Source organism: Watersipora subatra, chromosome 7 (genome assembly GCF_963576615.1).
Source record: "Watersipora subatra chromosome 7, tzWatSuba1.1, whole genome shotgun sequence".
Taxonomy (NCBI): domain Eukaryota; kingdom Metazoa; phylum Bryozoa; class Gymnolaemata; order Cheilostomatida; family Watersiporidae; genus Watersipora; species Watersipora subatra.
Genome location: NC_088714.1, coordinates 16,667,780 through 16,739,868, shown reverse-complemented (window position 1 = coordinate 16,739,868; position 72,089 = coordinate 16,667,780). Strand labels below are relative to the sequence as shown.

The following is a 72,089-nucleotide window of genomic DNA, read 5'->3' as shown; positions in this document are numbered from 1 at the left end:
GTTTCCTGATTTTTTGATTTGGCAACGTTTGCCTCTTTTTCATTAATATTTTTCAGTTAATCAAAAAAATTTCAAGTCGTTTGCTGTTGATTTAAGTGACTGATTATATTGCAAAGCTTCATTTAGGCTTCTAATCACAATTAAAAACATTGTTTAGGCTTTTCATAACAACAGCCATAGATGCCTATGTCATCTAATGGTCAATGGCTGTGCCTAAAGCTTAAGGTAATATAGTATACTGTTGAGTATACAGTATATGATAATACGGTACACCGTTGAGCCTTGACTTCCATACTTGTTCTTGCTGCTAGACCAGTGTATAGCTATTGTAACTAAATGTAGCTATCGAAAAACCTAAGTATCAAGTTTCAGTTGTCTTAGTAAACTAGTAATCATCTACTATTTAAGTGCAATTTATATTATTACAGCAATTGAGTACATTTAACATGTTTGAGCTTTTTTGTGTGTCTTATTTGCCAGACTTCCTTGTTAATGATCCATCACAAATTTCTGAAATTTGGTTTGTTTTTTCAGGACCCCAATTTGGTGACAGTAAAATTATTTTACAAGCTAAAACTTTTGGATGCGTAGTACTCGAATGGGATAAACCTGAATTTATAGGAGGACCAGAATCAAGCATAGAGTATCAAGTAGGTTCTTATTGTTTCAATTCAGTTTCTTTTTACATGAAGGTGGGCATATGATCAGGCTATTGCAACATTTTTCTTAATCTTTGAATTAGCCAAGTGTGGAAAAATAACTAATTTATTAAAAATTACTGTCACTCTATATGCAATCTAAAACTGTGTCTGTTTTAGATACTGAGTTTTTCATTTAGATATATGCAGAAAAGTGCATACTTTTGTACAGTACCAAAATCAATATTATGATATATTATTAGAAGTATAGCAATTCTATTAGATGCAAATTTAACTTTCAGAACTTCTATATCTTAATCCTAAACTTATTTAGGTATTAGTCGACAAGCATGATTAAATTAAAGGTTCAGTTGTAACTGTAGCCTATATCATATCCATAAACATTCTCTGTAAATCATTAAACTGCTAAAAAGATGTGACATGCAGTTATGTCATATCTATTTTATGATTAAATTGTTATGTATATTTTATAACATTTAATAGATAATTATGAAATATATCATTTTACTGTTTTCTGATCAAATCACCGAAAAGACTTTAAATTAATCTAATCAATTAAATGACATTTACCAACTCAAATCTAGTTATCTATATTTATATATTCAACTAAAGTGGAGTGTCTTTACTTCATGAGATAAAACAACCAAAATTTGCTGCACTGCATCAAGAAACATGATGGCGCACCAACCTCTCCTTTGTCAAGTCTTCAACAAGTCAGTTAGGGATTACACTCTGGTAGCACAATAGCTACAACCAAACTCACAAATGTCTCTTTTGCCAACACCTTTATGCCAATAACCACTCAACAGCCACTGCAGCTAAACTATGGCTTCTGGCTGCCTACATCATCACATGCCAAAGTTTTTCTGTCAGCAAAAACTAACTCAGTTCACACATATTTCTCTTCATACTGAGGCTTACCTTTAAACACTGATCTACTGCCCTATATAATAAGTCATGCTAATAATCCCCTTTCTAATTTCTGGTCTGTAAAATCCAGCTTCGGTTTTACTGACTAATTATTGGATAGCCTTAAATATTCTTGTAATATCCAACACTTTGTACAACAATATAAGCTACTGTTACACATTCAAATCAATGTTATTGTTTTTACCAATCCAAATTAATTGAACAATAGTCACAAAGTCAGATTAGTTGAACTAGTTTTCTATAACAGCATCAACTCGATCTCAATAAACTGAAATTCCTCAGATTTGTACTCACTCTAATTTTTCTTCACTCTACTGCAGCCGTGTAAAACTAAGCAATCTTTTTGCAGGTTACTTGTGGAGAGGAAGAGAACTGGATTACTGCCAATGGTCTATCAGCATCCTCTTGTGGCTATGAGCCATCTATTAAAGTTACATGCAAGCTTAGAGCTTTAAATGGTTACCTTCAGAGTGATGAACTAATAGCAACTGCACGAACGTTGGGGCAAGGTAATGTTTGTTGACAGTATTTCATCTTGAAAATATGCACATAATGTATAGTGAAATAGGTATTAAAAGGGGAAGGCAATCGCTATATTCGCTATATAACTTCAAAATGAGGCTTACAATGATACAGTGACAATATTATTTATGTAATGACTGCACCCAATCACACAAATTTTATTTATGCGCTTTGGATTTTATTTGGTGTTATACTCTTGTTATAGGTATTAATTGTTATATTTGCAGAGAGCTTAGCATGTTGGTCTGGTGGTAGGAATAGTTATATTTTATCAAACACAGAGCAGCACTTGTATATTGATGGTGGCATAACAGAAAGTATTTATAAATAGTAAGGTGACATCATGGAGTAGCAAACAATGAATTATTTGCATAGGGAAGGTATGCTTGCATGACAAATAAACAGCACATAAAATGATCAGTGTTATTGACAACACTACATTTGGATTTTGGAAAATTTAACCTAACGGTTTCCAAATGTATTGTGTTAAATTCAAAACTAACCGGTAGCAAGACAGCCTAGCAATATTTTTTGTCATGTTATGAGTCAGTGTCCCATCATAAGCTTGTTTATTGCTAATATTGACCATATTTTCAAATTTTCATATATTTACATGTAAAATAAAGGTAGCTATGTAAAACCACTTAAACATTTATATGATGAAACATAGTTATTATTCACAATTATTAAGGCTCCATACAGCAGTGTTCAAATTAATATATAATAACAAAAGTTAGCTTTTACATGTACATTTCCAATATCTTTGACTTGACAGCAACACTTAAATTAAAATCACTTATGTATAAGTTTTTCGCAAAATTTATCTGTAAAATTGCATTCTAGAAACTATACGTAAACGTGATTATATAGAGTAATTAATTCATTCTTTTGATAGACTGTATATGCATAAATGTATCACGAAAATAAGACAGAATAATTTTGGGTATGTCCTATGCTTTTCTGCACAACAGCATATGTATAAATTGTTTTATTAAAAGTTATTCTAAGGTATGTCATTGCAGAAGCTGTGAAAGATACTTCATGTCTTTCAAACAAGTTATCACCAGGTATGTACGCTATAACAGTTTCTCAAGGCATCTCGTTTGGTCAACCTTGAAGAGTTATCATATGAGTAAATTGTTTTCTTCTGTTGAAAATAAAACCTACCTGTTTGTATTAACACATTGGAGAAAAAAGGAAAAGTAGCATATTTGAAAAGATCCACTACTACCCTTTATCCTACCCACTTTTTACGGTTCCACAATAAACCAAACCACTTGGAGTATAAAAAGGCAATATATATTTGTATAAGTATACAGAATAAAATACAGTCAATATGTCTGCAACAGTAACTGCATATAAAGAGGCTTTTCTTTATTCTACCAACCTCGGCTTGCTGAGCTATTTATATATCATTTACGTTGGCAGGCTCTGCCTTTTTTCAAATAAGGTTTAGTTAGTGGCAGGTCAATATTTTTAGTGCTGGCTTAGTGGCAAGTGGACTTTTCATCTGGTGAGTCAGTAGCAGGTTGGTTTTTTATCTGCCGATTTGGTGGTCAGCTTAACTGTCCTTACTGGCCAATGACTGACCGTATTTCTAGCCGGTTGCCAGGCCGACTCTATTTCCTCTTGCCCCAGTTCTATGTCATACGTTTGAGACCCTCGCAAATCCGAAAGTCTATTCTAGTTTACAGCCATTCATTTGGCCTAGGCACGGCTGTATGAATGGCTCTTTGCTCTTGACCTTGGCCAGGCATGATGGCTTTCTTGATTTTGAATCAGCTACCTTCTGTCATTACACTCTTCACTTCATTGAAGGCCACAAATGGATGCTCACTAATGATGACACAAGAAGAGCCTAAAGCCTGTGCTGTTTAGTCTCATACTACAAGCACCGCATCTTTTTGTTAGTCACTTCTCTATTCTCTAAATTGTTAGCCAGGTCAGGGGTAAATCTAAATAATTCTATTCTATCCCATTCCATTCATCCATTTCATCATAACAATATTCTCCAACAACTGCTAAGCCTTTTTGTCCTGCTGATAATATAACAATCGTCTAGCTGCCTAGCACTCCAACATTCAGGCTAAGCAGTCTTGACAGAAGCCCAGCATTGGTGGCAGGCTGACTAAAACAACCGATCTGGCGATAGCTACCTACCCTGTAAGTTGCCGAGTTGATGGTGAAAGGTCTCTAGGAGCAGAGTTGGTTTCTGGCTGTTTGGTAAGTTAACTCACCTCTTCTGTTGCTCCTCTTGAAGTTCATGCCAGTTTTCTTGGACTGGCCTCACAGCCTGCTCTTTGCGAATCCAGCAAGCTATAGCCGGGGTTGGAGAACATGGCCTCATAGAAAATCGTCTAGGCCACCATCATGCTTTTAAGAATGACAGTAACTTTGCCATATTTACGTAGTAGATAACCTCTTCACAAACCTCACTCTACATGTTACCTTGGTGTCACATGACCTTGTCTTATGACACAAGTTGCCACTTTCACGGACATTCGAAAAGGGCAAATTGCCAGCAAGTGACTCAACGTGAACATTTCTGTTATTTGAAGCAAGGTCATTCTTGAAAACACCTGTGCCATAACACTCCAAGTCTCCGGTTTTTACCTAAGGGAAAACTCCATTGCCTTGCGTGAGTCTGCCGTAACCGTGCTATGACACACGGCTACAGACCCTTCATCTGAGTTCAGACCTTGCCTGTTTAAACCTTGATCTTTGAATATGCCGGCTTTTAAGGCTATTAACTAGTTGATAATATTTGAGAGAACTATTCAGCTAACTTTTCTGAGACACTCTAGTTACAGGTTTCAAGGGCTGTGATCAACATGGTGAAATAATATAGAGAAAGGCTTGATGCTAAAATGGCTCGTTAGTGCTATGGAGCAAAAATGACTGCTCCACAGATAATTTTTGAGCCAAGCGCCTTTGTTGTTTCGGCATCACTACACCGGAATTGTACAAGATTAGCTGGTGTTATATTAAAGCATGCCTACTTACCATACCAATCCAGCATACTGGTTGTCTGAGCAGGTTGAGGAATGTGCCGAGTGACCAATAGTGCAAGTTTTTTAGACTTGTGACTGGGCTCGCTGTCCGAGAATATTGGGATTGTCTTCATTTGTGTAATTTTCTGTGCTCCTCTGGTAGACCTTCTGTACTGTATCCCATGTCTTTAAAGTATGTTGTTTTGTATATTTGTTGAAGGTTTTAAAATATTGTTTTCCACTCTTGAACTGTGCCTTTTGCTCTGTGTGCATCTGTCCCGGCAAACAAATGTAGCAAAAAACTCATTTATCTAGAGTGCTAGCTAGCTACTACTGGCGCACTAGCTTCTGGAAGAGCAAAAGAATCCATATGATCACTTCATCCCTTTGATGAAGTGATCATTTAATACCAATATCTACATACTTATTATCCTTTAGTGTCATTAGCAGTGGCTCTACAAAGTCTACAGCTACTTTCTTCTAAGAGCGTTTGGCATGTGTCTTAGTCTGCTTCTGCGGTCTTTGTCGCACAACGATTTACATTTTGACACTGAACGAAACTCTTGACCAGTTTCTTAGAGCCACTGTCAGTTTTGTCCAGTACCCGATAAAAGTAGGTAACTGACCTTCCTGCCCATTCTTGAGTAGGCCAACGTGTATGTTTGCCACATGGTAGTTTCTCTGACAGCTGGCACACAGACTGCCTACAATTTGAGCTGATCATAGTGTAAAGTTGGGTTTTCAGCAATCTATTCGGTCAGATTATAACCAATGGCCAGTTTTTGTGCAATTACCATATTTTTTGAACTCCAGTTTCAGTGACTCCCTGGCCAGCTTCTCTTTCTGTGGTACTGCTCAAAACATGGTAGCTATGGGTCTTCATCTCACGGCCTGCATTTGTATCAGCACCTTGCCAATGTCACTTCATGTCTTCTTTTTGAGCTGTGTCACAAAGTCTTAGAGTAGCCTCATCAGGCTCTAAGCTAACCCTCTCACTTAATTCCTCCAGCTGCTTTTTTAGGGGCAGCGGGTTGGCTTAAATGACCGGCTCTTTTGCACGCAATCCTGGCAATCTTTGACATTGCTGCCAGGTTTTCCTCAAGTCTACACAAAGGATGACACTTTATGGTGAGTTCCTTTTGGATAACTTTGCGATCCCTTAGCACAATGAGCTCACTGTGCCAACAATCTTCACAGATCTGTCAGCTCTGCCCATCAGCATTTTTATGGCCCAACTCAGCCTTGAGCAGTGGCATACATTGCAACTCCCCAGGATCTCTAACCATCTTGCTACCTAGTTGTACAGCTTTGTCCTTTTGAACCACCCGCAGAGTAAAACATATTTGGTTCGGATCACAAACTTTGCGCTATATAGATACAATTGGAACAGCTTTATGGCATAGGCTACGGCCAGCAACTTCCTCAATGTGGTGTAGTAGTTCTTCTTAGCAAATGTCAAGGTCTGGCAATAGTAGTCAATTAATTTTTTTATTTTGTCCAGGGCCTAGGACAGTATTGCTTTTATCCCACATTTTCTCGAAATCGTATCTACATGTAGAATATAAGACTGATTCAGATTGGGGTATCCCTAAACGGGTGCATAGGAAATGCATGTTTCATACCATCAAAGGCATCCTGTTTCTTCTATCCTTTTCCACTTATCTTTTTTTGTAAACCTGTTCCAGTGCAGTGCCATAGTAGTAAATCTTGAGGTGTTTTTACAGTAGTTCCCTATCATGCTAAGAAAACCCTGCAAATCCTCAAGTATTTTTTATTTGCAAGGGTCAGTAGCTACCTCTTCTTTGCTTACCACATGACTCAGGCTGCGCACCTATCACTGGGATATTTTGCACTTGACTGGCATGAGCTCAGCTCCTGGCAGCTGCCTAAACCTTTTTTCTAATTAGTGCAGATGGGTGTCAAAATCCAGTGCAATGACTATGATTCTATTCAATCAGAGTAGCAGCACTTGCTAATAAAGACCATACAGAATTTGTTCCATCAGCCTCTAAAAAGTAACATGCCCAGAAGCGAATTGAGCTGGCACAACTTTCCAATTCTATTACTCCAAACGGGTTGCAAATGCTGATTTTTAATGTAAGAGCGGCTGTTTCTAAAGACAGTTGCCAGTAGCCATTGACCAAATCCAGTCACCATTGACTAAATGCTGCCAGACTTTTCTATTTGGCAGCGTGCTATAGAACGTTTTACCAGGCAGAGCCCGGAGGCAATTGTTGATCTGATAAAAAACGTTAGCATCATGTTCTGTAATTCCAATCAGCTGGCAGTAGTCAACAAATATTCCCCTTTCTTGTCATTCTTGTAGACCAACACCGGCGAGGAACTGTAGGTAGCTTCCTGCAGACTCTATGAATCACTTGCTGAAGAGTTTCTTTACCTGACATACCACACCTTCTTTTTTGACTTCAGCCAACAAAGAGGTTGATGGATAAGTTCCATTCTTTAATGAAAAATACTGCTTCAATTTAGAGTTTTTGGTCAATGTTCTCCTCTCTCACATTGAATGTGGCTAAGTAACGTTCTAGCCATTTTGCTAACTGTTCAGTTTGCCATGGCTCCAAAAACTTTTTTATTTGAAAAAGGTATTCCAGGTAGGTTGGCAGTCTGCTTTTAGTATTTTCACACATCAAGTCATAAAGCCTAAGCTAGAAAAGAATGATTTCTCATTCACTTAGTGGCTCATTTACTTCAGTGTAAATGCTGACCATTGTGCAAGCTCATAGCGTCAGAAGTTAGTCCGTGAAGTTCAAGCACCATTTGGCTACACTTCTTTTTGGCGGAGGATATTTCAAGCCCTGGGCAACCTTCTACCAGCCTTAACAGGCAGTAGTTTCAGGTGTTGACTCAACATGGTTTAACCATTTCAATCTGTGGAGACATCACCGTGTTTCTCACTACCTGCACCATGCTAACTAACAGCTGCCGGTGTCCATCTGTGCAAGTTGACGGTCGTCTAGCAACAGAAACCATAGGTTGTTTTAAAATCGATAGCACACTGTGACAGTTGAGACACTTGTATGGCATTTTGAAATGGCATCAACTACAATGACATCTCTGAGATTTCATCCATGCTGATGTGGCTCACCACAAATACTTCTCAGTATTTACTTCTCAGAGTCATAATGGCAACAGTTTGACTCAGTAGAATGGCAGCCTCATCCCAATAGTCATAGGGTCCTGGCTGTCACTCTGGACTAAGGCCTAAGGTTTCAGCTGGACTAAGGCCTAAGCATTCATACTCCAGCTTCCATAAGCCTTGTAGTAAATGTGAGTGGCTATAGCTAAAAACATTCACAACACGTCCCCGTTTCAGGTGGATGCGGAAGAAAACCTTCACTCCGCCTTCACTTTCTGGTACGCCATGGCAGAGATTTCCTTCCACCTTTTCATTCCTAGTGAATATGGCAGAGAATCTCCGTGCCATCAGGAGTCTAGTCTGGCTCTGCCTGGCCAATCAGCGGACTAGAGCACTTTTCATTGAGGCTTGAATGATTGAGAGCCTTGGTGCAGCTACTAGTAGCCCTACTGTTGTGGCTCCTGACTGTTACCCAAGTTTGGTTGTTTTTTACAGCCAAACCAGCAGTAAGACAAGTGGGAGAGAAGCCAGAGAAGGAAAAACAGGCAGTTTCTCTAAATGCACGTTTAGCCTCAACAGCCCTAACACTGATGGTAGTGTTTCATTGGTACGATCTTCATTTTTCCATGCCACATTTTCAAAAGTTAGAGGACCTGCTTTGTCAGCTGGTGCATGGAATGGGCAAGCTGGCTGATGGTCTAGTTTTGAACTACTACCGCCTGCTTGGAAGTCCCTTTTTTTCATGGATATAGGTGGATCTAAGCGCTAAACTACACCTCATCAGTCACTTTTGGGGTTGGTGCCCCAGTAAATAAGAGGCTGTCAAACAGATGTTTTCTAGATGGCTGGTGGACAGACCGTGTACCACTAAAGTTGGCCATAGAGGGATATCTGTTCTTCCAGTACCCTATATGGTTGTAGCCTGAAAAACGATAGTATCTTGGGTAGCTTTCAAAGTTCCAGCCTTCCCAATTCAAGCTGATTCTGTGTCAGTTTTTCTGCTTAAGCAATAGCACCGTGCTTGGTGGCCACCGGTCCATAGTCAGCAGTTGCTTTCGAGCTTGCTGCTTGTCAGCGTCCCTTCGAGTCATCACCCGAGTTGGGTCACAGAGCCCCAGACTGGCCCGAGTCATCCTGGGCTGGCTCACTTGCTGCCATGGCAGCCAACCAAACTGTGCAACTGACCTTCTTGCTCACGTTTTTGGCTGTTGAGCTTCCTTCAAGTCCTTCCAACAAGATTTGGCCCTCCTTGGCAAGCTTCTGGTAAGTCAGTCTTCTGTCACACAGGTTGATGAGCTCATACTGCAAGGAGTTCTTGCATAGCTGTCAGCTGACTATCAGCATTTCTGGAGAGACGAGCCGAGGTGGAGTCCGGCTTGGTGTTTCTGCATGTACTGAAACTTGCCTAGAATCTCATGCCGCTTAGACATCTGGTTTGAGGGCTCCTTCCACTAGTTTAGCCATTAGTGAGAGAACCATAATCTGTACAGAGAGGAAATGGCTGCCCGTACAGGTAGGGCTGGTAATAATTCTCTGCAAACCCTAAGATCTTGCTTAAAAAAGCTACAACCCTCTCAGTCTCTTATTATACTTGTGACAGCACAGCACCCACTCCACAGCTATTGGCATTCATGTCCAGAGTAAGCGACAGCCTCAGGTCAGGGTAGCCCAGTACAGGGAGAACGAGGACAGATGCTCCTTTAGCTGCTCGAAGGTCATCTGCTCTTCCTTGCCTCGAGTCTACACTACTTCTTGCCATTGTCAGTCAGTTGGTGCAAAGTCTGGGATGTGGTAGATAAGCTAGATAAATGCTGTCGGGAGTAAGCTAGTAGTCTTGAATTTCGCGAATTTTTTCTCAAGTCCTAACCAATCGAAACGTTGTTCGATAAACTGGATGCCCTCCTTCACTGAGATGGAATGCTCTATCTCATAAGCCTATCAACATTTTTATCATTGGTGCAAATGCACCCTGATAGCTTGTCAGCAACCATGTCGCTCGCTCGTCCTGCTCCAGTTTTGCGCAGTTCTGCCTCGCTGGTTCAAACGGTTCTTCAAGGTGAGCTGGCAGCCCTACATTTAGCATATTTGCACGAGTACGTCTGACACCTGAGCCAAAATTGGGTTGTTCGTCATTTACTTGGTGATTCTCCCCTACTGTGTAAGTTCATCTGTGATGCCGGCTCAGAAGTGTAGAGATTGGTCCGCTAGGTTGAGGCAGCGCATGACTACATATCCCTTTAGCTTAGGCCCGTTCAAGCTCGTAGCCAATGGCGGCTCATCCAGTCAGCCTTCTTTTCTCCCTAACGTGCAGTAATTCTGTGTGGTCACTTGACACGAAATGGCCATCATGGTCTTGGCTGACACCATCATATCTTGTACCACCTAAACTGACTACACAACAACTAGTCATGTCTGTTTGTGCAGGTCAGAGGCCGACTATCCACAGAAACCTTGGGCGATTGGAACATTCTTGTGCACTGGTGTGTCATCAAAAACGTCATCTTAAGAATGGCATCCTCACTGACGTGACTCACCACAAAGAACTCCTCAGTCTTTAAATCTCAGAGCCCTATGGTCAGTCGTACGACTCCGAAAAATGACTCCAAAAAATGACCATAAGACCGTGGCTGTCACTCTCTCCCAATAAGCCCCTCGAATCCTGAGGAAGCTTGTTAAACACTTGCTTGCTCAAAAGGTTTAGTAGTGCACACGGGGTTGATCAGGAACTGGACAGGTCACCCTTCCAACTTCTCAAGGATGAAGTACCTCGTAAAATAAGGCCATTGCTGTGCTTGTGCCTTGATTGGTTCTGCACTACCCTTGCCCTGTAAAGTAAATTCTTGAAGGCTGGACCCTCCTTAATCTGCCGGGGTGGACTTTTGAGCTGCCCATTAAGTCTGACCGACAATCGTATGGCGAGTCAGCTCTGGCGCCTTTAATCTTTGGAACCCTGGTCATTCTTATCAATGTGCGTCGATAACCCTGGGCAATTTGTACAACAATTTGAAGTTTTTAAACTTTTATTGAATATATCTAAACATGCTCATAATACAATAGTATTTGGTAAAACACTAGTAAAAAAGCTGGCAACCCACAGCAAATGTCATCAAACACAAAAAAACAGTATTTCACCATTATTCGGGTTAAAACTATATAGATTCGTACGATTTTTAAAACTCATAAAAAGATTTACTTTATTATCATCTTCATAGAGCGCACGTTCATCATTTCATGACTCAAAATAAACTAGAAAATTATAGTTAGTATCATGAAATTCTTCATTTGTAACACAGTCATCCATGACCTACCAACAGTCGTAATAACTTTTTCGTGATATAATTTTAATACAATTTGTTATTATAGCGAAGGAAATAGATAAAGATATTTGAAAACTGTTGCAAATAAAAATAAAAATTCTGGTTTAACATCCTGTGTAAGAATTAATTTGATCGGTCTGCACTGTTGCTCAGAAACAGCTTTTGTAAACATAGCCATGTGAATGCCGGTATTGCAGCCGCTAGAGTTTCTGACCCACCTTATGCACATTATGCATATTCTTGGCCGATTGTGCATGCCACTAATTAGTAAGCTCCTAACCAAAACACTCTTTGTTAGTGCTCAGCTAGCTTCCACCACACATGTAAGAACTAATTTGATTGGCTCGCGCTGTAACTTGAAAATGGCATTCGGACTCAGATCAGTATTGATGCTGGTATGGCAGTCATCTTGATGTCTGTCATGCATTATGTCATGCCTACAAAGTTTAAAGTAAAAAATTTGTATTTTGCATTTATAAGCATGATGCTAGACCTCTTTGGTTGTATTCAATAAAGATTGTGTAGATTGTGTATAGAACAGAAGATTGTGTCAAGTTTTCGATAGTTTGGAGTGATTTGACCTATTACAAGATGCAAGTCTGCTTTTGCTCAAATTAAAAGTTTTTCATTTTCACCCAAATTATTACAATCACAGAGCGCTCCAAATCAATTTTGTACTGATTAACTTTAATATGCCAATTTTGCATCAAATGCAAATTTTTATTGCTGAACAACATTGTTTTATTTGCTATTTCCAGCTTTGATCGCTTGCATTGCTGTCATAATCCTTCTGAGTGTAACCATCATTTCTGGTGTGGTCTACTTCTTTATCAACAAAAGACGCCAGCAGATTCAGACACATGAAAGACAGCTGGAGACAAAAAATGCTTTGTCCAACCCCAGTTCAACGACCTCAACTACAAACCAAAGCCAACAGCATGCAATTGTACCAGTTGAACTTGAGGCCATTTATGAAACACCAATAGACAGTGGATCAAATGGTGAAAATGAGAGGGTCTATGCAACACTGAATAATTAGTTCTAGTTGAATGTGATACTAGAGACAAAAGTCAACATCTATTGTTCTAACTCATTTGATCCAGTTTCTGAATATTTATATGCTTCACAACCAAACATTTATTCAGTTAGCAGCAAAGTATATACTTGAGTACATTGAAGGTATTGTTTAAGAGTATTTTATAAAATTTAGCTATTTGCTTTAATTTTGCACGTCATACTACAATTAGCTAATTACCCAGATAAACCTTTTGCATTTAATGTTATTGGAATCAACTTTAAAAATTTTAGAATTGTTGTTTTTAGCTCCGCATCAAAAGATGATATAAAATTTTTAGCAAAATTTTATAATCTTTTGTGCTGCGAATAAAAACTTCCCATTATTTAGTTTTGCTTGATAGTACTAACATTATATACTTTATTAGCATGATAAAATTTTCCATAAATGAAAAATATTTCTGCAATTTCATTCAGAAGGAAGCACATATTAAGCTAGATGTTCACACCATAGATCCATACAAACTCAATTCTAGTGCAGCCTAAAAAGTAACCTGTTTTGAATTGGCACTGCTCAATGTTTTCCTAACTAAAGTGATTGCTTACAGGATTTGTGCTGTCACACTTACCAGCTCTCTATGCAACATATAACTCAGCATACATTGAGTTTAGCACATGAATTTGCTATGCTTATGATCATAGTACAAGACATTCAAATAGTTCACAAGCAAGTACAAATGGGCTCTGATCTCGTCTTGCCTGCATCTTTTACCCAAATCATCACTAGGAGATTTCGTTACCAAATGTAAACCTCAGGTCGAGCTAGCTGTCCTGAGTTGTGCCAAGCTAGTTTGGGCAAGCTCGGCACAACTCAAAATGATCTGGGCTGGGCTAGCCCAGGTCATCTTGAGTTGTACCGAGCTGTTTATAATACTGTTGTGTTGATTATTGATAGTATTGTTCAAAATACTGTTGTGTTGATTATTGATAGTATTGGATTAACAGTTGTAAGACTACCAAGTAGTCTTACAACTGTTTGGGAGTAGCTCAAGTTTATTCTCGAATACAGACACACTGCTAATTGTCAGTACTGACTTCTCAGATAGGACCGATCTCGATAAATGACTGTTTAACCAATGTAATGTTGATTATTGTATTCAGGATCATATAAAAGACCTTCCTAGATGTGAGAATCTAAGACTATGCTCTGAGAGTGGGAATCCCTAAGGTATGCAAAGAGGGTTTCCCAATATCTTATATTTATTTAAGAACAAGAAAAATATATAATAAGTTGCACTTTAGACTAAACTCATAAAAGTATACAAGTAAATTATAGTCACCCCCTTTTGTTCTCCATAAGTTGACTATTCCACTTTTTTCTGCTGACACGTCTGACAGCTGTGAAGAAGCCTATATTGAAAAAGTGAAGTATATAGGTGAATATGTGTCCTTATATATGGGTTGAGAGTTAGCCTTGGTGTCTAAGAGTAAAACTATATGTTTAAACTCTTCAATTTTGAGTTTTGTAACTGTGGGGGGGTTCTTAGCTAAGTCCTGTTGTATTTCCGTCAGCAGGGGTTTCATAACTTTTAATTTTCCATTTCAATCCATGGTTTGGTGTAGGCTGATACTAAATACGCATCTTCATATACTACATGACACAAGTTGTTATCGTCTGGGATTGTCATGTGAGAGTACAAACCTCAATTATGGGATTTGTATAGGTCGCAACTCTGGAAGTTAGTTATGTAAGCTGCTTGTTGGTGTAGCTTGTTGCATTATTCAGGTCTATCTGTATATGGCTGATTTTAAATATAACAATACAGTGAGAGACCAAAACTAACAAGCTGAAAGCAAATGGCTCAAAAGCTGTTATAATAAGAATCTTATGGCTTGAGGCAACTGTTCAAGAGTGACATTAATGCAGCTTTTTGCTTTTAAAATATGTGCTCAATCCTGCTCTGACGGCATTATGGCAGAAAATTTTTTAGAGAATAAAATAATGGAACTAAGTTAAGTACTTAATAACAATAGATTAGTATTAAAGTAAGCACATGAAGTCCAACTCAAATCAAGGTTTTTTTCATGAGGACTATTTCCCATTATATTAATGGATATTGACAGTTAATAATCTCAAAGAAAAGATATCTGCTTTAAAAATACAACTTTGGTCATTTTGTCTCCATATTTTCTACTCAATAACTACTGTGTGATTGCCTGTAAGTGTGATATTGTATATGAAGAGTTATCTCTGTGGGCAATGAAGTCAAATTTTTTTAAGGACTAGCATTCATGCTTTAGGCAACTAAACCTTGACGCATTTTACATACGTCAAACCTACCAGAATTACATAGGCCTTATATTTGTCTATATGACAACTTTGAGAGTTTTACTATAACATTCTTTACAAAATAATTGGCTGCATTAGTCAGATTAGCTATTTGCAGAAATAAACTTTGTCAACTACCACTGGTTGGTGAACTATACAATACTTGATTTTAAGTAAACTTTTTATACGAGCCAGAAGATGCTTGCTTCATCATCGATCATTTTGGAAAGATATTTTTTTGGTATAAAATGGTGATTCACAAACTATCATTAGATTGAAAATTCCAAATTCAAGTCAATCGAAAATTGAAGAAAATAATTCATCAAGTTTTATTAGCAACTAAAGCTGTCAAACTAATTTTCAAGGTTAACGTTTTGGCTCAAATTATATTCATTTAATTTAGCTACTAAAATTAAGCAAAACCTTTTTGATTAAAAAAAATTATTAAAAAAACAAGCAAAATGGCTCATCTAAAATTAATTCAAGCATTAATTTTATTTTCATTAGCTAGAACACCTTATAAATTTATATTAAATTTGTGTAGAAAAATAACAAGACTGTTCTTACCTTGAATGAACTATGTAAGCTATTACCATCTCTCAAGAGAAAAAACAATTTATTCCCAATGATTCATCAGAGTTGACTTAAATATGTCAGTCCTAGCAATTCTGACTGCTAGACATTTATTTGGCAATCATTATCTCGTTAAAGCAACATTGCGATAATAATATATTGTAATATATATAATGTTGTATATATGATAATATTTCTGAAAAAGCGACTCATATACACAAGCTATGCAATGTTTACAAATTAATTTATATTGACAGTCATTGCTGACATGTAGTGCTATGAACTATGTCTAAAATGAACAATCTCATCCTATGTCTGCCTTAAAGGTTTGTTCGTGAAACCGATGTTGTGATACATCTCTCTGTGAACTGCAGTCATGGCATTTATGTTTAAAAGATAAAAAAATATTTTGGCTAATGTTGTGTGTCACATACAACAAGTTGTGTTTGGCAATGTTCAGGTTTTGACACCAGTTGTGCCGTCCTAGTTTTTACATAAAAGAAGCATTTTAGCTATATAGAGTCAGTCTTTTACCGTTGATTGCTGCATGCACAGTTTACATTACTCAAATATATCACATAGCTTGAAGTTTAATGTGAAAGTTTTATTTGCACAAGACTTTATGCTGAACCCATAAGTGTGAGCAGGTGTAACTATGTGTAAGTGTGAGCAGGTGTATGTGCAAGCATAGGTGTAGCCCATCAGCACACCCTCACAAACATGAAAAAGGTTTTAATTGTTTTGACGAAAACTGAAGCTTTCTGAAATGCAACATGTGTTTTCATCTCAACCAAAAACTTTTCTTTGCTTGCCTAATTATGTGCATCATATTTATTTGGTTGCGCCTTAGATTAGTTTGCTCTAGAAGTCAATTCAATTCCTTTTTCTCAGTTTGTAAAATTAAATGTGCTATTATGTATAGAGACGCTTTCTAACTTAGGAACAAGATAAGTTCCAGAAGGTCATGCATTAAGCAAATTTGTTGGTAAGTTGTCTCAGATTGCAACTAGTGGCACATGCAAAGGTGCCTGCGCTTGTCTGGGTATGTCTGCTGTCTTTTGGCCACAAAAACCATGTTTCCTGTAAATGCCTTTAAGCACTGATGAACCACTAGGAATGACGTCTCTGACATGCCTGTTGATGCAGTTCACTACAGAGCCTTCTTTGGTTTTTACATCTCATAACTATAATGGCAGCCGGATCTCTCTGAAGAATGCTACATGTAGATAGGTCTCATCAGCCAATAGACAGTGGCTATTACTCTCTACTATTTTACTTTGTGCAGCTTTTGTAAGTCGGTCAAACATCTGTTTTTTAAACATGTTTGTAGTCTACTCAGTATCAATTAGGAACTCGATGGTTGGACATTCTAGCTTTTCTAGAAGACAGTATCTATAGATTAATTATCTGACAGATGTGACCTAATCCGTTTTTTCCTATATCTGCTCTTGGAGCAACAACCTGAGGTCAGCTAGAATTAGACCAGCTACTTTTAAGACAGGTCTAGAGTACTTTGCTGGTTTAGCTTTCCTTGAGCGTCAGATGTAGAATATGGTGTGCCCCCCTGATCCTTCACTACTCCGGCCTGGCTTGTGTCCATTAAGCTGTACTAAAACTTCCTTAAGTCATGTAGAACCGGCTGGTAACAATGGAAAACTTTTTCCTCTTTACTTGACTCCTAGCCCTTTAGGTCCTTTGGGCCTGAGCCCACTCTAGATCTCCCGAGATGGTCTGTTGATGAGAAAGCCTGATGCTAGGGTCACAAGCATTGGTGGCTTTTTGTCCAACCATTAGTTAGCGTTACTGTTGCAGCCCCTCATTGCTGCCCTGATACTGGCGTCTCTCACTCTGTGCTACTCGGTTTCCTTAAGTTTCTTCCCTACTGCCACTTTAAAAGCAGTTACTAAAACTTTATGTAGGAGTTCCATAGCTCGTGTGCAGCAGGGATTTTAAAAGATCCAGGGTGCAGCAACTAGTGTGAAGGATTTGCATTAGCCCTGTAAATTTTCGGTAGAACGAGCCAATTGTTCAAGTAATGTAGGAGTATATTTGCGTATAAGGTTATAAAGTATAACCATAGCATTCTAGAAGATAAACAAATCGTGTTAGAATCTCTCAATGCTTACATAGACCATAAACATAAACATAGACCATATAAGCACCATGAGAATCATGTAGCTTCTTTTCAATTGTCAAGCATTTGGCTGATCATTTTTTTAACAGCGCTGGCCCTCTCTCCTTCTAGTCCTTTGAGATCAAACAGTTTCTTTCGCTCTAGTAGAACCGAGTTGTTTTTCTCCCGGCCAGGTATGGCTGTAGCTGGCTGATGTCAGGGCAACTGGTTAACATAAAGGTCAGCAGGCCTCAGTCACATTACTTTAAACTACATACATTAATGATAATAGCATAGGAAAAAGAAAGTGAAATTATAGAACACATTAAGCCAATCTAACCAGATCAGTGTGAAAGTGTTAATGAAAGTCAGTAACTGAAGTTGAAATAGCAAACATACGCATTAAACAACGGGCTTCGCATTTCAGGTTTTACAGACGTCGAGAATATGCATCTTCAACTTTCATGAAAGAATAAAAAGGGTTCTGCATTTTAAACAGGTATGCTATGTAATGCTATTAGCTAACACTAGTTTTTCTAGAAAAAAACTTATTATCTGTTTAAGATGCTATTTAGCTACATAGATTTATCACAACACCAATTATTAGGTTCTGTAGTACTGTACTAATAGTGTTTTGAAAGACAAGGTCCAACCAGTGTTTACATGTATACAATGAAAAAGAAGTTTGAGTGACTCACTCATTCACTCTAGCGTATCTTCTTAAGAGATACTCAGTATGCAGAATACACAAATACATGTATAACCAAGCTATAGAAATTCTAAGCTTTTCACATATCTACATGTAGTAAACCAAAAGTCTTTTACTAGGCCTAAACCAAAATGCTAGAAAGAAACTATACATTGAAATTGAAAGTTCACTATGATAAAACTGCAGCAAGCGATATCTGAGAGTACTTGCAACTAAATGACCTTTAACTGTCTATAAAAAACAGACTAGCATAATGAACATGTGTAACTTTACATAAAGAAACCATGTTTAACAAAGTTATGCAAAATGTGCAAAATCACAATTTGTTCCTGGCGCATTCGGCAACAAGTTTGAGTTTCCATGTTTGCTTAAATCCTCATTAAACTAACAAGACCATTGAAAGTTAAATTGAATTATTTGAGAAGGATACAAATATAGTGAAGATCTAGTAGATAGAGTAGGAGAAAACCTTTTTAAACCATAAAAAGCTTGATTATGAACAGAGCATCAATGGCTATTAGGTTATTATCTTAGCTTTGTATGCATTGAAGTCCTAAATTAAAATAATAAGGAATTAAATTTAAAATCTAAAATCTAAAATAAAACCATGAATGGCCATGAATGTTCATATATAAAAAGGCACACTTGAAAAATAAACCGGTACACATGTTTTAGTAAAACAAAACAGATAAGCTATAAGGAAGTGATTCTTAGGAAAAAATATATTAATGAAGTCTACACAATATTTGCACTAAACAAAATTTTATACTGACATTGGGCAGGCCAAAAAGTTTTTTCTCTCTGACTAATGTCTGCATATATTGGCTTGATTTCTACTACAGATTTTATGGGGCATCTTGTGCAATCGGTGAGTAGGTCATGATCTCATGACTATACTGGCAGTTCAAGGCTTTTCTTTGCATTTTACTTTCAGCAGTTCTGTGCCTAACCTATGGAATGTTGCACATTTCTGTTGCAGCCTGGTTTCTATGGTAGTACAGTAGACACTCATGCAATTTAAGTGTTAAAGGTACATCTATATATGAATGTGAAAGTAAGTCTATCCTTCCAGCAATAGATCTTAAAATCTTGGAATAAAGAAACCGTACCAAAGAAGATTTCATCTCGGTCCTACCGTTCACCAGTTCAACGCTGTTGCAGCCTGGGTTTTATGGTGGTACTGTAGACACTCCTACAATTTAAATATTAAATATATATTTATCTTCCAAAATAAATATAGATATATATTTTTTGGTTCTTCATCTACGTGGTAGTTCTCTACTTATTGTACACTTGCTGACTGTGGTGCCGGCTTGGAGCCTCAGAGATCTTTGAGGTTTGGGCACCGTGTGACTATGCTTACTTTTGGCCCAGGCCTGTTCAATCTTGTAACCGGTAGGAGACTTTTAAAGGCAAATTTCTATAAAACCCAACAAGCAATATTTCCTTGTTGTGACCAGACACAGAAAGAACAGTCATTTTGATTTAGACCAGCCCTACCAAGTCTTTCACCACCTGCGCCTTGTAAGTAACAGTCTCTCAGCTCTATTTGAGTGAGTAAATGTTTGCCCACCAAAAAAACTATGAACTTCTGAAACTCCATAGCATGCTGGTGAGCCACCGAGAATGGCACTTCAAGATGATATATTTACTGATGAGGCTCACTACAAAGACCACATTGGTATTCGCATATTGGAGCTGTATTGGCACCCGTACAACTCTACCGATTGGGAGTCATGTGTCATCAGCCCTGACACTGTGGCTGTTACTTTTTTCAAGCAGTTCCTTTACGCTCTGAAAAAGCCTGTCAAACGCTGGATTGCTCAGCAAGTTTGTAGTATGTCCAGTGTTGATCAGAAACTAAATTGACTGCCCCTCTAGCTTCCCTGGAAGGAAGTACCTCATAGAATGAGGCTTGTCTAGAGCCTGTGCTGTGATCCATATAAAAAACTATATGTTAAAATTGAGAATTTACTGCGATAAAACTGCAGCAAGCATTATCTGAGAATACTTGCATCTATATGACCTTTAACTGTCTATGAAAATGCAAACTATCATGATCAATACATGTAGTTTTACATAAAAAAGTTATGTTTATCCAATAAATAAAAAATGTGCAAGAAACACAATTTGTGCGAGACGCATTCAGCAATATATTGCACACAAAAATCCTCTTTAAACTACAAAAGATGATTAAAAGCTAAATGGAATTTTTTGAGAAGGTTAAAAACTAGTAAAAACCTAGTACAGAGCAAAAGAAAAACTTAATAATTATACAAGGTTTGATTATGAAAAAAATCATCAAGGGCTAGTAGATTATTATCCTAGCTTTGCACACATTGAAAAGGTCAATAATATTGTAAGGAAATAAATGTAAGAAATAAAATAGAAAATAAAACCATGAATGCTCGCATGAAAAAGGCACACTAAAAGACTAAAAGAATGAACATGTACACCACTTTTTAGTAAAAACAAGACAGATAAGCTATAATGCAGCGATGTTTAGAAATAGTTCATTTATTGAAGTCTACACAACAGTTGCACTGATTGAAATTTTATACCGACATTAGGCAAGTCTATGAGTTTTTTCTCTCTGGTTAAGGTGTGTATATATTATCATATTATCATATGAGCATCTTGTATGAACGGTAAGTAGGTCATGATCCTCTAAATATACTGGCATTTAGAGGCTTTTCTTTGCATGTTACCCTCAATAGTTCTGTACCTAACCTACGGGGTGCTGTAAAGTTTTGTTACACCCTGGTTTCTGTGGTAGTGCAGTAGACACTCCTAGGATGTAAGTAAAAAATATTATTTATATGCTATATATAGAATGTAATTAAATATAGGTACATGTATATATATGTATATAAAGGAAAATTAACAGCCAATACCGAGTCGCTAATCATGGCAGCCCAGGAACAAGTGCTCCCAACAAGGCAACTCCAAACAAAAACCTATCACACTAGAGACTATCCTAGAGGCAGACTTTGCAAAGATGCACCTGAGACCATCCAACACATCATCAATGGATGCAAGCAGCTAGCAGGAAACACATACACTGAGCGGCATAATCATGTCGCAGGTGTTGTGTATAGAAGTCTATGTGACGAGTATGGCCTTAATAAACCACAACACCGGTGGGAAGCTCCTGGTAAGGTGAATGAAAATGACCGCACTAAGATCCTCTGGGACTTCTACATCCGGACTGACAAGCATGTCCTAGCAAACCAACCAGATATAGTGGTGGTGGACAAGGACACCAAGAGGGCTACTATAATAGATATAGCAGTACCCAATGACTAAAATATAGCCAGCAAAGAAAAAGAAAAGGTAGAGAAATATCTCCCTCTTGGAAAAAAGATTGAAAAATGCTGGGATGTAAAAACAACTGTAATCCCATTAGTCACTGGGGCACTGGGTGCAATAACACCGGCGCATAAGATGTGGCTTGCCCAAATACCAACAACAATCAACTCAAGTGAGTTGCAGAAAAGTGCGCTATTGGCAACAGCTAAGATCTTGAGGCGAGTGCTCAAACTTCCAGGTCTCTGGAAGGAGACCCGAGTTAGAGCAGAAATTACCATCCATATGGGTTAACCGGGGTGAGGAAACAATTTTTTCTCATTATATATATATATATATAAAATTGTTTCCCCACCTCGGTTAACTCGTATGGGTGGTAATTTCTGCTCTAACTCGGGTCTCCTACCAGAGACCTGGGAGTTTGAGTACTCGCCTCAAGATCTCAACTGTTCCCAATAGCGCACTTTTCTGCAACTCACCTGAGTTGATTGCTGTCGGTATTTGAGCAAGTCACATTTTATGCGCCGGTGTTACTGCGCCCAGTGTCCCAATGACTATTGGGATTACAGTTGTTCTTACATTCCAGCATTTTTCAATCTCTCTCTAAGTGGGAGATGTTTCTCTACCTTTTCTTTTTCTTTGCTGGCTATATTGTAGTCATTGGGTACTGCTATATCTATTATAGTAGCTCTCTTGTTTTCCTGGTTTATCTGGTTGGTTTGCTAGGACATGCTTGTCAGTCCGGATGTAGAAGTCCCAGAGGATCTTGGCGCGGTCATTTTCATTGACCTTGCCAGGAGCGTCCCACCAGTGTTGTGGTTTATTAAGGCCATACTGATCACATAGACTTCTATATACAACACCTGTGACATGATTATGCCGCTCAGTGTATGCGTTTCCTGCTGGCTGCTATTTGTATATATGTATATATATATATGTATATATAAATCTCTGTGTGTGCGTGCGTGCGTGCGTGTGTGTGTGTGTGTGTAGGCCTATATGTATAAATTTATACATGTAATAACACAAACTTCAAAACAAAATAAAAATACTTAATATGCTGAATTGAAAATAACATGTAGCAAATAGAAGTGTGTGTATTAAAAAGTTGTGTCCCAGCCGGGACACAACTTTTTAATACACAAAGAACACAGCCGGGCCTGTGTTCTGCAACAGAACTTTTTCAAAGCTTTGAATACGGTGATTCTAGTATTTTTCAATACTTGCACAAATGTAAAAATGAGATATCAGACTGCCTTTGTATGGCATATGATATGGCTTTTGTCTGACCGAACGGAGAGCGAGTGTAGTAGCTATACCTACTTAAGACAATACAATTGTTCAAGTAAAAAGTTTTTAGTTTTTACAGGTTTAGAAATCGAACCTTAAAAATACTAGACATATGAGTATAACAGCATATTTAAAATTGAACGAGCACATTTAAAAATTACAAATTTAAAAAAATTAGTAATAGTAACAAAAAAGTAGCTTTTAAAACTTTTTAAAATAACCAAACCAAAAGAGAATATTGGTTCGTATTAAAAAGCAAGAATCTAGCGTTTGCAATTGTAAAAATAGTATACAGTATATGCTAAGAACAAAGGTAATGTTAACCCATTCAGGACTAATTAGTTATTGGTTGACTGCTCCCCTAGCCCAATTAATTTTTCACTAGCCTTACAATTAAAATAGAGCTACACAAAATTGAGTATAACTAGAGTTCTTTTCAAAGTAATCTTGATTTGTTTTTTGCAGCTTAACAAAGACATTCCAGGCTACAATGTGATATAATTTTTTGTGCACCTTTACAAATTCTACTGACCACAATTTCTAATAATTCTCTGAACTTTTTTTTTATCAAAATTGTTTTTCATGTTTCGTAGCAGCTCACAAGCAGTTTTTTGATACTGACATTGTTGGACCTATGTTAGATTGATAGCAAACTTTATCAGCAGCAAACAAAAAAAAAGATTTCTCAATTCTGAGCAATAGAACAGGTGTTACTAGCTTCTAACCAACACTACGTCACTGACAGTTTTATCAATTATATAATCAAACAATTTGTTAATTTATATTGAAATGCATTGCAGAGGTTATTATGAATATATTATGCATAAAAAATGCTCAAGTTACCAGCTAACAGGCAATCAATTACCAGAAAAAAAATAGGTGTAAAAATACAGTAAAATATATTGTAAAAAATACAGTAAAAATGAATATGCATGAAAACGAAACAATATATACATGTATAAAAAGGGTGTGTTCATTAAAAAATTATGACACGGTGAGAGTTATTTGATGCCAACTACACATGCATATTTGCTGCCATTATAAGTTAGTTGATGCAGTATTCATCAGATATTGGTGTTGAAGCCCTAGGCTCATCATCAACGGTATCATCATTCACAAGCCCTTGACTGTCTTCACCTTCATGTAGCAAATATGATACAGCCTAAAAAAATTGTGCTTTAGTAGCTTTTCAGGGTAAATACCTGATAACAAATTGAAAATAAGTAGTCTACTGCAGCTAACAATTGGTAATACAAATTGCAAATATTTTTTGATACTGTAAATATAAACACAAAAAGTCATGAAGATGATTACTGTGGTAAGTGTCCCCTATCGACCAATATTAGATCCTAGTGGTTGGGGCTAGTTTATAGTAGATGTTGAGGTTGAGAACTATAATATTATGCTTGACTAATTGTGGGTTGAACAATTGGATATAAATGAAATAAGAAATTTTTATTATCTTGTAGTTCTACAAGGAAATCATAAAACTATTGTTTATTATGGGGTAATAGAGTGTTGAGTTCATGCTGTAAAAAGATCTAAATTTTATTGGATTGAAAATGTTATAATCATGTGTATCATGAAAAAAATCCATATCTTACACTGTTAGAATAAAGTTTGTTAGAAATTCACAAGAAAAATTTCGGCTTTTTATCGTTTTTTTTTCGGTAAAATTCTATAAATAGCCACATAAAACTTACCTTCTTCCATCAGAAAATTCTCATTTTCTTCTTGAATATTACTTTTGTTGCTATTTTCTTCCCCTGAGCTGATTACCGCATCTAATTCACTTAAAAATTTTGCCATCGTTCAGATAAACCTTTTCCAAAATGGCGATCATCAAATTTCCAAAACAGTTGATATCTATCACATAATTTGTTAGTTAAAACTTTCTTGTCCAATCACATATTTAGTATCAAAATGATGCCCAGACTCTTAAACTTCGTTTGGTGAATGAATAAAACCGATGTACCTAAACAGCTAAGCAATAGAGCAAATCAAAGTTTAACCCGAGTACTTCGGGAATGGGCCCTGGAGAGCACAACTCTTCCCGAGGTATTCGGGAACAGTCCTGAGTGGGTTAAGAATGGCTTAGCCCTTTGGATAAGAGCGCATGTTCCCAAACTCGCTAATGAAATCTTCATGAGTTCAAATCCAGTACAATGCGCAAATTTTAATCCCTAGATTTTAATTGCTGCAGCTAGACAGACAATTAACAAACAAACTTGGAGATTTGTATATATATCTAAGCACTAGATGTACAATCCGGCGTTGCCTGGGTAATAAAAAAAAGTCTTTGAACAGAAAATTTATTTGCATTTAACATATAACAACATTGCCTTTTTAACTTTCAAACTGCATATTATGAGAAAAGTGTTTTGTGTAATTGAAATAAATTAAGAGAGAAAATAAAAACAACTGTAAAGGTTTTCAAACTTTGTCAAACAACTGTAACTTTCAAACTTCATATCATGAAGAAAATGTTTTGAGCAGGTCAAATAAATTACAAAAAATAAAACAACTATAAAAAGGTTTAGATATAAATGTGAAATAATTAGCAAGTAATAGCTAAATTAAGTCGGTTGTGCTACGATTACAATAAAGGATGATTCAGTAACGATACAATTAATACGAACTGAGAAAAGAAAATAAAAATCCTGAAGGAATATGTATAATTAATAATAACAATTTTTGCACAGAAGTGTGCGTTCAACCCTTTCACTACCATATGTGTACAAATTTAGTTATCGGCGTACTGCCAGCCATTTTACCAAAAAATTGCCGATTTTCCTTCATAATACGTATACAGTTTTTGCTGACCAAACAGTCGACTCAGCCTTCTGTACTTTTTCTATCCAGTTGAGTCATTCATAGATTTTCAGCGGAGTCTCAATAAGTGGAATTTTTGGCATCTTCTTGAATGGCACAATGTACGCCAGAACTTTCGTAATGTAACTTTCGTAATGAGTGTCGGCGGGCGAGTCTCACCTCGAGCCTTTTTGTTGATAACAGATTTGCCCTGAGAGACAGCTTAGTCAGAACACTTCTCTGAGTTGCCAGGGAGCTCTGCTGTACTCGCAGAGACAGTCGGGCCTGTGTTCTGAAACGGAGGCACTCTCTTCTTCTGGGTCTTGCAAACCCACCAAAGACTCCTATGGTAGAGTCCAACATCTCCAACATTTTAGCCATTGAATAGAAATCCTATCCTGAGCTTGCCATAGTGAACTCACGAAAGATTTGAAGAGTTTTATTTGCAAGTGCAAATCTGTGCCTGACTGGAACTTATGACAGTGCAGAAACAAAAGGTGTTATGTCATCAGTGTCTTCAGCACCCTTAATCACTAAGGCTCTAGCAGCACGACGTCTGTTGCACTCCTGATTCAGCTTCACCATGGTTAACTATCTCTCTCCTCGTAACAGTCAGAGTGGAGTGGGAGTGATCGAGCGTTCCGAGGTGGCTGAGGGTTGTACCTAATGAGCCAGGTGCCTTTTTTTCTGGAGTCAGAAGCCGGCCCGGCGTTGAGCTTGCGGACCTAACTGCCTTTTTTTGAATTTCTCTCACTTTCTGTTTCAGTCGTTTCTTCAGTTCTTGGCTTCTTAGAAGCTCCTGCAGCCAGCCTTCCAGCTCTTTGCTGACTGCAAGAGAGGTAAAAGCCTCTGTCCTTGGCGTTACCAGCTTTAACTCGGCTTTTCTCCTTTTTTCCTAGCCCTTGCTTCTTTTATGCTGGGCCTTTTTCTTGGCTCTATAGTGGCTGAGGAATATCCAAGCCCCTTCAGACAAGCATACAACACATCAGCCCGCTTTGTTTTTTCACCGACGACTAGCACTGTTGTTCTTGGAAAGGCCCTACCAATTTTGCATGTAAATTGGGGTTTTCCCCTCACCTGCTTCTTTTGTTCAGAAGCTAGATGCAAGTATGCAGTCTCTTGGTGCATATAAGGGAGACTGTTTTTGGTCTTTTTGCCGGATGGCCATCTGCTCATTTTGGATAGTCGTGTGTGCTTCTTCTACTTTTTATTAGACTACATTACATTTAGACTCCTACAGTCATCTCTTATTTATTATAGCACAATAATTGCCTAAATAAATAATTAACTACTTACTACTGCTTGCACTGTCTGAAGAAAAGGTACCATTGCTAGCACTATTCCTATCAGTAATATTCCTATCTATAGTATGATTATAATAATACTGTAAAAAAATAATGGATGTTGGTGTTAGTAAGTTGATAAAATATAGTTATTAATTATTGAATCAATTGGTGAAACTGCTAGATTATTGAAACTACTTATTCAGCAAAAAGGTTTAGTCAAAAACCAACAAACTGCTAACAACTAGTCCAGTGAACTGAATTCTGAACTGAACTCAACTTACTACAGAGTCCTGAGTAATAAATTTAGACAACTGTGTAGGATGAGGCCTGATGCTTGCATAGATGTAATTCCATATATACATGAAAATCAAAGCAGTATAGCTAAGCTTGTTGCCAATGTACAAGCAAACCATAGAACTATACTACATCATTGCGTAGTATGTAAATAATAATTCTACATATTATAGACAAATAAATTACACACGGAGGTATCAAGGTTTATGAAAACATTCAACGTGTGCGGCTGACATTACTTGACTGCACTTATAAGTAGCTTACTCTGTCAATGCTGTAATAACTTACTAATCAAAAAGATACTGAGAGAACATTAAAAAGAAGCATTGACTTGACTCTTTTGGCTTATTGCAAAAATGGAAAATCAAGACAATTTGACAGTGAAGAATAATTCAACTCAATTCCTAATGGTAAGGTTCACCGAGTCATTTCAGTTCTACAGTAAGTAAGAGATAGCAGAAAAAGATTCAATTCAATTCGCTTGTAAATTTAGCCTCAAGGCCTGCTAGAGCAAGCATGTTAACTCAAATGCCAATCTCGGCCAAATTGACATTTCTATTGATGTCAGAGTAAGCCCTAGCTTTGTTTAGTACGTTCATTTCATGTTAAATGTTTTGTTGTGATCTTTAAGAGACCAGGTACATATGGTCAATGCTGTTTTCTGCTGACATAATTGAAAGATGTTTCATGATTTCTGTATCTTGTATTAAAATATCCTTGGTCAAGCCTACATATGTCTGTCTAATCATTAGAAGTTACAATGGCCTGGTATATGATGATTTTTGAAAGGCATTCTCCGCCGAAAGTAGATTCATTTTTTACATGGCGGTTGTAGCCGCTGCGGCTGTTGTCATTAGCTTTCGAGATTTTTCTTATTCTGCCCATTGATTGCGGGTGTTATATTTGACAAGGAAATGTAGCTAATTTTAATAGTTTTTTATTGAATGTTTTTTGTTAAAGGTTGTTTGGTGGAGAAACATCATTGCACTAGCTTTAGAACTCTTGTCCGATATTAGTGGAAAAATTAAGGTCAAAAGGTGAGTTGTACAGTAGTGTGAAAAATAAACATGCCCCCAAGAATTCCAACTAAAATCAGTAAATGCAGGAAAACAGTTTTAGCTGATATTCTTTTTGGGGGACCCATTTATTTTGTACACCACTGTACCAGGTAACGCTTTTATAAATGTTATTTAGTATATTATTTAAGTAACATATTTATTAGCAACAATAAATATATTGCCTATACAAATATTGCCATTAAAATATAATTATATATATATATATATGTATATATATATATATATATATGTGTGTGTGTGTGTGTATATGTGTTTATATACACACACATATATATATGTGTGTGTGTATATGTATATATAACATATATCTAGATATGTTATAATATAGAGGAATGTAGACAAATTTACACAAATATACACAAAGTTAAGTGAATATACACATATAAACACATATACACACATATATATAAATATATATATATATATATATACACACATATATAAACACATATACACACACATATATATATATATATATATATATATATATATATATATATATATGTGTGTGTGTGTGTGTATATGTGTTTATATGTGTATATTCACTTAACTTTGTGTATATTTGTGTAAATTTGTCTACATTCCTCTATATTTGTCTAGATTCCTCTACAGTTGTCTATGTTTGTCTACGTTTGTCTACAATTGTCTGCATTTGTTTGCATTCGCATGCATTCGTCTGCATTTGTCAGCTTTCATCAGTCTTCGTCGGCTTTTGTCGGCATTCTTCGGCGCTCATTGGCCTTCATCGATGTTCGTCTGCATTCATCTGCATTCGTCTGCGTTTGTCTGCGTTTGTCTGCGTTCATTTGCATTTGTCTGCATTCATCTGCGTTTTTGGCATTCATTCGCATTTGTTCACGTTCTTATTTGTTTTGAGTCATAATATCATAATATCATCGTAATCGTACATAGAGTCGTATAAAACCCCATAGTCATTATCTGATGCAATCACCTCCTGGTAAAAATCATCATCATTAAAAATAGTAACAAAACAGTGTGTTAACCTTAGTAACTATAGATACCTACAATGACTTTATAAGAATTTTCGGTTATGATCTGCAAGACAATATAACATTACGGTGTACTACATTTACTATACCTTTAAGACAGATGTGTATGTGTAAGATAAATGCTGAATCTAACTTAAATGAACTCAGCTTACTAAACATATACTTGAAAAAGGTCTTAGTATGTATTCTAGTGCACTTCAAACTTTTAACTCAAGCTCTACCTCAACCCTCAACTAAAATTTTATCATTTTTCTGTTTGCGAATCTGTTTTCGCAATAACAGATAATGCTGAACCCGCCATGGCAAGCAATGTGTATCTTCTAATAACATATATAATCAGTACACAAATCACCAAATTTTAATTTGAGTGAAGGTATGGTTGATATCATGTAGCAGAAATAATTTGCCCATATGAAACAATAAGAAAAAGTATCGTGTTTCCTAGGGTTAGGCAAAAAATACTTTATAACAGACGATCATACCGCGTGAGCGCAATGCACTGATGTTGTACTAATGTTACAACTATACTGCCAAAATTTATTGATAAAGTATTAACAATTTTTATCTAGATATGTACATCCTTTGCTTATGCTATTAACATACTTTACAAATTTGTTTTGTAAAATAATTTGATCCAGAGCAACACTGAAAAAAATTATAAACAAAATTAAACAAAAACTAATTTTATACAAACAACCTAGAACTATGAGTTCCATGCAATACGAGCTTTTAAGAAAGTTTGTTTTAGCTTGCAAGTTCTTGTCTCTCAAAATAATTCGTTTTTCCCACCCTTTTATTTGAGGAATATTGAACTATGCTGGATAGATTCACTTCGTATTTTGCTATTTATATATAGTTTCATATGTGGTTATTTTTGTAATTTTAGTTACATAAAGGTTTCTCACTAAAAGCAAATACCAGTGTTACCAATAACGTAAAGATTCACATTTACAAGGTCTACTTGTTAGAGGCTAAGGGGAAAATTATGTGTATAATTTCAAGTAAGTTTTTAGGCTTAATGAAAGGCAGTCACCAATATTTGCAAAACAAAATTTTAATAGCATGATCATTGATTTTGAGTAGAATATTAGCGCATTGAAATAAGACATTAGGAAAGGAGTTGATAACTTAACTTGAAGCAAATATTTTTAACGCATCACAAATGGCATCAAGAATTATTATCTCCTTACGTTAAATGTATATAAATTTGATTGTGAAGCATTTAGGCATTTAATAGTCTAATAAAATGTTCTAGAAATTGATCATGAATTCTCTGGTTATCTTCAAGATCCAAATAAAATCAGTTTGTCATTGATTTATTGACAGTTCTCGCAAATAACATACTATTGTCTATTATCTTTTGATTTTTTGTAGTAGTGTAGTATCCAACCTCAGAGATTGGCTCTAATGTTACAATTGCATCAGAACTTTTGCCTGAGACCTTCAAACTAGAATGATTTGAAGCACTTTTTAAGAGATGTTGTGTTACAAAGGTTACACTAGAAATTTTCCTCCTCTGTTTTCTTTCTTTTCTTTTTTGTTCAATTTTTTTTCTTTGACTTCGCTTGTACACGTTGTAGACAATAAAGATGATAGTTACACCAGCAATGGTGGTTAAACTTGCCAATATTATGACAACAATATCAGCTGGAATAGCTAAAAATAACAAAAATAAGATGCGGAAAGTGAAATTTTCTACATGTAATTAATTACCAAATATAAGTTAATAACCTCAAAATCAGATTTTGAACAAGTACATTATTTTTAATTCTGTACAAAAAATCCTTTAACGTAAGTAACTGCAAGCCTACAGCTCGAGTAAGACCAAATGACACAAAGACATTTATAACAGGCTTCTTTAAAACGATAATACAAATTTTTAAAAAAATTTCTGGTACGAAATACAGGGAGTTTTTTTATGATAGACTGATTTACAGCTTGATGTTGGCATGTCCTATAAAAAATATAGATGGTTGTAGACAGCATGTAGACAGTCTATAAACTGTCTACAGACACCTATTGATAGCTTAGATACTGCCCCTGGCCAGCCTATAGACAACAGTAAGATCAGAGAAAATGGATAAATAGTGAAATGTTCAGCCTGCCAACCCTCTTAAAAACTTATTAGCTAAAATTTTGAAAACTTTTTTATTGTTTTCAGATTTTTTTACTTATTTACATTTTAATTTAATTATGTCATAAACACACTGAAGTAGTCTCTGTGTAATATATTTTACTTTGGGAGGTTAAGCACAGCAAGCATTAATATGTAAGCAAAACTGTGGTTCATACAACCATGAACTATAGAGACAAGCTGTGACAAATATTTATAAGCCCTGTAGAGGCTGCCAGAGGGTCTCTTTCTTAAACCCAGCTTGACATGGCAAAAAACAGCTGATATGCAACTTGACCCAGCTTGAGCAAAAAACTAATGACTCAAACCAACTTGACTAAGAGACAAACCGCTTGGTCCAACGCACCAAGAGACTAATGACTTAGCTCAGTCAGACTGAGAGAAGGAAAGAACCACCCAGCCTGGCTAGAAGACCAACAACGGCCAAAACAAGCCAGCCAGTGGCGGGTAACAATTACAGGACCATTTGCTTCCTAATTCGAAGAGGCGGACCTGTGCTCATATATAAAGATCCTCAAGTATGCAGCCGACTCACTCATCATCTGAGATCCGATACAATGTTGCTTACATAGAGAGCACCTTGCTAAACCATTACCATAATTATTATTAAAATGTATTTATTTTTTACGAGCTTAAAGTAACAGTTTTTTACTAGTGTGAAGAAATGAAAGGTCACTGTGGACCCTTCACAACCAAAGTAAAATCAACATGCTGCTTTGCACAAAATGATAGTTGAAGTTTTTGTAATGTCATCAAGTGGCTCATTATAACAAAATAATTTATCTCTTACACTGTCAACAAACACTTTATTTTTTTATCAATTTGTTGCACTTACACGCAAAAAGAATTTTAAGAATTATTGCATGGCGCAATTAATAATTCTTCTCACGTCATCAAATTATTTTTGTTTTTAAAATTTTTCAGTGCATTTGTATCTAAATGTTTATTTAGTAAAGGTTTGTAAAGTGAGCTGTATTATAATAGATATAAAATTGTATAATTATATTTCAAAGTGTATATTTAACTTATTCAATGTTTACATGTAGTCTACACTTGAACAGCAAGGAAAGGTTTCTGCAAGGTATGTGTGAAATAATAACCTTCATTTTTTAGAATAAATGCAGATGCAGCCAGCTCATCACTCTCAAGGTCTCCATTCAAAGCTTTAAGCTTGCATGTCACTTTAGTAGACGGCTTGTGGCTGCATGAAATTGCTGATAAGCCATGAGCAGATCTCCAATTCCTCTTTTTATCACAAATGAACTGCATAAGAAAGACGATATTTGGATGGCTACAAATGAAAGTGACCAACTCTATGTGGTCAACATCTAATAAATATTAATTTGTTATGAGATTGTTGCTAAGATTATAACTATATTTGTTTTATTTCAAATAGACATTTTTAAAAGCATGTTATTGTTTTAATTACACTTTTTAAGAATATCTGAACAAAGGTTATTTTAATGAGCTTCAGTTCTCGAAGAAATATGCAAAATTCATTGTAAACCTGCTGATACTCTAACTGTATAACAGATGTAAAAAACTATGTTTTCTGTGTTTATATCAAGATTCTGGACAGTCACATTTGCAAGTTGTGGAAATGTTTATGAATAGATTTAAAAACTAGTTATATTTTGTTCATTAACCCACGCAATGACTACAAAAATGGCTACATTGGCTAAGTCCATGCCAGCAGTTTATGTCCATGAAGTTAAAAGCAAAACTCAAAATCTTACTTCATATGTTACGTTTGATTCTGGGCCTCCAATAAACTCAGGCTTTTCCCAAGTAAGTTTTACACATTTAGAAGTCCTAACAACTAAACTAACTTTAGTGTCTCCAAATTGGGGTTCTGAAAAACAACACACACATCAGAAAACATAAAACCTAAAAAGAAAAGCATACCTGAAAAAATATGAAACAGATCAATAGAATAAATTACTGAAAAATACATAGAGTGCTCACAATGAAGCTTCAATTTGCTAGATGTACTCAATTTTAGTGACAGAACATAGTATGAGTAGATATCAAATGGCTACCAGATATCAAATCTGATACCAAAAACCCATACTAGCACAACTACCGTTTAACTGCAACTATAATTTAAAACGAACTTTAAGCCAGCTGTTGCATCCATGTTCATAAAAAAACTTCCATGTTGACTGGAATTAATTTTATTTTTCAGAACAGACAACACAATTGGTATTTTCGCTCTATCAAAAATCTCGATCAAACCACAAAGTTAATTTGCATAACTTTTTTATAATCGCCTGTCTTGGCCAATTTGGTCAAATGATGCACTCTACAGCAGGTCATCTGAAGCCAATTTAACTATCAATTTGCTCTTAAAGTGCTCTCCATTTTTAAGTAAAAATCAGATTTTCCTGACTTCTAAAAGATAAATTGATTTCAACTCACTCTTTTAAGGAATAAGCAAACATATAAAGGCTCATTAATTTGCAAAGTCGTCTGTCAGTACATTGCAACATCTTTTGTGCTAAAAATAGCACCATTTATTGAAGCACTCATCTGTCAGCCTGTTACTGCTAATGAATCACTTATTTAATTCTAACACGGCAAAATCTAATTAAACAACATGAGTGACTTCAGAGATTGCTAAATTAAACACTGCAACTTCTTACTGAGTATAAGAGATCTCAGGTTGCTCACTGATGATGATATCAGACCAGCTTCATTCCTTGATGTAACTATAACTGTCAATTCCTTATATCCATCAATAAAAAATGTAATCGATCTGTTGGTGGTATTTAGGCTTAGTAAATCTGGGATAGAGACAGTGTAAGTTGCTGATCTGAGACAGTTTGAAGTGGGCTTCTGTAATGCATACAGATAACACGTCAAACTCATACACTTTTTTTATGCAGGCTTATAAGTTTTAATCTGTCTCTGATATGTTCTAGCAAGTTTATATATTTCAAGATATCACAGGAAAATATACTACCGAAATTGAACTTAATAGCATGCTGACAAGAGTTTATAAGATTGTTTTTCATTTTTTCTCTATAAATATTTTTCAAAACTTGTCATCTGTCTGCCTGTTGGTCTGTCTGTCTGTCCTTTGGTATGTCCAGCTATAGCTAATTAAACTTTCTATTTAGAATTTCACATTCTGCTGGACTTGAACTCACGAAGATTGCCACTGCAGGTTCGCAATCCAATTCTCTAACTATGAGAATACATAAGCTTTTATACTTCATCATTCTTACTAGATTACGTATACACATTTTTTTGTTTTCACACCCAAAATGACGTAATAATTAAATGTCTATGAACTCTTTTAGCTCTATAAAATGCAATGCTTTTTTGTGTTTTCATGAACTTATATTTCCTGTTTTTATAAGGTTTGATTGCTATATCGCGGTCAAGGCCAGTTTAGAATTGTATATTCTCGAGTTGGAATAGTCTCTGCATTTTCTCTCCGTTCAGTCAAACAAAGACCAAATAAAGACAAGACAAGACGATATTATCAACGATATCATTTCTGCATTTGTCCCAGTATCAAGAAATACCAACATTATCGTATTCAGAGCTTTTGTTGGATAGCTTCCGGTAAAATAGTAAACTTTTTTACAAACACACACTTCTATGCACAAATTGTTATTATTAATTCAACATATCCAGGATTCTGTTTTTTGTTTTCTCAGTTCATATTAATTGTATCATTACCAAATCACTTTTTAATGTAATCGCAGCAAAACAGATTTAATATAGCTATTACTTGCTAATTATTTCACATTTACATCTAAACCCTTTAATTATAGTTGTTAGATCCTTTTTTTAATTTATTTGGCTTGCAAAAAAATTTTCCGCATGATATGAAATTTAAAAGTTACAGTTGTTTGATAAAGTTTGAAAACCTTTACAGTTGTTTTTATTTTGTCTCTTATTTTACACGTGTATTTAAACTGCACAAAATACTTTTTTCCTTATATGAACTTTGAAAGTTAGAATGGTAGCTGTTGCTATTTATTAAATAAAAATAATTTTTTTTTGCAAAGACTTTTATTACTCAGGCAGCGTTGGGCATTTAGCTAGTCCACACCTAAACTTCAGTATTTGTGTGGTAACTTTTGCTAGTCTGTCTGGTTATAGCAATGAAGTTTTAGTTTTGCAGAGGATTTGAATGCAGATCTTTCAGATTTGAAGATGCATGTAGCTGTGCCAAACCATTAGACAATGTGTGTTACTACCATAACACTGAATAATAGTGCACATATTCATTACATTGGTTAAAATAGGCATACTTAAAGCGCTTGGAAAAAATACTATTGGTTATTAATTAGCATGTGTGATCATTACACGTAACATAACATTTCTAAGCTGGTTCTCACTATAGTAAAGGCTCAGACTAGTTTAAATTACTAGCTTAATGGAAAAAATACTCAAATTTATTGGGTAATTATTTTATTATCGCTTAAACGCTAGTCATTCATCTAATATTCTATTAAAACAAAACTGCACACCAACTTGTTTATTATGCTACTTTGGTATGAATGTGGAACTATATGTTTCTTGAACAAGTTTTAAAAAGTTTAAAAAGTAAATGCTGGAACTTAATATCTTAAAAGTATCTTTGAGAAAAAGCCTAGTTAAAGAAAAATTTAAGTAAAGTTGCTAACCAGAGTAAGACACACACCTTTGGAACATTCAATATAATCAATCTATGTAGTTAGCTAGTAACTGGCCGCGTGATAAGCAGATAGCCACAATCATAAGTTTCCATTTTTAAAATTTTCAAGTAGTTTTAAAACATCTTTCATCAAGTCATAGCAACCATTATTTGTAGACATGAACTTACCTCCTATGTATAAGTATAGTTCCATCTTTTTCTACCACTATTCATTGCTATTGTATTTGTAAAATAAAGCTCAGCCACTGATGGGTCTAAAAAATTGTAGAAAACCACTGAAAACCGTTTTCCACATACGCCGAGGTATCAAGACCGTTTTAAACAGGAAACTACTGTTAGCCTGATACAATTATTAATTATGTCTATGGCTCTGCTCTCAAAGGTGTAAATAAACAACCAAAAGGTTTTTTGAGTCAGAAAATGAGCTCTACACAAACAAGGAAAGAGTTTGTTGTGGTTGATGTATCAGAGTCATTATTAGTATGATTTTGCGGACACTTTTCTACTGATCACTCGCTATAATGGGTTTGTAAATATCAATGAATGGCAAATTAGTATATTATAATGTCAATATCATATATAATATATATAACTATATATTATATATATAACTATATATGTCTCAAAGCATGTCTGTTTGTACATATGTTAGTATGTTGCATTCCGGCTATAGATCTTAAAATCTTGTTTTTTTGCAATCTGATGGATTTGAACTCACAACGATTTCCGCATCGATGGGTGTTTTATCAGGATGTTTTACCACTGAGCTAGAATGCCATAGTGATCAGTTATGTTTTCTTATAAAGTATACAGCATGCGCACTAATTATCTTAGCCTTAGGTTTGCCACCAAAGATTTTGAGATTTGTTTGCCTCGGAGCTTGAACATAAATCGGTTGTCGACCAAACTGCAGCATACGCATTGCAATTAGCAAAGCTCCGGAAACGCTTGGACACGGATAAGCATTTCACGCTTCATAAATTCTTTACAAAAAGGGAGAAATCATGTGGGACAAAGCCTCCTTTACCGAAGAAATTTGCTCGGGAGATAACCCGTCCAGTCGAGTTACCCTAAATTGTTTTGAGGATGAGTCTCCTTTAAAGATGTAAAGTACATGTAAACAGGCCATTGCTGTTTATATTTTATTATTCTTATGATGTAATTATCTGTTGCATTCTTTGCTGTTTCATTGCCTATTTTTGCAACTTTTAGTATTGAATTTTAACCTTTGATGCTTTGGATGTTTTAAAAGTTTTATAATATATTATATTATAATATATGATGGTGCTATCTGTAATATATGATTTTAATATATGATATATATTGTAATATATGATTGTAATGTATGTAATACATTGTAATACATGATCGTGATATATGTAATATATTGTAATATATGATTGTAATACATTGTAATATATGATTGTAATATATTTTATAATGTATATTTTAATACGATTGTAACTACATGCATACTCTGAGCGGCGTTGAGTACCAGAGCTAGTATATTATAAAGAGCAGTTTTTGCAATCCGCAGAAGACTAACATAGTTGGCTTACATTTTTTTTAATTTCATGTGTGTTATATAGGCATTGCTGTAAGTCATGGTTAGATGGTCATGTATATATCTCATGTTTACCCGCTCTAAGTACAAGATCTTAGGCTACTTAATACACTCTCATATAAGTCATCTGTGGGATAAATCCTCATCAATGTGCCTCATAAAAGTAAGCTACTAATTAACTTGCAAAGTGAGTAAAGGGCCATAAGTTAAGTTCAGCTATATTTTCCATACCTTTTATTTTTGGTAATCCTATGAGGGTCATTCCAAAAGTTCCAGAACAGGTCTAATATTGTTGAAAAATATATCACTAACCACATTTAGTGATAGTCTCTTTCAATATACACTTCTTGGCTATAAATTCATTGCTGGAAATGACGTTTTTAGGATTCCATGGGCTGGCAGAACTCATTTTGTGGTATACTGTCAAGCTCTGTTAAACATGTTATCTTTACAGATTCTCTTGTCTCGATTGTTTTTCAACACACATTAGAGTCGGGAGAATCAGGAAAAGTCATCCAGTGCCCGGTTTGGCAAATAGGCTGGGTGGTGCACTACAAGAGTGCTGTTTTGCATGAAAATTCAGTAAATTTGATGGCAGTGAGCACCAGTGCGTTGTTGGAGTGCAAGATGAGATCTTGTTTGTTCCCTTCAGGCCAATTTAACCTTATTGAATGAGGTAATGCTCTCAAAAGATCTAAGTGTACATCTTTAGCTACTGTCTTACCTTGAGGGATTCATTCTAAGTGCACTAGGCCCTCAGATTGAAGTAAGTCACGATTATAGCTTTGGTAGCAGATCTGAACGCCTGAGTATTTACGGTTTCACTAAGGTAATGCTCTTCCATGGCAAACTCTGAGGCTTTGTTTCAAGGTCATATGAGTAAATCCAACTCTCATTACTTACAAGTGATTAAAATTTCCAAGAACATTGCATCTTTATTTATTGCTGCCAGCATTTCAAAACTTGCTGAAATTTGGCAATGTTTTTGCTCTTCTGTTAGCAAACAAGGAAAAAATGTTGCGCAGACTGGCTTCATTTCCAAATCATTTGTCAAAGTTTTCTGAACAGTTCTGTAATAGATGTCAAGCTTCACAGACAGTTCCCTGATGAACAACCTGCGGTCAGCATAGATTTTTTTCCCACGCCAGATCTACTTTATCATCATCTCTGGCTGAGACTCATCCTCTTATTCCGAATAGCTTATTTTACTGATTCTCTTACATCTGTGAATCTCTTAGACAATTCAAACACCATCTCGCTGCTAAAAAAAATGTTTTCCATAAGCCTGTGCATCATTTAATAGGTTTCACTAGTATTCTTTCTATGCTTAAGATAAAATCTGACAGCACTCTTTTGTTCTGTAAAAGCTGCCATTTTTTCTGACTGTTGAAATGTCTTACCTTACAAATTGAGGTTGGCATGTCGTTCAATATATTGGGCTATGCTGTAGGAAACATTCAAGGATTTCTATGTTGAGCCCACAACTCCTATGACAGCATCTGTGCAAAAATTAGCAAGATAATACAAATATTTAAAGAATTATTTTGTCCTGGAACTTTTAGATTGTCTCTCGTATATTTATTTTCCTCTCTTTTGTGCTGACAGATTATTTTTTTAGCTCAGCTTATAACATGGGAAATGTCTAAATTAGTCTAATGAAAAGACAAATCATTGCAGAAAGTTTTTGTAAAGCTATTGAGAGTTGTCTACTGAATAATATTAAATGCAGAAAGACAATTTCTTACTTTCAGTGTAATGCCAATTTAGTTTCAAGCAGCTGAGAGTAGTTGCTTACCAGATCTATTCAAATTTATGAGACGGAAGGTTAAAATCTTAAAGTTATGAATTGGTATTTAATAAATTTTTATTGCTATTGCAGAAAAATAAACATGGAAGAGTCGTAAATGACTTTTGGAAATGACATTACAATTTGTAAAATCATTAAACAACTGCTTTTTATAAGTTCCACTAGAAACATCCATACCTACACACCAGTATTCAGTAAATAGGTTTTAAAACACCACATTGACATAATTATTATATAAATACAATTTCATCACACTTACAATTTCATTTATAAGCGAGACAACATTTCAAACTTATAAATGAAGGAAGTCAACTCTAATTGGCAAAAGGGTTTGTCTCCCTTTTTGGATCCGAGCTGCAATGATGAGGGTTCAATAGCCAAAACGGTATTGTCTGTAGCATGAGTATTTGCTGCCTAACTTCGGTTTGGTTGAGCACTCTGTGAGATGTGCTACACTATTAGCCTTATTGCAAAGCTCATCACATTCGGGAGATATGAGCACTTTGGTGTCAGTACATTGACTTTCGTAAAGTCTGTGAGGTAACTTAGTTGTTTCATGGCAGGAAATCAACTCTCGATGCAATGGGGTTTGTATCCTTTGCCGGCTCTGAGCTGCACTGATAACTTCACATATGTCTATATATATATATATAATATATGTGTGAAGTTGTCGGTTATCACATACATATATACACACACATATATATATATATATATATATATATATGTATACGTAGCATGAGTTTATATATGTATATATAAACCCATGTTACAGACAGTACTGTTTCGGCTATTGAAGCCTCATCAGTGCAGCTTAGAGCAGGCAAGGGAGACAATACCAGGGAGACATGTACCAGGTAGTGCATGTACCGGAGTACACTGTAGCTTTTGTTCTGTCCAGCACACAAGTCACAAAACACAGTAAGATTTCAAACATCAGGTGAGCAGGTCTCCACAAAGTGATTAAGCATGGAGCATAAATCATCCGATCCTTTCTTGGTTACAGTTTCTTCATATACGTAGAAATGGGGTTTTCCTGAGCCAAGCTCATGAATATTAAACGATATGCATGTTGGCTGGCATTTGTAGTATGTGTCATTTGTGCTGATGTTTGGGGCAAGGAGATTCTTTTGGTAATCCATGAATATTGCCATAGAGGTGAGGTCTTTCTGGGTCTGCTCATTTGCTATGTAAATGTATATACATGTGTATATATATAGATATACTGTATGTATATATATATATATAGATATATATACATAAGTAATATAATATATACATGTATATATATATATATATATATATATGTATATATATATATATATATATGTATATATATATATATATATATGTATATATATATATATATGTATATATATATGTATATATATATATGTATATATATAGTTTTGAAATGGTTCACTGGCACTGACAACAAAAGCCAGAGTGCATTCATCACTTTTGACGTAGTTGAATTCTACCCTTCCATAAAAAGCAATTTATTACTGAAGAGTTTAGATTTTGCTTCTGAATATACCACCATCACAGATGAAGAACGTCACATCATTATGCACTCTAAGAAATCAATATTGCACCATTCAGGAGAAGACTGGGAAAGATCAAGTGCAGATAACTTATTTGGTGTCACCATGGACAGCCATGATGGTGCAGAAACATGTGAACTGGTGGGCTGCTTTTTATTACATCTAATCAAGCAGAAATATGGAGACAAGTTTGGTCTAGATAAAGATGATAAACTGGAAATCATACAAGACTCGCCCCGTAACATAGAAAATACCAAGAAAGATCTTTGCTCTATATTCAAACGACAAGGTCTGAAAATTACAACAGAAGCCAACTCCAAAGTTGTAAATTTCTTGGATGTTACATGTAACCTGACAAATGGAGAATATAGACCATATATAAAACCTTCAGATAAACCCATCTACTTACATGCAAGGTCAAACCACTCACCATGCATATTGAAGAACATACCTAGAGCAATAAATCAGAGATTGTCAACACTCTCTTCCAGTAAGGATTGTTTCCAAAGAATAGCTCCCACATACCAACAAGCGCTCCAACAAAGTGGGTACGACTACAAACTATCATATTTGCCAGAATCCGACCAGACCATCAATAACAAGCAAAAGCGAAGACGGAATATAATATGGTATAACCCGCCATATAGTATGAATGTTGCCTCCAACATAGGAAAGCAGTGCCTAAACATCATAAGAACAGAATTCCCACCTGGCCATAAACTGCATAAACTATATAATGCTAACACAATCAAACTAAGCTACAGGTGCATGTCCAATATTAAAAGCCATATCAACGCTCACAATAAAGCTTTGTTATTACCTACTCGTGGTGATGACAACTCCAGGACATGTAACTGTAGAAATAGAGCCAGCTGCCCTGTGGAAGGCAAGTGCCTAACAGAGAATGTCATATACCAAGCATCAGTCACCACCAACAACAGAACAGAAGAAACATCCGTCGGCTTGACATAAAATACTTTCAAGACTAGAAATACCAACCATAAGGCTTCCTTCAACCATACATCAAAAAGGAATGCCACAGAGCTAAGTAAATATATATGGCAACTAAAGGATAGTGGACTAGACCACAACATCTAATGGTCAATTTTAAAAACTGCAAGATCTTATAGCCGTACCACTAAGAAATGCGAACTCTGTATATGGGAGAAGTATTACATAATATGCAAGCCTCAATTAGCCACCTTAAATAAATGCAACGAAATGCTATCCAGTTGCCGGCATGCCAGTAAATACCTGCTAAAAAGCAGTATTACTTAAGACTATGGCTTTTAGTTTTTATACAACATTATTGCTAGTGGAATATTTATTTTTAACATTTTATCTGAAGAGTGCAAGCCTAACGCACGAAACTTTAGGTAATAAAATGTTTTAACAAAACTTGTAGTTTTTTAGTACACATAGTTTTATATGTATATATAAGTAACATAAGTAATATAATATATACGTAATTACAACTGGGATTCTACTATGCTATAAAATAATACAGTAAAGTAATACTAAAATAAGTGATCTCTACAAGAAATTGGAGCAAATAGTAATAATTATGTAAAACAGTTGCACTTAACTTTCAGCTACTGGCAGTTTCATGACTTCTTCTGTCAATCTTCAGGCTGCTACTACATGTATATATGTATGTATATATATATATATATATATATATATATATATATATATATATATATATATATATATATGTATGTATGTATATATACATATTTATTTATCGGATTCAAATGTATGTATGTATATATATATATATTTATGTGTGTGTGTGCGTGCAGGCGTTCGTGCGTGCGTGCGTGTGTGTGTGCGTGTGTGATAACCGATATGTGTGATAATATAGATACATATGTAATAATTATGATATATTATGATAACCAAATACAAGAAATGCGTTTGGCAGGTCCTACGTAGCCAGCTAAATGTCAGGAGTCAAATCTTGGCAATAAATACCTACGCACTGCCAGTAATAAGATACCCATCAGGCGTAGTAAAGTGGACTGAGGAAACCATCAAGGAAACAGATATAGCAACTCGCAAACTGCTTATGATACATGGAGTACTTCACCTAAAATCTGATGCTACTAGATTGTATCTCCATGGGAAAGATGAGAGTAGGGACTCAAAAGTGTGCATCAGACAGTGAAAGAGGAAGAACAAAGCATTGAAGCCTATGCAGCCTCCATGGCCACCACAGATAAGTTGTTAGCTGAATTTCAATCAGCTGCTCTGACAATGCAGCTTTGCAGTTATGATGAGGAACTTGACTGGCACATGAAACCTCTTCATGGTGCTTACCACCAACAAATATCTAAGGTTTGTGATCTTTACCAGACATATATGTGGCTAAACAAAGGGAACCTAACGGCCAATACAGAGTCGCTACTTGTGGCAGCCCAAGAGCAAGTGCTCTCAACAAGGCAACTTCAAACAAAGACCTATCACACTAGAAACGATCATCGACGCAGACTGTGCAAAGATGCACCTGAGACCATTCAACACATCATCAGTGGATGCAAGCAGTTAGCTGAAAACGCATACACTGGGTGGCATAATCATGTTGCAGGTGTTGTGTACATAAGTCTATGTGATAAGTATGGCCATAATAAACTACAACACTGGTGGGAAGCTCCTTGTAAGATCAATGAAAATGACCGCGCTAAGATCTTCTGGGACTTTTACATTCAGACTGACAAGCGTATCTTAGCAGACCAACCAGATATAGTGCTGGTGGACAAGGAAAAAAGAGGGCTACTATAATAGGTGTAGCAGTACCCAATGACTACAATATAGCCAGCAAAAAAAAGTAGAGAAATATCTCCCTCTTGGAGAAGAGATTGAAAAATCCTGGAATGTAAGAACAACTGTAATTCCAGTAGTCATTGGGACACTGGGCGCAATAACACCTGCGCATAACATGTGGCTAACCTAAATACCAGAGGCAATCAACTCAAGTGAGTTGCAGAAAAGTGCGCTATCGGAAACAGCTAAGATCTTGAGGCAAGTGCTCAAACTCCCAGATTTCTGGTAGGAGACCCAAGTTAGAGCAGAAATTACCCCGATATGGGTTAACAGCGGTGAGAAAACTTTTTTTTAATTATACCAAAAGTACTACAAGCAGCATCACCAGAGAACAAGCATGTATCACTTTTAACGCTTTACACACGAGTCTTAAACAATCTATATATACGACTATCCCTGTTAAACAATAAGGGTACATACACACAAATGACCACTCTTAACATGTTCACTGACAAACACTCACGTCTATACACTTTTGCGAATGTTCATGTTCATACTCACCTACCCTTGTACATACACAAACACTCTCAAACACAGATTCAGATTTTTATGTGATCCAAGTTTTGCACACAAGACAGTGTTGCTACAGCTGATGACAAGCATACATTACACTGAGTGAGCTCCGCTCTATTTGATCATATTTAGGGTTGTAGTTGTTCACTTTGTAATATTTAAGAGCATAACTAAACAAACTGCCTAGATAAAAAATAGAACTTTAATTTCTAATTTGTATTTGTTTATTCCAGTACTTTTCAAATAAATATGCAAATCAAAGATATAAATAAGCGGTCTTTATCTCTGATAGGAACAATTATTCTGAAGCTTTTGAAGGTAGTTAATTAGCTCAGTTGGTTAGGGTGTCGGTGGATTAAGTGGAGTGTAATGGTCCAAGCTGTAACCTGGCCAACAGTTTACTAATATTCTTCAAAATGTCTTTTTATCGGCTTCAATGCCTCTTTAGGGTGGTAAACCAAATATCATTTTTAGGCCTAAAGCTTAAAAAAATATCAAAGAAACTAAATGCAAAATTTTAATTTCAGACAGATCGTTTTATTAGAATTCAGTTTCTATACAATACAAAGAAGTGAAAGGACAAACTAAGAAAAATTATATAAAGGTTGAAAACACGCTAACAATATTTGTTAGCTATATTAAAAAATGAAAAGTTCTACAAGATAGACTATTAATGGCTATAATCATAGCAATGTCATAAAAACTAAAGCTGCAGACATCAATAAATGTAAAATGATGTAATTATATTTAACATACACTCAATGCTATTGCAGAATTTATGGGTAGCATTTGAACTACATGCCGAGTTTCAACACATTCTATTAAAAAGTAATAATTAGTAAACATTTTCAAGCCAAGACAATTTTAGCTAAAATTGCAGGCTGTCTGCAGTAAGCTATCATAAGATTAGGAAAACATAAGCAGACAATCTTATCATGCTATATATGATCACAGTCCTCAGTCTGTAAGTTTTCTTACAAGTAAACATAACCAATATTTTTAACTACAGCCACACCTCGACATACGGGCTTAATGCGTTGAGGAACCGAGCACGTATGTCATTTTTTTGTATACCAAATCAGTTTTTCCTACAAAAAAATGAAATACAGGTTAATTCATTTACATTCTTCACCAATGACTGACTAGTGGTTACGATCTGCAATAAATTGTAACATTATTATGTGCAGTACCGTATAGAGTTTTTATGTGCAAGACGAATTGTAGCTGCTCATGGCTATGTGAGAGAAACTTGACAGCAAAACGTTTTGCACACTACACTTTTATGAGGCTAAAATAACACATACTTTAAATTTAATTCTATGGAATTTAGCTTATTAGGCAGAAACTTAAAAATAACTTTGAATCTTTTACAAACCTTAATTATAATTTTGTCTTCGTTTTCATGTTTTTTATTATTTTTTTCTGGCTTGGCTCTTTTTGCCTCACTTTTGCTTTTATTTTTAGGCAACCTTTTTAAAACCTTTTCAACTGATCCAATGAGACAAACCAAACAACGCCATTGGTGTAAGTCCCTTCTCGCCTGCTTAACCACCTAGGGGCTGCATCAACAACCATATTGTATGCTCGTATCTCAAATGTTTCTCTTATCTCGAGGTAAAAATTTGGTCGGAATTTTCCTCGAGTCTCAAATTTCTTGCAAGTTGGAGCCCTCGTATGTCAAGATATGACTGTATATAAATTAGAATTCAACTTAAAAGTTTTTTGTTTAAAAATGCAGAAAGATATGAGTGCATTAGGAAGATTGTTTTTATTAGGCCAAACATGGGCTTTGACTGCTTTGCAGCATTTGCTTAGCTTGTTCACAGCTGTTTTTTTACATTAGCAACTATTTAGTCAACCACATCATAATTTATTACGAAGTACGATCATCCCTAGATCTATCATGAGTAATATCTACAATTGACAGAATTCTTATCACATAGCAACACGATTGAGTTAGAGGCTAGCGAGTATTCTCATTGGATAAGCACTCAATTGTGTGCAGTCACTCAAGAATTTGAATAGGAAGTCCGTATCGAAGCAACACAATGCTAAAGCGTGAAAAACCGCAATGTACGAACTTTGTGCTGTTTGAAATAATCAAGCCTTAGTAAGCAGCTGAATGTCAGTTTTTTAAATTAAATTTGTACAAACCAACTCTACAAGAACAGTAATTTTTGTAAGTTGAAACTAATTTTCTTAGTTTTTTTAAGCTTTAAAATTTACATAAATCTAGCTACTCCATCATTTTATGTTCTACTAATGTGTTTGACAGCACGATGTGTAATGATTAATGAAAGACAACAACATTAATCAGACTATCTGTTGAGCTTTACTGGAGACTTACAGAGCTTCCAATGCAATGAGAACTTGAAGAATGTAATCAACAATATAATAGGAGCTATAAAAGCTGCACTCATGTGCACAGAGCTGATAAAACTAACTCATAGACTGGATATTGAAACCAACAGTTATGAACCCATGAGCAAGCAAAGCTTAGTCTGGGAAAATATCACTAAGCCAGTCAGTGTTTCCATAGTCATTTTAGATTAATAACCATGGAAGCAAATTAAGATTATAGGAACTTGCAGCCTTCAATAAATAAATTAATTTCTCATTAATCCAAATAAGATCAGGTATTCGTGGCCTTGGTCGAACAGACATAATTATACCCTAACCACTGTTTTCTACACCCTTAGTCACCTCGTAAAAACAGAAAACTTAGTGATTCAAAACTAAATTTTAACAATAGAAATGGTACACTGTGAACTCTTGTCTACACCAAAGCTTCAACTGGCTACAGTTCTCTAATCAAGAAGAAGGTGGTATGAAATAAAGAAACAAGTTGCAAATAGGGATATACATATCTGTTATGTAAATAGTTTGAGGCTACTTCAACCACTCAGCTATCTTCTCTAGTTTGTCTGCACTGAAATCAATTCCAGTTGATTAATCAACCATTTCTACATTTTCCTTTCTTTTCATGTAATATCCACAACATTTGGAGTTTGGCAGTTTTGTTTCAGATAAAACTGTGTGTGTGCACGTGCGTGTGTGTGTGTGTGTGTGTGTGTGCGTGCGTGCGTGCGTGCGTGCGTGCGTGCGTGCGTGCGTGCGTGTGTGTGTGCGTGCGTGCGTGCATGTGCGTGCGTGTGTGCGTGCGCGTGCGTGTGTGTGTGTGTGTGTGTGTGGGTGAGTACATGCGTACGGTGAGCGTCTGTGCATGCGTGTGGGTGTGTGTGTGTTTGAGTGTAGAAAAAGATAATAGATATAGTTATAATATAACAAAAATATAGACAAAATAAGTATATAGTTATAATATTGATTAGTTGGAACAAAACATGAAGCTTAGTTCCTATTGTTAAGGCATGATGAGGCCCAATGCGCAGTAGCACTGCAGCTAGTCGACGCGCTGAGCCCACAGGAATTGGCAAACTTAAGCGACAAGTCTTCTCCTTAGGAATCTAGGTTTAACAAATGGCTTTTCATATTAACTCTAAAACTAATAAAAGCAGAGGTGTTGCGTAAGTCTATTGGAAGACTGTTCATTGCGATGGTACTCTGTATGCAATTGTTTTTTGACCTAAAGCCGTATAAAATAATGGTAAAGGTAGATTGGTTTCTAAAAATCTGGTGTTATAGTGTGAATCTTTTTTGGTTTCGTCATCACTTGCATAAAATTTTGAATGAGCTATCAAGAGAATTTTATACTGATAAAGTTTGTCAACAGGCAACACAGACAGCTGAACAAACAGGGACCGAGATGAAGTTAGTGGTGGTTTATTAAATATTATGCCCATTAGACGCTTTTGTGATATTAGTGTTTTTTTTAAATAACAAAATGGAGCATTTTCCCAGGACTCAAGACAGTAACTAATTTTTGAGTTAATAAACTTGTTGTATATTAGTTTCATAATACTTCTGGGTAAAAATTTAGAGCATTTACTAATCAGGTCTGACATAGATCCTATCTGCTTATTTAGTTTATTGATGTGTGTATCCCATATCTGTCTGAATGAATTCCTAAGAATATGATTGAAGATGTCTCTTTCAACTCTGAATCAAATAATTTGGTGGTAGGATTTATGTCTAAAAAATACTCAGACATTATGAAGCTACAGGTTAAGCATTACTTGATACCATAAAAAAGGTTTTTAGACCAGTGTCTGGACAGGATCATTTTTGAAAAGAGGTCTTTCTTTGATTATTGTGTGATTTTTAGTTTTCAATATTTATTTTTTGAAAGAAACACATGTGTTTTAATTACAGTGCATTTATTACCATGATAAATATCTGCAGTTATACATAATATCAGTGGAGTAATACGAAAAGATGACAGTCAAAACTTTGAAAAAACCGATACTCCATGAAGTCTGTTCCTGTTTAATGTCTGGATTAGACTAAAAATTCATAGTTGCTAACACCTGAGTTTTTTATTCTAGCATTCTGGCAAAGGTATACGATATGTTCTTTTGCTGAATAACTAAGATAAGTCTAGTAAAAATTAATTTAAAAAGTTACGTAACTTCAGTATGAGTATTCAAAAAAGTTGATTAAAACTGGCATTAAGAGTACTTTTCACAGCAAATTTTAAAGTACTGGTTCTTTTTATAACTTTACACCATTTGTAAATAAGACTACCCAAAAATTCCGCAATACTTTTGCGTAAATGTTGTTTACACAAAGCTTTTCTTTGTTATGGAAACCAATACACTCAGTTCACGAGCTGTTATTTTTCTTAAACAAATACTATAAAGTAAATCTGCGTTGTATTTATTTAATGTTGTGCATATCATTAGCCTTCACTTTAAAGCTTTTAGCATCATGTACTGCATCTCAAAATATCACCTACTAATCTACTTATTTACAAAGTCTATTAAAATTTTTGCTTCGTAAATGGCTTTTTTTATAAACAAAAATTGATAAAATTGGGTTCAATTTGCTTAAAAGCATTAAAAAGTAGCTTCAGGCTATTTCTAACTAGGTTGCTGGCTATTCTTAACATGCTTCCAAGAAAAGACATGTAAAGCTGTTTTTATAACAGCTGCAGGCCTTGAATGGCTGTAAAGTTTAATATAAGTCTGTTACTTGTCAAACTGCCCTAAAACTTGTTTATAAAAATTTAAATAAATTTATTTAAAATATATTTATATATATAGTATCTATAAAATAGTCAAATACTAGTAATCCTACTCATCATGAGATCGATCAATTACAAAGATCACCTTTGCACTATTCAATTTTTCATCACAAGGATATTATTCTAGAATAATGTTTCTTTCTAAAAATGCTGGATTTCGTTGTAAGAGCTTATGAGCCCATACTGCGATAATCCATTTAATCTATTTAATCTAATCCACTATCGTTCATCTATTCCTTTTCTTGTACATGAAACACGATTCCTGACAGAATCCTGTCCTGTGACGTTGCTTACTTTTTAGATACATATTATCTTATCTTTATATTATCTTTGTTCTATTGGTGAGGTAGGTCTTTACCATGGTGAACTGCTGTTTTTTTGCGCCCTGTGGTTTTTATCGGAGCTTTATGGATTGTTCTTTTGAGAACTGTTGTATGTCCAATGAAAACAACAACATGGGCCTTTTTGCAGATGTTGCTGTTGATTATTGAACGCCATTTCTTTAGTCACACATCACCCCACCGATCTCTGATGCCGACTGACACATTTAGGTCAAGCCTTTTGAGTCAAACAAAGAGATTAGCTTATACGGCAGCTACATGCTAAAACAAAAATTTTTAAACTAACCCTATAGACCTTACCTTGCCATATACTCCCCGCAGATTTGTTTGATAGAATTTATGGAACTTTCAGGGTGATCAAATTTTTCAAGCATTCAGTTACAATATTTATAAAAGCATATTATTAAAGCCATGTTTAGAAAAGGCTTCAAATCATGTATTTAAATATAGAATTGTTTAGCAACTGCTTTATTGTAGATTTTTAGATGACCTTAATGGAAAGAGCCCAATAGTAAACAACATATAACAAAATGCTTAGTCATGTTGAGAAACCGGCATAAAATCACCATCTGTCATAAACTGTAGTGGCGGAAACTTGGGCTTTCAGGAACAAGCATTCTTCAGTGACTCATCAGTTCCTCATCAATCTAAATAAATATGGTGTCTTGTGGGCAATGGTCTGGTGCGCACATGTTATTAGCTGCTTGCTTCTTCTATTGGTCTGGTGATCACATGTTATTAGCTGCTTGTTTCTTCTATTGGTCTGGTAGACACCTGTTATTAGCTGCTTGCTTCTTCTATCACATGCGTAAAGGAGAGACATGAATTTTAATGCTACTGAGCTCAGTTTAGAAACCAGGAATGGTACACCTGCAATTTTCAACTATCATCACATTTCACCTGGTTATAGTTTTTCCAATCTTGCTGGATTCTCAAGAGAGTTGCGCTACGGAATCGAACAACCAGTTGACGATAAAGGCATAGCATCTGGATACGCACTGTTTGGAATAGTGGGTGCTATTTTCAACATTTGCACCATCTTTATCATAAGACAAGGACAGCATACAAGTGGTGAGGTAAAGCTACAGCTGATCAATTTAGCTGTTGCTGACTTTCTTGCCTCTCTGTCTATTCCAATACTTGCAACCTTCGGAGTCTTGCAAGTTTCTTTTCCAGATGACAGATGTCTCTGCACTACTATGCAGTTTTTGGGAGCTGTGCCACTTTATGTGAGTCCTCTGTGGAATTTGGTCATCAGTTTGGAGCGGTTTGTAATAGTGTTCTTTCCCTTTAGAGCTGCACTTTATCGACGAAAACAAAAGATAGCTGTGGCCATTTCGGTTTGGCTGCTTGGAGCATTAGCGGAGATCGATGGACTTTTATATTCAGATATACGATACTATCCTCAAATCAATCTAACTATGTGTCAGAGACAAGGAGCTTTGAGAAATCCATCTCTTTATCTTGCCATCCAGGCAATCAAGTTCATCGTTCCTTCTACAACCATTCTAATTGTCTACATATCAATTGGCATCAAATTTTGCAGCGGCGAAAGTATTCGAAAGCATGATTCAAATGGAGATACCAAAAAAAACAGGGTTAGTAATTTTGATACTTCACTTTCCAGGGATTTCTAGCACTTTCTTTATATAGGTTAACAGCTTAGCCACTTACAACACAAGTTTACGTTTTTTAGTTACTCGCAGTCCCAGTCAACTAGGTGCTTAGTAGACAGTCAAATACAAGCTGCATCTATTTTTTCTTTTTAGTCTTATGTAAACAACAATTACTTGCTAATTATTTCATAGCAGACCGCCTTTGATTCAACATCAAAGAGTTGAAGATCCCTTTTTAAAATTATTTTGTATACTGATATACTAAGAGAAAATTTATTAGCACGTATCACTTTTAAATCTACCCTCTACTGTACTAAATCTTTGTAACTATTAGCATCCAGTTTTCTGTTCAAGTAAATTGTTAGTCGCGGTTGATGACTGTTTTTCAAAATCATGAGAAAAAGCCTATACTCATATTTGTATTATTGACCTAGTTTACCATCTACCCATCAAGATGAGTGAAGCAATTGAAAAATATGTTCTAAATTTAGTTGTTTCATGACACATAATTCAAATGTCAAAGTTAGATATATTAGTTCATCGTGATTGAAATGCAGATTATGCAAATGCAGTCTCCTTTTGTTCAGTCATCTATAGCGCTTATTCCTCATCCATATCACGAGTTCAGTCAGTTTATGATTGGTGTATGCCAAAAATTATAAGATTGGCACGCTCTTCGTAAGGCAGCAACACAAATGTTATTTGACAAGTATTTTCAAACAGTCTTTGAGGTGTTAAACTAGAAAAAGATAAGGGTAAAAAGGTTTGTTTTTCGCCCACCATATTATTTGCTTAATAGACCCTAAGTAGCATCTTCGATCATGCGCAGATAATAGACATGCAGGAGGTTAATATAGACAGTGAAATCTCTCACAGCTCACCAGTTTTGAGTTGTACTTTAACTCATTGTAATTGAACTGTTAGTTTAAGGAGAAACTAAAATTTAGCTAGTGCCCCGATGTATTAATTGGTACACTAATCACATAGAAACAGTCTTAATCAAAAGCAAAATTGGAATAAACTCTGTTATGCATATATGTGATACATTTAGTCGCTATAAGACTTTATTTTCAGTTATTTCTCACATTTCAATCGTATATGCATTTATTAGAAGATACAATTTGGTTTCACTTAGTTATTCATTAGTGGCTACAGAACAGTTCTGTGATTTTCTGTTACAAAAGAGATTGCCCCAGTGGCAGTGAGAAAAATGATTGCAAATGGAGAATTCTTAAATAAGTAAGATAAACAAACAGTTATATCTATTCTTGGTCTTTATTGGGCTTAGCTCATGAATTGGGTAGAATTCTTTCAGCCTCATTTGCAGCTGAATATTTTGAAGTTTTTTTTGTTCAAGTCATTTGTAGCTTTGGTTTACATATCTTGAACAGATGAAATAACAACAGCAAAGCATGCTTTGCACCGTTAACTATTTTCAAAGGTAACACTTCTTATCTGTGTTGCATTTCTAGATCTTGTGAGAAATCTTGTCATACTGTTTTTGTTTAGCCTCTAACATCTGCGCTAGTCGGTAATTGCTGGATCATTGTCATCCCATAATACAGTTCTTAAAACGTGCCTCTTTCTGTTTTTCTCATTGCTGTGTCTTTGTTTAAAACACATCCTGATTTACAACAAACACTATCAGCGCTAATTGCAAAATATATTGGAGCATAAGAAGTAAGAACCTGCTTTGTTAAAACAAACCAGTCGTCAAAGAAGACGCATTAGATTTACTAACGTTCGGTATAGTTGATAATTACCATGTAACAACTCATTCACAGCCGGAATATCAGTGCAATTGCCTTGTAGACCAGCAAGTTTATAGTGAAACTTTGCTCTTTTTCATAAAAAAAGAATGATCATTTCCACTTTTATGAAGCTTTTTGGATATGTATTTTTATTACCTATTTTTGTTACCTTGTTACATAGATTATCATCAGTTCCTCACCAGCTCTTTGGTTGACAGCAATCACTTGATATTTTAAAATAAGGTAACTGAGCAAAGGACAGATCCCACCTCGCTGATATTGTCTGTGAATATCTCGCCTTTTTTTTTATTGTTTGGCATTGATGTGGCATAACTATAACATTCATACCCAAACAGCTTGTTTCAGCTGGTGTACAATTTAAAACAGGGTGACTTGGCTCAGTGAAGCATATGCTAGTATACTTCACCCAACTTACTATACTTTCAGCAGATTAAAGTAGGGGCTCAACTTGTCAAGAAACCTCTGGTATGCTGATTAATTATTCTCTGGGAAAACCTAGTTAACCGAGCACACAACAAAACAATGGATATTAAGAATTGCATGAATTTGCAAAAGAGTTGATGTACAATCTAAATAATTCTGACTACAAAAAGATTTGTACAAAATTCAAAAACTACCTATATTGAGTTTGTTGAAGTTCAAGTACATGTATGATGTGAAACAATGAGTAAATTTTTTTTTGCTAGCTAATCATGCTGAAGTCCCAGGGCCGATACTCCCCCTAAAAGGCCCATTAGGTTCGGCCCAAAATCACGTTTCAGGGGGAGTTTTCAGACCATGGGGCACTGTCAGTGAATTTGCTACTTTAGGGGGGGAGTTCCACAACCAAGCCAGTGAAAGGGCCCATGCTCATTAAGGTTTTATTCAGCCAAAGTAATACCAGAAATTGCACCGAAAATCCAGTCTTCATTTTAATGCAGATTGCTACTGTTTGCCTGCTGCCGGGAAAGGAAGGTAAAAGAGACAGTCGACACTGGATTATCTTAGCAACCCTTTAGCAATATACTCAGAATGAATGATATATTTATTTCATTGATATTCATTATGTTTTTCTTTGTAAATGAAAATGATATTTTGATGGTTGATGTTTGGAATAAGTTTTATTAACCCTTTTGCAGGCATACCGACATTTTGCCGTTTTGCGATGCTGATGTTAGTGAGCAGATCGACTATTATGTCGCCACACGAACGGTTTTTATAAATACAGTGAAACTCGGATAACTCAACCTTCAAGGGACCGAGCAAAATTGTTCGAATTATCAGAGTGTTCAAGTTATCAGAGCACTGTCACAAGTCCATGTATTCACTTATTTATTAGTAGATACATGAACATATACAAACTATAATATAAATCAAAAGCACAAATGGCTTGTTTCAAATTAAATGCTTCTAATGTAAAGTTTAAAACGTTTTTATCAAAAAGTATAGAGATTTTTCTATCACTTGAGATTGGTTTGTTGTTTGAGGTGATGTTATTGTCAGGACGTTTTTTAGATTGACATTGGCAAAACTTGATCGTTGCTGAAATGCTCAAAGAAAAGACATCTTTTTCTTTTGAGCGTTTTACCCACGATCAATTTTGCCGATATTTCTTGAAGTTTATGGAAAGATTACCTTACTTTACCTGGGATTCGTTAAGAGCAACACTCCGAGGCAGTTCAATTAAAAGTTTTACGAGGTTTAACAGTACATTGTATATCACTCACGCTTTTTGAATGGATACTTATTGAATGTACACACGTATTCTGTGTTTAGGTCAAACGATGAATAGTTTTTTTAGCTAAGAAAACGTATACGTTTAATAAAAACAAATTTTAAGACGTTTTAAACATTCAACATTCCGACGTTGATTCAACACGGAATCAACTTCGGAAAAATATTCGTCACGGGCTAGCCGGGTCACGCAGTCAAGGATTTTCGCCACGCACATACAAAACAACATGCGATTTTTGTTTTGTATGTGCGTGGCGAAAATCCTTGCGCCCGTGGCCGGGCCAGTCCGCGCTATTCATCGTATAGCAGTATAAATCAAATTTCACTAAACCTTTAGAACAGTCGTTGACAAAAATATTTTGCCGATGGAGGTAATAACGACGCTTATGAATTACGAAAAGTTGAGGTTTACCTCTATGGCTTGGAATAAAGTGATTTTCTAAAGCGATAGCAACCGTTTCGGTAGCCGTTGGGCAAAAAACAGTTCGTTATAACAGTGTTGAATTCGAGTTATATAGAGCCATTTATCATTGCGTGGGAACGGACCAAGCAAATCCAGTCGAGTTAACCATGTGTTCGCTATATCCGAGGGCGAGTTATCCATGTTTCACTGTATATTTATGGTTAGCTAATTGCCTTTTTTTGTTTAATTTTTTTACCAATAGTAAACTAAAATGTATTGGTCTCTGTTAACAACGAAACATAATCCGTTTGCAGAAGAAAAAACGATCGATTTTGCAATACTAAACAAACAAAAAATCCGAAATAAAAACGTATTTAAATAAAATTGGGAATTTTGTTTGTAGCTTGTTTCTGCTTTATTAATGCATGAATCATATTAGATGTTTAGCAAGGTGTAGAACCTGGGTGCCCTCTAGGGAACTCCCAGTGTTTAGGGGGTGTATTTCAAGTTGACCAACCAGGTGATTGGGGGTACAATATCCAAATTCAAATTGATCAACCAGGTGATTGGGGGTACAATATCCAAATTCAAATTGACCAACCAGGTGATTGGGGGTACAATATCCTAGTCTGGGCCTATTTAGGTGGGTGTTTCTTTCAGAGTATCAGCCCTGGGGCTGAAGTAAATCAATAGTTGTCATTATGAACATGACTTTCCAGCAACCTGCCTTAAATGTGTTTAACATAACAAAAGTGCTTGCTTCCAACAATGATTTTAGCGGAAAATTGTTGGTACAATTATATCTTAAACATCAGTATGCCCAAAAACGTTTTTATGTTCTTCGAAGTTTTCTACTCAGTTGCTTTAGCTTAAAATTTTCTGAGCAAAACAAAGTAGTTACTCATCTAAGTTTGATATCACCACTGCATATACATGTAATTTGTTAGCGAATTAATGCTGAATGTACTGATTTTGTAAATTCATCAATTTTTAGAATTGATGCCTGGCCTCCTGACCTCCTGACCTCATCACTTAAGGATTAATTTACACAAAGTTTTAAAGCTATCGTCAGAAAGTGTTGATAGTTTTCTATTATTTGCAATGGTTTTTGACGTTTGAGATAATCTTACTGCCAGAAAATTCACTGAGTAAAATTTACAAAACTTGGCTGCAGTTAAAACGCTCGAATCAAGCGAAAGTGTGATTATGAGCCTATAGTTGCGAAGATATCAAAATAACAGAGATGACGTGTAACAAGGAATGAGATTATTGAAAAAAACACATTTTCTCAGGGCAGTGGAAAAATCCAGGAATAAGTAGGAAAAAACGGAAACAATGAGAAAAAGTAGTAATAAGTGAAATAAGGTGAAAAATTGAAATTACATTGAGTTTTAATTGGTTATTTTTATGATTGCCAACAACTTGGTTCACACATACAGTTTATTGCTATTCAGGATTGAGACGTTGTTAATAAGTACTTGCCTAGAGACAATATTTAGTAAAACTCTGAGCAGATTATTAAGAAGCTAGATGGATTGAACCATATTCTGTGAGTTCCTATGGGCCTGGGACTTTATTAATGAGCGAACATGCCTATGTTCCGTTCAGCTCAAAGCATCAATACATGTAGTTATTTCAAAGATAATGTAATAATTATCTTGGACCAGATAAAAATGCTGATACTTTTCACTCAATAAACCAGTTTAATTTGTGAAAAGATGAAATATCATTTACCCAGAGCTACATAGGATTAAAAATTTTGCGTTTAACTAGTCATAAGTGCTAGTCTGCTCATTACATTAGATCAAAGTAATTTTAAATATAATTAAATTGTCTTCACTAGGTCACTGCTACTGAGCTCACATACCATAACTTTTTAATATATTTAATTCAACAAACTATTGCTCAAGTTTCTTTATGCAAACTGTAAATACTCATAATTTTCTTGCTTTATCCCACATTTTTCCACTAAACACTTATTTCCCAGGATGGTACATGTAAGTACCGCCAGTATTTACTGCACCAAGCATGTGTAAACCCTGCCCGTAACGCTCAAACATCAAAAACATCCACAAATGATAGAAAACTGCCAACAATTTTGATAAAATCTTCTAAAATTTCGTGTAAGTTTATCTTCAAGTGATGAGGTCAGGAGGTCAGGCATCGATTCTAAACATCTATAAATTTACAGTACATTTAAAATTAATTCACTAACAAACTATATGCAGTTGTGATACCAAACTTAGATGAGTACATACTTTGTTTTTGAGTGCTTTGCTTATAAAATTTTAAGCCAAGGCAGCTGAGTAGGCAGCTGAGAAATTTTAACTTCTTTTGCAGTCGTAGTAAATCTCTAAAAATGAAAACAACCCAATTTTTCAGTTTCTATAGTTTACCGCCCAACTAATGCTTAAAAAAGCACTTGACCTGTAATGAGCAAGTTGAGGTAAAAGTCATAAAATCAGATATCATTGGCGCTAAAAGTGACAACCAAGAGTCAACCTCCAAGTGCTATCTAATCGCCTTGCATTGTCACCAGTTTGAAATACCGCGTCTTCACTTTACTGATAATACACACAACTTTTTTAGTTGCTGTACATGTTGATGGCCGATGCCTTTACCACTCTCATCACTTGGCTGCCTTACAACATCTGGTTACTTACTGCAGAGTTGATGAGTCCGTCCTATTTTGAGGCATTTCCAAAGGGAAAGGTCTATCTTGTTTACACAGCACTTTTCTTCACCATGGCAACCAATACGTTCAGCACTCCAGTTGTCTATTTCACATTCAACAGATATTTTAGAGTAAGTTAACATTATATTTTTGCAACAGGCCACTGTAGATACCTAATTTCTAGTAAAATTAAACCAACTCTATCGAGTATAATTTTTTAGTTTTAAAGTTTTATTAATTAGTTTAAAAATTTTTACAGCAGCATCAAACAGCAGAATTTTACAACAGGACTGTCTAGCAACTGATTGTATTGTGTGATCCGCTATGTGAATCAACTGTGTGTAGAATGTACAAGTCTGATGGTTATGTTGACACAATGATTTGTTCGTGAAAAAGCTGTTGTGCAAACAGATCTCATTTTGGTTTGATAAAGTTGTTCTTTCCTGCAATCCAAAAGCAGACAACTCCTGCATTATCATGTCATTTTTTTTAAAAGAAATTTTAACTCTACATATGTAATGAGAATATTGACAGTCATTTAGATATTTAGGTTTGACCAACTCAGGTATTGTTTTGGAAGTGGTTTATTTGAAAAACATCGATAGGCAACTTTTTGTCATCTTTGCAAGTTTTCATGACTTATTATGTTTTGAAAATCTTTTCTTTTAAAAATGGCATGTTTTTGTAATTCATAATATGAACACGAGACTAAAAATACATTTATTGCATTTAGCTGATATATTGATTGACAGCAATAGAATGATATACAAATACTAATTATAATTTCAGTATTTGTAACATCATGGTTTGCTAAAACCTTTACATTAAGTTTGAGTTGCTTTTACCAAAGATAATTTTCTTTTATGCATTTAAAATATTTTAATGTTTGTAGAAGTTTGCATGTTTGCTTATCTATAAGAGTAAACTGCTAACATAGTGTGAATATAATCAACTTGTAATAAAAAACTTTAAACATTCACATACTTACATCAAAAAGTAAACAAATGTTACAAAAGAACTCATCAAGGAAAGATAATGTATTTTAGCTCTCTGTTTTACAGCAAATAGACGGTCCTGTTAATAAGGTTACTTCAATAATATTCTAAAGCTTAAGAAGTTAAAATTATTGACATCAAATGCTGTTTCTTAAAAGATTTAAAAGATTTTTGAAAAGAATTGTTCCATTTTTTTAGTCATCTGTATAATTAAAAAATCTGACATTTTTTGTAGATGGATACAAAAATGTGGCTGCAGAATTTACAAAAAAGAACAAGAAAGTGTTGTTCAAGGTCAGAAACAGCAGCAACATCAACAGAAAGCAGTGAAGATACAAAAAGTAGCAGACGCACTTCTGTCTCCAAGCAAACCCTTTCAAGCGTATCACAGCAAGTCTCAAATGTATGATACTAAAAAAATTTTTAAAATAGTATAGTACTGACATTTCAATCATGCTACAAAAATGGTCTTATTTTTTCTCACAAATTGTGCTAAATTGCATCATGGACTAAAAGTAGTAATATACATGTAGCTTAGAGATGACCCATTGTTGAGGTGTGATATATGATTAGTTTTTAAACTTTGTATTTTTATATTGTATTGTCAACATTGTATAACTGAGTGTGCATTGGGAGTAAATGCCAGTAAATATTGTAGGATGGTTATCATACAAAATAAGTCAAACTTTAAACTGGTGAGTCAGATAAAAAAATCTTATTGATGAGACATTGTACAGTAAACGTGGGTGTCTCTGAGGTAAAGTCTATGCAGTTTTGCGATTTACTCAAAGTCAACCGTCATCCCATTAACATAGCATTTATTGTTGTCTGCTTGTAGACTCAGGGGCATCCATGTTTCTTTAATGAGATTTTACTTAGATACCTATATTTTTTATCTATTATTTTATCTACTATTTTATAATTAAATGATAATCAGTTTTGCACAAATAATGAAAATCTTTTATAATTTTCTATTAACTTAGGTGATGCTTAACATATGGATCTAGAATCTTTATGAAAATGGTTATATAATAAAAGGTGGTGAAGAGCTTTCTTAATATTGCAATGACCTAATTATTTTTAGATAGGTTTTCATGTAAAATGTAGGAAATAGCAAATAATTTCTCAGAAAAATACATATGAAGCTGAATATAGTTTCATATTTACGAACCATTGAAGTACATATTATATCCCAAATAGTATGCAGTTATAGAAATCTTAGCAAAATCTTGTTCATCAATTATTGATCAACTCGGTAAAGAACATGGAAACCTTCATATCTTCATAGAAGTGATAAAATGTGGTCTTCTATAGCCTCCTAAGGGTAGCCTCCTAAATGTAGCTTCCTAAATACAGCCTCCTAAATGTAGCCTTCTAAGGGTAGCCTCCTAAATATAGCCTCTCAAATGTAGCTTCCTAAATGTAGCCTATTAAAGGTAGCCTTTCAAATGTAGCCTCCCAAATGTAGTCACCGAAATGTAGCTTCCTGAATGTAGCCTCCTACATGCAGCCTCCTAAATGTAGCCTCCTAAATGTAGCCTCCTAAATGTAGCCTCCTAAATGTAGCCTCTTAAACAGAATCAGCCTGAGCATCAGAATAATGGAGTAAATGATGTACAACAAAATTTTTTGAGTCTGGCTGTGACAAAGGGTGATGAAAGTTATAACAATTATGATAGTTGATAAATTAACATAAAACAGTTATAGAAAATTATTTGGATGAGGAAGATAAATAGCAACCTGTCATACTTACAGGAATTAGGTTCTTAACGCATTTTTATTACTGGTATGTTGTTATGAGCTCAACATTTTGAGGTCTGGTGAGTGATATCTTAGAAATCTACAAGAGAACATGACTCATTTGCCTTATGCATCATATTCCTTCAACACCACTTACCAACAAATAATTTGACAGCGAGTTAGCAGTGGCTTTGTTGAACCAAGACTATAGTTTTTGGTCTAGTACAAAAACAGAGTTTTTGCAGAGTTTGCAGAGTTTGCAGAGTTTTTTGCTCATGCTTACCAAGACGATATCATCCTTGAAAAACTTAAAAACTTGTTAGTATTTCGATACCTTTCCATTAACATAACAAAGACAGAATCTCCAATTACATTAGCAAAAGACTTCAGACAGTATGTTAGACACTGTGCCTCATCAAAATCAAAATACAACAGAAATAATAAAATTTACCAGTAAACAAACAAATCTCATTTTTGGTTTGATGAAGTGGTTGTTCCTGCATCAGCAAAAGCAGACAACTTCTGCATTATCATGTAATTTTTTCAAAAAATTTGATTAGGTGTATAGTGCACCCTCAGGATACAATTACTATAATATATGATTTTTTCACCTTACGAAAAGGAACTTTGCGATCTTTCGACTTCACCTTACGAATCTTATTTCACAATCCGAGTTCAACAAAATTCTCGCTGGAGTTCAAATTTTTGCAGTCGGTGTGCTTACTACGCACGTCAAAATAACAAAGACACCAAAATTCAAGATTTTTTATAGTAAAATCCAATTTTATGATCATACTTACCATACAGTTACTATATGCTTAATTGTTCGAATTTAGCTTTTGGCGGACAAAAAAAGCTTTCCTTGACCCATCCTTATCCGCTTCCAACTACGCAAGCTCAGTTTTGTGAGTCAACTTGCACGCAGAGAGAAGGCAACTCCCGTGGGGGGGAAGGGTGGGTCTATAGTAACTGTATGGTAAGTATGATCATAAAATTGGATTTTACTATAAAAAATCTTGAATTTTATTTCACATACTTCCATACAGTTACTATATGCTTAATAGAATCCCACAGACACAGGTGGCTGGGCAGGAGTTGTCTTGTATGGAATTCACTAAGCGGATTAAAATGTAAGGGTCAAAGGAGGGGATACTAAAGGATATCACCCCGAACATTTTCTTCGTAAGGTGTGATAGGAGGGGAAAACTCCTCACCCAAGGAATTTATCTACTTGTGGAGTGTCTGATAGTATGTATCGAAGAACCCAATCATCATGGTAGGGGTCTTGGGTATAAAGTGATAAGGGTGTAGATTAGAGCTTCAACACTTTATTAACAACCACCAGTGACTTAAATTGAGACAGGTCCCACGGTATATCTCTTTTATAGTGTCCCAGAAAGGACCACTTGCTTGACCATAGGCCAGTGGCTAAAATTTCATCAACATTATTATCATCTGAAATGAACATAGAGGCCGCTATAGCCCTAACCTCATGGGCATTGGTTTCTGGTAGAGAAGACATATCTAAAACTTTATAAGAGTCTCTAATAGCACAACAAATCCATCTTGAAACAGAATCTTGAGTGATGGGTTTATGAGGTCTGATGTAAGACAGAAACAGATTACCATTATTGTCACATAAATCATTAGTAACTGTCAGATATTCTAGTAATGTCAGATAAGGACACAGGTTTGGATTTCCTGGGTTAGCTCTAACGAGGATCTTCAGTTCCGGATCGCTTGCCTTCTGTGTCTTGGCCATAAAGCCGCGATTAACTCCGAGTTGGATGGTATCTTCAGAGATGTTGATGGACTCTCTAGTGAGGGCATGAATCTCTGATCTCCTCTTCCCAGTGCTCAGGGCTAGAAGAAACATGCATTTCAGGGATAGCGACCTGAAAAATAATACAAGTTATAACTTGTTGTGTCAGCACCAAGTTAATACAAGAGCTGTAACAAGCTGATAAAAAGCAACAAGCAAGCAGTATTAGTGTGTAGTGTGTACAACAAGCGTTGTAACATGCTGATAGAAAGCAGCAAGCAAGCAGGATTAGTGAGTATAAGGCAACTAGGATTACCTCAAATCTGCGCTTGACTTAGAGAGGTGGTGGAGGATGACCGTGAGATCCCACTTTGGTAATTGTCTTCTGATGGTTTTATGAGAGCAAGCGGCAAAGCCTCTCAGCATCTCCTTGATTATGTCCTCGGTCCCTGTCGGGAAAGATCTACCTAGAGTATTGACCAGTGCAGCCTTGTAGCCTTTGATTGTACTCACTGACAGCTTTCTCTCCTCTAGCAGATAGATAAGGAAGTCAGTTACATCATAGATAGTGGGCTCGAGCGGATTTCTCTCCTCTCTAATACACCAATCAGAGTACACTTTCCATTTCCCATCGTAGACGGCTGATGAAGACTCCCTGACGCATCTTGTGGCATAAAAGGCTGCTTTTCGAGAAATGCCTTCCTTGCATCTTGTCTGCTGGACAGCATCCAGGCGTGAAGTTGCAGTCTGTCTGTACCCTGATGGTATACTCCGTTCTGTTTCAGGAGCTTCGCCATTGTAGGAAGTTCCAGTGGTCTGGATGCCAGTAGGCTTAACAGTCCTGTGAACCAACTCCGTCTGGGCCAGTTTGGAGCTATAATTATGATCTGACAATCTAGGGAATGGAGAATTTTCCTCAGTACCAGGGGAAGCAAGTTTATGGGAGGATACGCGTAACCCCACAGTCTGTCCCATGGTTGACTCAGTCCATCCACTCCTGCTGCCTGAAGGTCCTTCATAGGGCTGAAGTATATCGGTAGCTTGTTGTTCAACTTGGTTGCAAACAGATCCACCATTGGAGTGCCCCATTGTTTGAAAATCATCTTGACCACCTGAGGGTGTAGAGACCACTCTGTTGGTGAAGTCACCCGACTCAACATGTCTGCGATAACATTCCGTTCGCCGGGCAGATGGCATGCCTTCAATGTGATCTTCTTCTCGTCCCACCAGTGCAGGATTTCCCAGATTAGGGTACATAGCTGTGGCAATCTGGTTCCTCCTTGTTTCTTTACATAGGCTACGACTGTTGTGTTGTCTATCTGGCACAAGACCACTTTTCCGAGCAAACTCTTCTGAAAAGTTTGAAGGCACTTGTAGAGTGCCAGGAGTTCGAGAACGTTTATGTGGAGTTTTCTTTCCTCGACTCCCCACCTTCCTTGAGCTGTTTCCTCGCCGACTATACCTCCCCATCCTGAGGCAGAGGCGTCTGATTGAAGCATGCAATCCGCTTGAGGTGGATTCATTTGAGTGCCTATCTGAAGGCGTCTATCGTTGTCGTAGGTGAGCCGCTACTGTGGAGATGACCTTCATGAAGGTGTGAGGGCTTATGGATAACCCGAACGGTAGAACCTTGAACTGCATTGGTCGTTCGTTCATCATAAACCGTAGAAACTTCCTGCTGTCTGTGTGAATGGGTATATGGAAAAAGGCATCGGTGAGGTCCAGCTTTACCATCCGCATCGATTTGTCCAGAGCAGCTAGTACTGTTTGTATGTTGTCCATCTTGAATTTGGGTGCAGTGAGCCACTTGTTCAGTCTGGATAAGTCTATAATTATTCTCAACTGCCCGTTTGTCTTCGGTACTGAGAATATTCGGCTGTAGAAACCCTTGTGATCTCCTGTGACAGGTTCTACGGCACCTTTGGACTCTAAAACCATTAGCTCCAATACCAAGTCTTCTGAGAGTGCTTGTGGTACTGGATAATTTAAAGGGGCTTTTGTGTTTAAACGTAAACTGTGTTTTAACAGATCTATTAGCCAAGTAGAGGCACTGGGCAGATTGTTCCATACCTGCCAGTAACTGGTGAGACAGCCGCCTACTTTTTTTCGACGGTCGTCTTGGGTATCTTGAAGGATTTGCCTTTCTGTGGGGCCTTTCCTTTACTTTGAAAACTATACTTTTTACCAGTGTCACCTTCTTTCTCCGATTTTGGTTGAGCTGGTTGTAGTGACCATTTCTGCTGCTTGACTATAGATATCAACGCTCTGTTGGATGCTGTCGATGCATCCTGTGAGGTCAAATCAGCCAACTTTCCTTCAAACAGTGGTGAATTAAGCGGCATGGCAAGCTTTAGCAAAGAAGACTTAGTGGCAGAGGAAAGAGCAGAGGTAGAGACCAACTGATCTCGCCTGACATGCACCAAAATAGCAAGTAAGCATGCAAGCAAAGCAGCAGTATGGGATTGTGCAAGACATAAGCTCTCAATCGATCTGATGACTGCATCTGTATCACCCTGTTGCAAAAGCGCAACAGAGCTGCCAAGGACCCAATCTGAATGGCTAGCAAAAAGCATCAACTGCCTTGTAAGGGTTTCCATCTCCTCAATATATTTGCATGGAATGAGGGCCTTGTTAGATGCCTTACCCAGAAGTGCAGCGTCCTCGTCAGTGCGGCTGTAAGACGATTTGAGCGTGTCCCCCTGTACTTGGTAGTTCGAAACATGGAACCCTCTTATTCTGGGATATTTCGCTGTGAAGGCTTGTTTCTGGTGTTTGACCTCTTCTATGGCTGAAGTCATGACCTGAGACAAGGGCAGACTATAGTCTGTATCGTCATCGTCTTGTGGTCTGTCTTGAGATAGCATCTGTTCGGCGATAGTCTTGGCTCTACGAGAACAGAAAATGTCATTATGTACTCATAAATATCTATTCACTAGATATATATCATGTACATCTATAAGACAATGTAACCACTATATCTATCATGATATCGACATGGAATATAACCAATATCAACTAGATTTACATAGAAGCTACCATACCTCTTTACTTTGTGATCTGGAGGGGGTAGTATGGAATCCGGGAGTACTTCAAAGATCTTCCTTTTCAGCTCCCTCAAGGACATGTCTTTGCCATCTTCCCCTGTCCCGTTTTCATCATCAACGGTCACTGGTTGAGGCTGGTCTTCTGCTTCTTGATTGTCTGTCAAGAGAAGAGAAGGACCTGACATATTCGTTAACAACAAAGTAACGACCACCTTCTCAAGTTTCAAGACACAGCGGTACAGAAACTTGATCAAGGAGAGCCCTGACAACCCATTATAAACAGAGACCTTTCAGTTAGGTATTTCTGATATAACAGATATCCCACCGATAGCTCATAAGGAGGCTTACACATGTGCTCTGAGCTAACGAGGGTGAGACAAGGAGATTCCGACCTGGCTATCCCCTTCCGAAAGGACAGGGCGAAGGTTAGGTCGGGTGCAAATCAACCGAGTCAAGTCAAGGTAAGAAAATGTCAATTTCGGAGTATAAAAGAACTCGTCCATCGACTACCCTTTGACAGGAAGGCAAGGGGTATGCTGTCCCTCTCAAGGAGGGACAAACATGATACGTACCTGCCATATTTAAAGCTGGAAACTGAAGAGAGAGAATTCTGTGAAACAGTGCGTGCTCCAACTTCAGTTGACGAACAAAAACTGAGCTTGCGTAGTTGGAAGCGGATAAGGATGGGTCAAGGAAAGCTTTTTTTGTCCGCCAAAAGCTAAATTCGAACAATTAAGCATATAGTAACTGTATGGAAGTATGTGAAATAAAATTCTAATTGCCGAAAGTATTTATACAATGCCTGAAAGAAACACAATGACCGATTTTTCTCAGTTCAGCAATTCTCATTTGTAAAACAGTAACATTTTCTCTTAAAAACCAGCAGCAAAGTTGGAGTTGCGATGCCCTTAAACAAGTCAGTGGTTAGACAACTTCTCTTAATCTGCTAACAGAATCCATTTTGTTACGAGAACAGCATTGTTCGGGTTTTTTGCTGAATTAGGTTGAAAACGGTTGAAAACGGTTTTAAACAGGTCCGCTAAAAGTTATAGTAAAAGCAAATACAGAAACTGATAAGTAATAAAATTTTAGTAATAAAAAGTTGAAGTTCAGTAAAACAGTTAAAAATACATACTAAAACTTAACTTTAAGTGTGTGTGCGCGCGTGCGTGTGTGAGCGCGCGTGTGTGTGCACGTGCGTGTGTGTGTGCGCGCGCGTGTGTGTGCGTGCGTGCGTGCGTGTGTGTGCGTGCGTGCGTGCGTGTGTGTGTATGTGAGTGTGTACATTTGTGTGTGCGTGTGGTGTGCGTGCGTGCGTGATCATCGTGCATGATTTGTGAGCGTGGCGTGCGTGTTTGGTGTTCAGGCGTTGTGTGCGTGTGTGGTGTGTGTGCGTAGTGTGCGTGCATCATGCATGCGTGGTGTGTGTAAGTGAGTGTGTGCGTGTGTTTAGTAAGCTAAATCTATCTGAGGGAAATTCAAAGTTTATGTTATACATGCGTCTGGCTTGAAGGTAAGAACTCTCTACGGTATGTACTGCGGTACATCATAATGTGACATTTTATTGCAGATCAGAACCACTAAATACACCAAAGACAATAAAGTTGCTGCAGATAACTATAGTTACTAAGGTTAGCATACTATTTTGTTACTAATTTTTGATATGTACACCACTTACATACGAAATTTTGACGATTTTTACCAGGAGTTGTTTGCATTATATAGTTACTATGGTTTCTACACCCTTACATTCAATTTTTTCACTATATGATGCCAACCCCGGAATGATAAAAATCTTATCCTGAAGGTGCACTGTACTTGCAAAGCTGTCCTTCAAGTGGCTAACACAGAAGCTGCTCTTTTAGCTACTTGAAGCTAAAAGAAATAACCTTGAGCAATTCACACAAATAGTAAGTACATTTTGTATATATGCTTGTTTCATGTATTTGACTTTTTATAATAGCAGCAAAAAGCAAGCTTTGCATGTAACAGAATCGTGACTTTTAGTGTAACTAACCAAACCTTACCGTAGGAGAGTCATTGGGAATAAAAAATTATGTTCCATTGAAGAATTTTGTTACGTGGAATTCCTATAGTTGAAATTTTTGAAACCCAATTAAGTTAAAAACTATCAACATTGTAGTCTATCTTGAATGGCCGGATTGTTTTGGCCAAGCTATTACAAATTGATGTAAGATCAATATAGGAATTTATTCCAACTTACTACAACATCTTCATACAAACCAATCTAACATCACTACAATAGTGACAATTCTTATCTGTATAATTATGCACTAATATGAAGCTCTTCTGCTTGAATTCTTATTTCTGATTAGTTCTTTTAGTTGCTAAAATTAAATGAACAGGCAAAATTTAGCATTTCATAAACCCTATAAGACTCATCTCTAAACAAAACAAACTGAAAAAAATACATTTTGATTGGCTGGAGACTAATGTGAACAATTTTTGGTAATACTTTCAGTTCATCATAAAAAAAAATTTAATAGCTTATATAAAATTTCAAAGGATAGTCTTGGCTGGTTGCGCTTCATCACAAGACATAAACTGCAAGTCTTTTACTTATTTTCAGAGACTCGTAAATGCTGCATGTTATCAATGCGCATGCCAGTTTGTATAAAAGCTAAATAGTTTTAAACTAACAACGAATATCTAAAATACAGATTTGAATTTTTTTTTAACTGAAAATTGTAATATTGCTTTACAAAAATATTTTTGACTCAAGATAGCAAACCATAGAATAAAACAGCAAATCTTCAGAATTTACTCTTAATGAATATTTGCTCAGTAGAGTGCTCAAGATTTGCTTTCTCACTCATTCTGCAGTGAGTTTGAATGTTGCGTGTTTGAACAGGACCAGATCGTATCTATGGCAGACATGATCAAACAGAGCCATAAAGGTAGTGACTACAAGTTATTGAGGTTGCGGGGCTGTCCTTGTGGATGTATGGCCCTTACCCAACCTCTGCGTACCAGTGCTATTCCTTCAACATTTGGAAAACCTGCTGATACCATTTTTGAAGTGCTTATTACTCATGCTAAAAAGTACAAGGCTGCGCGTGTGGATTTTGTGATCGATAACTATTAAAAGAAGAGAATCAAGGAAAGTGATCGAAGCAAAAAGGTGATAAGAGTCTACAAAGCAATCTTCATATTACTAATTAAGCTGTGAAGACACCAACTGACTGAAAAGCCTCTCTAAAGCCTGGTTCCCATATATCCCGCAAGCACTAGCGACAGCACTGCAGGGCTATTAGCGATGAATAGTGAACCTACGCGCCGAGTACCGCCGTGTATCGCTAGTGGTCAACGCAAGAGTTCAAAACTGTTTAACTTTCGCGAAGAGCCGCAGGCAAAACCTTCCCGAAATGCGCCGAACAGGTGAAGGTCGGCATTTTCGAAACGGCATGGCAAGTGAACATTTTTTATGCAATTATTAGTGAGGCAGCTTTATGTGAACAGAAGTTGCCGAGCCTAAAGTCGCAAGCGTTTTGCTGCGCAAGATTACTGCTGGGGTCTCGCAACCGATATGGGAACCAGGCTTAAGTCTGGAATAAACAAAGAAGTGTTTTTCGCATTCATTGTTTCATACTAGAAGACTGCAGTCAGGCACGATACCCTGATACTCTATGTTACGACAACAAGATCATGCTACCGGCTTAGTATTAAAATTTATGCGCAGAAGAACCAACTTTGGCTTGTGATTATAAGGAGGCATACATCTGTCTCGTGCTACATGCATGCCACGCTGCTGATGAATATTCACAGATAATGATCAAATTTTTGGCACAAAAGTTGCTATTATCGTGCTTGCTCGTGGTAAGCATATCAATTGCTGACTCTTTTTTTTTCTTGGGCAGAGCAACGAGAAGCAGCTATTATATGTCAGTATAATAGCTGCTAAGCTCGAAAATACTCGATGTGAAAGTCTCGTAGGTTGGATTGCTTCCTCCGGCTGTGATGCAGTTTTGTCCTTTGCGGGTAAAGAGAAAAAGAGTCATAGGAAACTCATCAAAACAGATGTCGACTGTCAGCAGGCAAGGAAAAGACTCGGAGAGTCATTGATGAAAAAGCAATGAGTATGCAATGAAGCGTCATACCAGCATTATCGCTCTATCTGATATGCTGCAAACAGCTTTATGTGGCTGTCAAAAATCTAACTGCCGAGGGAACGGTATTGCTTGTATCAAGGCAAAGCTGCCTTACACAAAGCTTTGCACATGCGTGCACTGCAACAAACTGAAGCAATGGTAGTAGAGGATGCCAATGGTGAATACAATGACTAACACATTGAACAAAATCAACAAATAGTTAGGATAGGTGATATTTTGATGTAACCCTGTTAGTTTTGTAAAACTGTTGATACTAGCGTTAGTACTATTAATCACCCTGTTCACAGTACGTGATTACAAACTAATTTGTTATCATTTCATGAAAACACTACCCAAACAGGATATTACGATGAAAAAACATGTTTTAGTTGTTGTAATTTAGTACTTACAATATTTATTTAGTTTTTATGATCTGCAACAAAATGCAACATCACTATGTACACTAGTGTATAGAATTTTTGTCTTAAAGTCAAACGCTGTGGATAACCGCTGTTTGAGAGAGATTTGAGAGCAACACGTTGGGCAAACTAAATCTTTAGGACTGTATATAAAAGAAGCTTTGAATTTAACTTAAACAAATTCAGCTTACTAAACACACATTGGAAATAAAGTTTTAATCTTGTAACTTAGTTTAATTCTATTGTTGTATATTTTATTATCTGTTTCTGGTTAAGCGACTTTGGTCTTACATTTGCTATAACTTTTAGCCAACCTTTTAAAAACATTTCTCTAACTGATTTGAAGAGAAAGCTAGAGCAATACTGTTCTCGGAAGTGACCTCTCGCATCCTTGGCAATATAGTGTAGCGACTATTGAGAACCGGCTCGTAGGCTCGTATCTCAAATGTTACTCGTATCTCAAAGAAGAAATTGCTCGAAGTTCGGCTCATATCTTGAGTTTCTCGTACAGTGGAGACTTGTATGTAGAGGTATGGCTGTATATATATATATATATATATATATATATATATGTATATATATATATATATATACATATATATATAAATATATACATATGTAGATATATGTATATATATATAAATATATATAAATATATATAAATATATATATATATATATATATATATATATATATATATATATATATATATATATATATATATATATGAATATAGATATGTAGATATAATAATAGTTTACAAAGCATGTAACAACCATGAGATTTGGAATGTTAGTTTGGAAACACATCGACGATGAATTTTGACTTTGCCACTAACATACTGGGTCACTGCAAAATAAATATATATATAAAAAAAACTTGCAGATCTGCTGCTTCTATGAGGGAATCTTATTCACAGGGGAGATAAATCTTAAAACATTTTGTGTTTTCAGATTTCTTACAAATGTGGGAATGGCAGCCACGGCAGCACTTTAGTTTTGAATTCCCATACTCAAAATAGTCTAAATCACAGCAGAAATTGCCAACGAAACGCGGTGCCAACGGAACTATTTCTAAAGCTCTTTTGCCTGCTAATAATAATGTTAGTATAGTGCTCCATTTTTTCTCCCAAATTTCAACATCAAAAGTTGGGGAACATTATATTTGAGTATATAAAAAATCCCAACTTGCAAAATCAACTTTTGCGTTAGGGGAATAAAATCATGAAATATGTAGATATAATAAAATAATTATATAATACTGGAAGGGTCGTTGCAAAAGTCAAAAATTCTGCTTAGGTACCATTTTTCTGGCCTATAAAGCGCACTAGATTACAAGGAGCAGCATCAATTAACATGTTAATATTTGTCATTTTCCACATATAAGGCTGTTTGGATTATAAGGCACTCTAAGTGATTAAAAAGTGTGTTGGATAAGTCAAAGTTTATTCAATCAATTGACAATATCTTCCAAGAATGCTCAGTTGTGGGCTAACAAAAAATACCAAACCATTGCTTAATGGTAACTGTAGGAAAGGTTTATTAGTTTAGCATTCCTGGAGTTGATGCCAAGTCAAATTGGCCTAATACGTGATGACCAATAATAGTTGCCGGAGTTGAGTCATAGGCTAAGGTTTTGCTCAACTAATAGCGTGACGTTTTTCTAACTTCTGTAGAAGGCAGCCAGATTTGAATCACTGCTCTTAATTATTAAGTTGTCAATTGCTAAGAGATTATTTATTAGAGATTACAGGTTAGTTGCATATACTGTTTTACTTTATTATACCATGTTATATTATTTCTTGTCAAATTTCATTTGATGTTCAGTACTTTTACTTGCTATCATACTGTATCTTTTCATATTTTATTGCATTCATAATTATTGTGCTTTGCAAGTTGGTATAAAAATGGTACTGAAATGTTATTTCAAGTTTCACAGTAAAAATAAAGATTGTGAACCGCACACTTAACAAGTGAAATCATCTTTCTTAAAATCC

At 35.9% G+C, this 72,089-nt stretch overlaps 2 protein-coding genes across 2 annotated transcripts; one reads left to right on the top strand and one right to left on the bottom strand.

Moving 5' to 3' along the window:
- The first annotated feature begins 50,667 nt into the window (after positions 1–50,667).
- LOC137400475 (C3a anaphylatoxin chemotactic receptor-like) lies at positions 50,668–60,056 on the top strand. Its single transcript, XM_068086800.1, has 3 exons — positions 50,668–51,444; positions 57,940–58,155; positions 59,255–60,056. The coding sequence occupies exons 1-3, from the start codon at positions 50,668–50,670 to the stop codon at positions 59,426–59,428; spliced, it is 1,167 nt and encodes a 388-aa protein (XP_067942901.1). The 3' UTR covers positions 59,429–60,056.
- Positions 60,057–62,640: 2,584 nt separating this feature from the next.
- On the bottom strand, positions 62,641–65,750 carry LOC137400474 (uncharacterized). Its single transcript, XM_068086798.1, has 3 exons — positions 65,563–65,750; positions 65,166–65,407; positions 62,641–62,654 (listed from the first exon to the last, which is right to left on the bottom strand). The coding sequence occupies exons 1-3, from the start codon at positions 65,748–65,750 to the stop codon at positions 62,641–62,643; spliced, it is 444 nt and encodes a 147-aa protein (XP_067942899.1).
- Between the last annotated feature and the right edge of the window lie 6,339 nt (positions 65,751–72,089).

What these genes read in the sequence shown, in the direction of transcription:
- LOC137400474 (XM_068086798.1), bottom strand. Translation starts at nt 65,750, where the DNA reads ATGTCAGGTCCTTCTCTTCTCTTGACAGACAATCAAGAAGCAGAAGAC. An exon ending in CCAGATCACAAAGTAAAGAG is followed by an intron (nt 65,408 to 65,562) that starts GTATGGTAGCTT and finishes CTGTTCTCGTAG; the next exon opens with AGCCAAGACTATCGCCGAAC.
- LOC137400475 (XM_068086800.1), top strand. Translation starts at nt 50,668, where the DNA reads ATGAATTTTAATGCTACTGAGCTCAGTTTAGAAACCAGGAATGGTACA. An exon ending in GAGATACCAAAAAAAACAGG is followed by an intron (nt 51,445 to 57,939) that starts GTTAGTAATTTT and finishes CAACTTTTTTAG; the next exon opens with TTGCTGTACATGTTGATGGC. An exon ending in CATTCAACAGATATTTTAGA is followed by an intron (nt 58,156 to 59,254) that starts GTAAGTTAACAT and finishes CATTTTTTGTAG; the next exon opens with ATGGATACAAAAATGTGGCT.